General features: G+C 45.3%; 3 protein-coding genes and 1 long non-coding RNA gene across 7 annotated transcripts; 2 read left to right on the forward strand and 2 right to left on the reverse strand.

Moving 5' to 3' along the window:
* The first annotated feature begins 4,705 nt into the window (after positions 1-4,705).
* Positions 4,706-24,608, forward strand: arid2 (AT rich interactive domain 2 (ARID, RFX-like)). 2 transcript variants are annotated; one of them, XM_049009552.1, is made up of 21 exons: positions 4,706-5,226; positions 5,372-5,465; positions 6,424-6,521; positions 13,125-13,258; positions 13,464-13,682; positions 13,995-14,062; positions 14,479-14,548; positions 14,634-14,884; positions 14,978-15,074; positions 15,159-15,368; positions 15,663-15,830; positions 16,142-16,223; positions 16,405-16,539; positions 17,318-17,511; positions 17,689-20,141; positions 21,117-21,286; positions 21,384-21,522; positions 21,633-21,715; positions 22,958-23,075; positions 23,281-23,372; positions 24,395-24,608. In XM_049009552.1, the coding sequence occupies exons 1-21, from the start codon at positions 5,135-5,137 to the stop codon at positions 24,504-24,506; spliced, it is 5,079 nt and encodes a 1,692-aa protein (XP_048865509.1). In that variant the 5' UTR covers positions 4,706-5,134; the 3' UTR covers positions 24,507-24,608. The 2 variants fall into 2 exon arrangements, with proteins under 2 accessions (XP_048865509.1, XP_048865510.1); XM_049009553.1 differs by having other exon boundaries at positions 16,145-16,223.
* Positions 24,609-26,505: 1,897 nt separating this feature from the next.
* scaf11 (SR-related CTD-associated factor 11) lies at positions 26,506-39,094 on the reverse strand. 2 transcript variants are annotated; one of them, XM_049009555.1, is made up of 15 exons: positions 38,939-39,094; positions 36,783-36,846; positions 33,655-33,815; positions 33,356-33,430; positions 33,133-33,221; positions 32,872-32,939; positions 32,511-32,563; positions 32,268-32,362; positions 32,023-32,145; positions 31,476-31,576; positions 28,900-31,233; positions 28,051-28,364; positions 27,461-27,616; positions 27,247-27,366; positions 26,506-27,109 (listed from the first exon to the last, which is right to left on the reverse strand). In XM_049009555.1, the coding sequence occupies exons 2-15, from the start codon at positions 36,814-36,816 to the stop codon at positions 26,996-26,998; spliced, it is 3,837 nt and encodes a 1,278-aa protein (XP_048865512.1). In that variant the 5' UTR covers positions 36,817-36,846; positions 38,939-39,094; the 3' UTR covers positions 26,506-26,995. The 2 variants fall into 2 exon arrangements, with proteins under 2 accessions (XP_048865512.1, XP_048865511.1); XM_049009554.1 differs by having other exon boundaries at positions 32,872-32,942.
* Positions 39,095-47,075: 7,981 nt separating this feature from the next.
* On the forward strand, positions 47,076-55,004 carry LOC125739438 (uncharacterized). Of its 2 annotated transcripts, XR_007397158.1 has the most exons (5): positions 47,076-47,968; positions 49,090-49,180; positions 49,332-49,441; positions 50,050-53,928; positions 54,652-55,004. It is a non-coding gene; the product is annotated as an uncharacterized LOC125739438 (long non-coding RNA). The 2 variants fall into 2 exon arrangements; XR_007397159.1 differs by lacking the exon at positions 54,652-55,004 and having other exon boundaries at positions 47,212-47,968; positions 49,329-49,441; positions 50,050-50,672.
* On the reverse strand, positions 49,182-56,795 carry LOC125739437 (sodium-coupled neutral amino acid transporter 2-like). Its single transcript, XM_049009558.1, has 16 exons — positions 56,485-56,795; positions 55,220-55,342; positions 55,006-55,099; positions 54,799-54,914; positions 53,766-53,839; positions 53,586-53,678; positions 53,303-53,384; positions 53,110-53,192; positions 52,864-52,922; positions 52,566-52,718; positions 52,373-52,452; positions 52,034-52,134; positions 51,591-51,715; positions 51,329-51,473; positions 51,138-51,235; positions 49,182-51,019 (listed from the first exon to the last, which is right to left on the reverse strand). Exons 2-16 carry the CDS (start codon positions 55,339-55,341, stop codon positions 50,918-50,920), a joined length of 1,527 nt encoding a protein of 508 aa, XP_048865515.1. The 5' UTR covers position 55,342; positions 56,485-56,795; the 3' UTR covers positions 49,182-50,917.
* Between the last annotated feature and the right edge of the window lie 10,007 nt (positions 56,796-66,802).

A 66,802-nucleotide genomic window follows, 5' to 3' on the forward strand; every position in this document is an offset into this window, starting at 1 on the left:
TTGCCCTAACCTTGTTTAGCAGACTTCACCTTCGGGGCCATCATGAACCTTAACTGACGCCGGCGCGTTTGAGCTGGCGCGTACCGAGCAGGCGCTGTCCAGCAGCTGAATTGGCGGCTCGTGAACGCTCGCGTTTCGCTCCCACGAGCCGTCGTTTGCACTACTGACAACGGCTTTACATAACATTTATCTCATAATACACTACACTGAAAAATCTACGATTGCTTTGCTGGTGTTGCGGGTTTAGTGCCATAATGCTTCAGACTATCATGACACAAAAAGTATTCCCCACCAATGAAGTCAACTTACACAAATGATTCTCCAAGTACGAAATACGACAGAAATGCCCAGAAAATCGGGCGCCCTAAAAAATTAGCCAAACTGGTATTGTGCATGAGCGACAAACTTGACTATAGAAGTAATTATTAACCAGAAATTGTAGTTGATCCCTGGCAAACGTCAAAAGGGGAAGTGCATCATTAATCTGAATTTCATGGTTGAGATTAAATTCTATATATATGATAACCAAGGATAGACAAACTGGCTGGGTATACCAGATGGCCTGTCCAGGTCTGACGATAGCAAATCATACATAGATTCTACTTGCATCCATCTATCTATCCAGAAAGCACCGTCTCTAAGACATCCAGAGCTTGGACACCTAACCTGTCCAAGGGTTCTATAACCAAGCATGGTTGTTAAAACACCTGAAACATACAAATCATTTGGGGCTCATTTGGAATCATTTGGAGCTTCAGCCCCAAAAGCCGCAAGCTTGTGCACCTCTATCCAAATCCATTTTCAACTTATCCTCAGCCCATGAAGAACCAGGAGCTAATCCGGGGAAGCTTAGACCATATGCCAGCGGTGTATTCTCCACAAATAATTTTATTTCTTGAAATTTGTTTCATTAGGTTACTAGACAGTAGTAAAAGATTTGTCACAAACCTTAGAAGGAAGCCCTTGAGAGAAATGCTTAACCGAATTACTTAAGCAGATCCTTAATTTTGAGAATAATATTTTTACTGGCAACCTTAACTAGAAGGACAAGTTTTATCCCACTCTTAACATCACCACTGAGTGGCGCCATACTCATAATTCATTGAACTAGCCCATAACTATTACCATTTTTGCAATTGCAGAGGCCAAGAAAGAGGGATATTAAATCAGTTATAATAATGGTGAAAGGTTAGCGAACAGTGTTTCAGTTTGTCATTTATAATTCATAAAAATGATGAAGAGGCATTTTCTACACAGATACATACATTCAGTAACTACTTTATTATACGTCTAGATAGTACCAGGTAGAAAGCACTCAGAGAACTGTTTCCAGAATAGGCGAGTCGTGCATTCACAGAAGCCTTTCTGCACACCAGTGGTGTACTGAGCTATTACTTGTCAAATTGCGGCATTCCTGTCAGCTTTTAAAGGTCTGGCCAGTCTCCCCTGTCCGGTCTCATTAACAAGGTGTTTTTGGCCACAGAAATTCCATTGACCGGGTGTTTTATTCATCACACCATTCTCTGTAAATTCTAGACACTGCAGTGTGTGAAAATCCCTGTTTCTGAGATGCTGAAATCACCGCATGTGGCACCAACAATCACAACACGTTCAAAATTACTTAGAATAGAAGTCTCAGTCGTTCATCTGCTTAGTTAAACAGCAACTGAACCTTTCGCCCTAGCCTGTGTGCTGCATTCAGCTGTTTACATGAACAAGCAGGTATATCTAACAAACTACACACATACATAATGAAAGACATGGAGAAAAAGAAAGTGGAGAATTAGACCAGACTTTTTTTGTACTGATCATAAAACTGAACGCAAGCATTGTGTAATAAAAACATTGCTTTGGAAATCAAATGGAAGAAGCCAAACCTAACTGCGCTGTAACCCATTGCTTCATAGTCTGTCATTTCATGGCTCATTAAACAAGATACCATCCCATTTGACAAATCAGTTTTATGTTCTATTTCTTACCTTTAAATTGATTTCAGGATAGCATGGTGGCTCAGTGGATAGCACTGCTGCCTCACACCTCCTGGGTTTAGCCTGTTGGTTTCTTTGTACAACACATGGATTTAGGCTAACTGGCATCTGGTAATTGGCCATAATGTTTGAGGATGCATGTATGTTAACTATGATGGACTAGCATCCTGTTCTGGGTGTTTGTTTGCTGTCTGTACTCTGGGACACGTTATTGGAAGCTGGATAGCTGGATGGAAAATGGTTTCACTGCATTTTTTCTGCATTTCTCATCCAACACTTAATTCAGGGACGTTTTACCGTTCATGAAAACCTCTCTGCTGCACTTTGCAGTACATGAATTGGACTTTTTGATAATGTTACAAAAATGACAATGATTGTTTTGCACGTGGTATATGGTGAATGGAGCAATCAATTCAAAATAGGTTCAAAAATCTAAGTTTTATCTGCAGAAAGAAATATTTCTGTTCGTCGTCAGTATATTCCTCTTCAGCTTTCCCCCCCCCCCCCCCAAATGCATCAACAGCCCATTACTCTCGCACTGCAATATTGCGGTCAAGGACCTTCTTTGAATCCAGCATACAATTAGATGAAAACGGAGCTACTGTGTTATATGTGCAGTTCAAAAACATTAATCAAAGTAAAAAAAAGAAAAAAAGAAAAAAGAAAGAACGAAAAAAAAACTAGGTCGGGCTTTCTGGAGTTCACTATCTCCATTTAAATAATAATAAATAATAAAAGGTTCGATTAGTCAGAAGAAAAAGTGGAGGAAATTTTAACGGCTAATTGGAACATTGATAATACACTGTACACATTGCACTTGATCATACAAATGAATGTCCTATTTAACAAGAACCACCTTCATTATGCTCCAATCGTCAATGCTGAGCGAACCTCGGCTTTAGTGCCCGTATGGACCAATTCGCCAGCAGCATGTGTGCGATTTGCGGAAGTAAAATGGGATTATTTATCTAAATGTCTTAGATTTCAAGAATTATGTTTTGGAACGAATTTAATATTTGAGGCGAACTAAAGCTATTCTGCCAACATGCGCTCCGACCGACATACTAATCTGTCCGCGCCGTGTGCTATACCTCCCAGCTGCATGCATTTCGAGAAAATTGAACTTCTTTTAAAACCACGGGCGATTACCATTTTAAATGGCTGTAAACAACTTGATAAATTGATAAATATCAAGTGACGGGCTAGCTCTCCTGGCAAACCATGCGCTCGGGCAGTGAATATTAACGTTTATCTCAGCAGAAGTGAATCCGCCTGCTAACGCCGCGGCGCGCCTAATACAGTGACAGGGGCGCTCCATTGCACGATATTTGCTCTTTCCTGGACGCCGTGCAGAGCGGACAGTCGCCGTGTGGCTCACTTGTTACACGGCTAATTTCAGCATTTGTAACTTCTACAAAATGGGGTCTAGTATATTTGGCTTTCGTGTTCCGCCATTTTGTGTCGGTGCAGCACATCAATGGCGGGGCACGTGTAATGGTTGAATGTGGTGTAAACCCCTTCTAGTACGTAACCGGCCGGTAGCTATGGACAGGGATCATTAACAACTTCTATTTACTACGGCGCGCTTCCGTGTCCCCTGCCGCTGCACAATGCAAGCCGGTGGCGCAGAAGTGCTCGGCTATTTGCGGTGGCTGCTGGCGGCCAGAAAGGCATGCGGCTGTAAATGCATGGTTTAATGACACTATCTCGTTCAAAGCATGGGCAGAAGTTTATGGCGTAAAAAGGCGCATTTCCATTCTTAAAATATCCATTTGCCTGTCAGCCTTACTCACTATCTATGATCGGGTTAAAGTTCAACATGAATAAAAATAAGATGCATTTAAGTAGAGATGTCTGCTATTTTACATTGTGCTTCAACCATCTGAACCAGGCACGAGTCTGTCATACTTACAATTTAGTTATAGGAAGTTAAAACGAAACATTTTTACTCCGCGTGTCAGAACCCTCGCTTTAGACATCATGCCGCTTATTCGCTCCTAGATTCGGTCAGAAGGCGCGTATTATACTAGAGTTTTATTAGACACAAAGTTAAAAATATACGATGAAACTGACGTTATGCATTTCTAAGCAGCATATACACATAGCATAGCATAGTAGTTACAGTGTATAAGTGAACGTATAACCTGCTATGTTGAGTATAGCCGTATGAAGAAGAAACATTTTATCTCAATACGTAATACTATGTAGTAGAGGTTATAGCCAAAATTCAACGTTCACAGGTGCACACACAGTCAAAAGAAGTACAAGCTGATGTAGTTTGTGAGACTTGTGGCTTCATACTTATTTCAGTGGAACTACAATGTAATTTTCACGGAAGAAAAAATAAACTGGTGTGTTGCACATTTCAGCCATACGACACAGGCCATTAAAGCAGTGTATTCTTTTTCCCCCCACAGAATTTTAGATATTTCGTTAACATTCCATAAAAAGCACATCGACCACAGTAACTACAGATCACTTAACCTTAGTTAAATATGAATATATAATACACGTGCAGACAATAAAAATAAATTAATTTTACTTTCAAATCGCGTCTATATTGAAAGTCAGAAATTTCCTCTCTCCCCCATGCTAGGTGTATTGCTGTGTTCTTGTTTTAACGCATTTAGGAAGTTTGAGATGAGCCCTAAAAGAAAACACTGTCTATTGTTCTAATAAACGGCTTTGGATAGTGTAGTACCGTTGTTTCTAATAGAGGGCGCCGCTCGGCAGTGCGAGCCTCCCGGCCTTTGGATCTTTGTCTGAAAACTGGATCCCGCTGCCGCTTCACAGTGTGCGCGATTTGCTTTTGAGCCGCCTCCGTTGCACACTGTGAAACCACTCCAAAACGAACTTCGGCCAAAACAATTCATTTACCGTTTAGTGCAATGGCGATTTCGTTTCGCCGTCGAAACGGATCGTAATTCGGACGGTCGGTTTAGAACTTATAGAGGGCTAAATCGGCTTGTGTTTTCTGTGTTGTAGTCTGTACCAGTCATTAGCGGGCTGTCGCTCCCTTCGCCTTATTTCTTTAACTTTTTAAACACTCGGCTTCGCGAATGACTGGGCGCCGGTGGAGTATGGGAGCCTGGGCGTCTTAGGAAGCGAGCGAGCGGGGTTTTAACAGCTTTTCATACATTGAAAAAATGGCAAACTCGACGGGGAAAAATCAGCCAGATCAGCGAAGGAAAGGACTAGCTTTCCTGGACGAACTGCGGCAGTTTCACCAAAGCAGAGGGTGAGAAAGGGTGGCTTTTTATCTAGCAGAAATATAACTTTAAAACCGCGTTTAACTTCAAATGGGAGCGGTATCGGGGCCTCGGGTACGGCTTCTTGTGTTTATTTTTTTTTTTTTTAATATTGCGGTTTTTTTTCTGCCTCAGCTCGCCGATCAAGAAGATCCCGGTCGTGGGTGGGAGAGAGCTGGATCTCAATGCTCTCTACACCCGAGTCGTTTCTTTAGGCGGATTTGCGAAGGTGAGTGCGGAGCCTCGCATGTGGATCTCCCACCTCTCGACTCACAACATGTTTCCCTGCGTCGGATTCCCCGGGGCACCCAACAAAGAGGCAGCCTTGGCTTTTTCCCTACAACCCCCACGGGCCCCCCCCTCCTCTCCAACGAGCACCACCGCCGCGCTTTCCCGGAGCCCAGGGCTGCGTTAGGGGGTCGAGAAGAGGGGAGAAAAAAAGACTGCTTCGAGGCTGGCCTTACGCTGTTTAGCCTCGCCGGCTAACGGCGTTATGGAGGGTGGCCGGCGTGTGGAGAGTGTGCCGCTCTCCTCCGCGCCGCCGCTCCGCGCCTCCCCGAAGCGGCTCCGCTCGCAGCCCCCGGGAGACTCCGGCATTAACGCCGATAATCGACACGGAGCGGCTGTGTAAGGGGGAGGGGGAGGCTCCCCTTTTTCGGGGCTCCCTTTTTCGTAAATATTAGCGGTAAGAAAAGACTAGGCGGAGCGCTGAGAAGCGCCGTGCCGGGCTCCTCGACTGACGGCAGACTGTAGGCCGCGCACAGGCCCGTGTTTAAAACACAGTTAAATATGAAAGGAGCCGACATTTCTGACAGCTTGTCACCGGCGATATTGATCGCGGGGACTGTTGGTGTTTATTTTAGCCGACGTCTGCTCCCCCTTTCATAACACTTTGTATGCTGGATTAGCCGGAGAAACTTATTTTAGCTCATCAAGTGTTACAGTTTACAAAAAAAAAACATACATGCATACATATCTGCCCAATGTTCATATCATATTAAAGGGGGTATATCTATATGTAATAAAATCAAGATCGCAGTTAGGCTTGGTGCTTGAGAGGGGAACGTTTTGTAAAAAATATTGGTTTGAATTAATCGGAAGTTCGGCTGCCCGCCGTAGCATCACTCCGCTGTGTTGCTCACTAGTATTGGTGATTTACACGTTTTGTTCCCCTCCAAACTTTCTAGGTTTCGGACAAGAATCTGTGGTCCGAGCTCGGTGAAGATTTTAATTTCCCCAGGAGCTGCTCCAACGCCGCTTTCGTCCTGAAGCAGTATTACCTCCGGTGAGTGTCTGGGCCGGACGGCCGGGCTCGCAGGCGGGCGGCGGCGGCGGCGTCCCGGCGAGCTGGGAGCATGTGGCCACTGTTTACATACTCAGCTTATAACGTTAAACCAGCGCCTAAGTCCTCTTGAAGCGAAGTTTCTGTACATTTGGAAAATGCATTTTTACGGCTGGTTGGATTAGGGGGGAAGCTGGGGTTTTGGTGAGAGTGCAGCTTTCGGGACGGGGCTGTTTTTAAGCGCTTTTAATTCGTACGTGCTTGACATCGCCGGTAACTTAGAGTTTTTGCTTCGTGAAGGAGTCCCGCTGGTGAGTTACTGGGCCGGAGGTCGCATGTGGAATACGAGCAGACGGCGTGGCCCTGTTTCTCCCCTCCCAAGAAGGGTTTTTGCTAAAATGAAGTGAAGTCTTTGCATTAAGAGACGAGACATATAAAATGATTTACTTCTTAGGTTATGGCATCCAGCGCGTGTAGCTTCAGGTCGCCCTTATCTTTCCCAGTTCAACACGCCGGGCCCATTGTGCAAAAAGAGAAGGAAGCGAAGGTCTCCATGGCTTAAATGCAGGAGCTGCACGTTTATCGATTTTTGCTTTCCCATCTCGGCTGATTGCCTTTTTCCCTCCAAAAAAAGTTTCTCCAGCTCTTCAACCTGCTGCGTTAAACTGGGGGGGGGGGATTGCTGTGTTGTCATGCAGAACGGCCATATGTTTTTGCTTAGCTCCTCCACTGCAGCCGCCACAGGTCCACGTTTTGCATCCCCTTTCAGTTTGAAGTATTAATTAGCTTTAAAATTAGTACTTGGGACTGATTTACAGGAGCCCAGTGAAGATCACCTGAACCCAAGGCCGATTCGGTGTTATCAGAGGTATCTGAGGATTGTGAATCTGCCGCTTGCCGTTTCTTCAGCTTGATAATAATGGTCATGTAATGAATGACTTTTTTTTTTTTTTTTTGACCCGTCTAGACAAGTCAGATCCACCAGTGATCATGTTACAGGGAAGGTAGTAGTTGGGGTGAGGTGTTAATAATGACCACCCTGACTTGTTATAACTGAGAAGTGCAGAAAATTTTAATGCCTATCAGAGTAATTCTGTAATGATTTGTCTTAAAGACCTTTAAAGCTTTGATGCTAAGTTTGAAACTGCTGCATGCTTAGTATTTCCGTCTGGAGTATTAGGGGAAGATCTGGAGATCCTGCAGTTCAGAATTGCAGGGGCATCAGTTAGAGGGAAGTGAGATTTTTTTTTTGCCACACATGGCAAGGCCTTGTCTGCTGACACATTACTAATACCTTTGGGTGATTTCAGTCATTGCAGAATTGGAGTAAGGAGGCTGTTTCGAATGTTTATTTTATACTGGTGTGTAATTGGCAGTTTGCTGTGTGTCGGTATGGATAATATTATTTGTGGCCTGTGATCAAGCTTAGATTGCTGAAGGTTATCCCGGTTTTCTTCAGCATGAAGCTGTTTGTCAAGCAGTGTGATGTGTTGACAGTACGAGGGGGCAGTACTTGGGCATTAGATTTATCAGGGGAACAGACCCCATCTCCCCTTCTTGCATTTTTTTCCAGATTTTTAGAGACAAATGTGCACACATCTGCTTTTTCAGATCAAGCTGCAGTACCTGTAGCTCTTGCCACAATGCCCTTCTCTGTATTCGGAGCGGGTATTAAGGGGCACGGGGTGAGACCTTTCACTGCTCTGTCACCACTGAAAATGCCCCCATCCTAGATATTAGGATTTTGCCTCCGCATGTTATGGGTATGTCTGAAATTGTATTTAGTATTCAAGCAAGAATGCAGTCTCTTACTTGAAAGTACTGCTTTCTTCAGCAAAGACCTCCTTTTTGTCCTGCAGGTCTCTCAGGGTTGTACGTACTCGATGGTCGTTTAATCTAGTGTGAAGAACTGAGGTGTACGATTATGTAGATTTTTGGGAAGGCTTTGCAGTAAAACTTTAAGCATAATTAATTTTGTAGATCCTTGTCAGTTAACTCTCACCTGGACTGGAGAATGTAAGATGTGTGCAATCTTGTGCCATTCTGTAACAAAACTTGTAATATGACTGAATGTGCATACATTGGTTGGGCACTAATTGAATGCTTTTTGGGTCTGTGTGTGATTTGAAAACCATGCTGTTAATCCTTGCACCGGTGCATGCCAAATCAACAGTTTCGTCATGTGAACGGAGGAGGACGACGTTACTCTAGTTTAACGCTCCTCTCGCAGAGCTTGCTTTTCAGTACTCCAAGAAAGTTCTCTAGTAGTTCTAAATTTAAAACACTTATCCACTGAAATAAAACAAAAAATGATTACCCTTGTTGTAATAGTAAAATGTGAAAATTTCAGTTACAGTGAGACGTGCAGGTATCTAGTCGAAGCAGCTGTGTGTTTGTACTCTTTGGTTTGCCTTGAGACCTCAGTTCCTCTGATTGGTTCTGCACACGTGCATCTTGCCACAAACAATGACACTTGCCTCTGAGCTATTACTACTTCACCTCTTTTCTGTTTTTTTTTTTTTTTTTTTTTTTCTTTCCCCAGGAGATACGTTATCTGTACTGTGCTATATTAGTCATATTGTCATGGATGTGTAGGCAAGGTTTTTAATCTAGTTTTGCTTCGCTGTGTTACAGTCAGATGTTTTTTTTCCCATCTTTGGCTGGCTGGCCATGCTCACCTTATGCCTGCTTATGAAATGTTGCTCTTTAAGAGTGAGAGATGTGTACTGTTCGTGTTATGCCAAATTGATTGGTCACTTGTTCGTTTAGACATGCCTGTGTTTTCCTGTGCTCTGTGGAACATATTTCTTCCAAGTGCTATCAGCCCTTTGGTGGGTGATGTAATCGGTGTCCGCAGAGTATTTTAGCGGTGTTATTTTTCCTCTTCGTGAACGTTGTTTAATAATTTGGGAATTACGATATTCGTTGGCGTCGGGTATCCACTTTGACTTTTGTCGGACTTGCTTTTTTGGAGATGTTGCTGAATCTCTTGTGGGACGCAACTGAAATTGAAGGAAGAGAAGCTTGTGTTATACATGCAGACTTTTAGGCTTTTCACACAGCTTGGAAAAACCTATAAATTAAGGCTTCCTTATCAGTTCCAAAAAATGTCTGGGAGGAAATAACTCGTCCATGCTGGACTCCCCTCCTGCGGGCACTGCTACATGCATGTGCCTTGAGAATTATGGGTAACCCCTGTGTGTTGTGTCCATTTTCCTTGAGGGAAAACGTGTTACTCTAGCCTTCTCTGATCCAGCGCGGAGCGGTGGAAGTTTCACCTAAGTGCTCGCTTGCTTGGGATCGCCTATTTGATCTGCTACTTTTATTGTACTTTAAATAGTAAGGAATTATGTGATGGCAGTATATGTGGGGGATGGGTCTCCATCGAGCCCTTTGAACTGCCCTCATCTCTTGTTGCACATGTTTTGATTGAAACGAGTGTCGGGCTGCAATGCTCAGTTTTGGAGGGAAAAATGCATGGAGGAGCCAGTGGGCCACATACTCTGAATAGATTTTGAGACGCAGTGACGAGCCATAAGCAGTACATGCAGTGTTTGGGGTATGATTCCCCCGAAACACCCATTGGGTTTAGGAGAGTGTCTATCGGCTTGGCTCTCAGTGGTCCATTAAAATGAAACCTGCTTTTAAGAAGTGTGGATCAGTGCTTTGATACCACAGATGTTTGTAGTCTTGGATGTTTAATTTATGTCTAGGGGAAGTTTAGGAGTTATACCATATGGTGAGTTGTGTATTGTGTTCTATTTTGTGATATGTTTCATATGTACTGTATTATGGAAATTAGTTAGTTGGATATGCTGCTCATTTGCACTTGCTAGCTTTGAGCTTGGTGTGGTAGCATTTTCTGAGAAACTGTCCTTTAACTTCTGCTAGAAGGTGTTTCCGAAGCCTTCAATGTTTTCCGAACTTGCTGCAAACAGATATTTATTCCTTTGGTTGGAGTTTTTGCTAACTCAGTATGTTGCATACATCTGTAAAACGGGTCTTAATTGGGCTAGTTGGAGAGATTATATAATTCAAAATTGTGTGTCTTATTCAGTTTCTTGACTCCAGTGTGAATGTATCAGCGTAAGATTTTAGCTTGTGGTGTTCTGTTTGGAAGTTCATGTTCTTTTGAAACTATCAAGCTGTGTTATAGTAAATGTTGTTAATCCTATTATGAACCGATTCAAGTAATGGAAAATAAGACAAATTGGCTTGAAACTACGTAATATAATTAATTCCTTCCGAATTTATTTTGTACCAATGTGAAGTCTGCCCAGTATTCATCTAGATTTATATAAGAGTTAAGGTTTTAACAGTTACCGCTAACACATTTGCCCATGCAACATTCATTCTAAATTTACAGCTGTCTTTGTGAAACACATGCAAGATTTGGCAATACTGTAGCATAGCTGAATCTAATTTATATTTTAGAGAAATGCTGTCCACCTGCATCACATGTCTGTCTTCCTTTTTGATTTTTTTTATTTGATTTTTTTTTTCCCTCTTGATCCCAAGCTTCTCAAAAGGTTTACATTCAGTGTGTCCCTGGTTTGTAGATGTGCTGTTAAACTGTCAGAAAAGACATTCGGCATGATTCCTTAATGTCTGCCCTTATATGAAGTCTAAAAACGTTTTCAGAGACTCTTGGAAATGTCCTGGAAAATCATTTCGCCGAAGGAGCGGGGAAACCTCTCTGTTTCTGGCAGTATCACAGTCTCGGTGCCTGAAGAAAGGCACCTTTGCTGGGATAATGCCGGGTTTACTTCTTGCCTCTCTTAGTCTTGCCTTTGCAACTGCAATTTGGAGAACTAATCATGGAATTTGAGCTCCGGTCTTCATGAGAATTGAACTGTGGAAACCTTAATCTTGTCAGTTTATCCATTGTATGTGGTGTTGGGAAGCCCGGTGTGTGTAAAACATTCCGTGTAATGTTTTGGTCAGCTGCATCACTTTTGCTACTCTTTCTTCTTACACAACCACGTGGATTACTGAACAGCGGACTGGGTGGTGATGTCTGTAGTAAAACAAAGTGCAGATAACCAGCTGGCTCAGTTCTGTTGAAAGACTGGCATCCTACATTGGTTTTGAGTTTCTTAATATTTATTGCAAGTAGAATCTAGTAAGTCTTTCTGAAGAATTGTGTCGTTCTTCCTAGCAAGCAGGTCCTTATGGAGGATGTCTCCGTTTAGAGGTGGAAAGGTCACCGTGGAAGTGAATATGGCGAACGCGAAGCCCGGGTGCTTTTCGGAAAGGGGCTGGTTTGTGGCTGATGCAGCCGAACCTGCCGCTTCACTTTTAGGCTGCGTTCCAAGCTCGCTCTCTGCACCTTGAGGGAGCTTTGATTGTCCTCCACTGACCTGAGAGTGAACTGCATGCAGAGTGCTTGTGATGTTGATAAAACTTTATTTGCTTTAATGGCAAAGCACTGTATTAACTGTTAAATAGAAATATCAGTGATAGCTTCTCCCCCATAATTACAGCTCTCAGCACTGTGCTGAAGTCTTGCCATAGTTTCTATTGCTGGTCATTTAATACATCACTCCCTCTGCACTTGGCCAGCTTCTGTTCCTTTTGTATATTCTAGTAGCAGGCTGTTAAGGGAATATGGATTTTATAAATTCTGTGGTTGTGTGTTTGTCTAGTTTCTCAGGACCTCGGTGGATTATTTGCTGAATTTAGCAGAATTAGCATGGAAATGCTGCTTCATGTGGAAGTCTGTTTCCTTGGAATTGCCGCCGATAGCTTTCACTCAACGTAGATCTCGAATGTAACGTAACTGTTTTTTTTTTTTTTTTATAAGGTACCTCAGAAGAATGACATTTGAAATTTCCTTACAGATGTATATTTCTATTATTACATAGCTAAGTTTTGATTAGTTTATGGAGCTGTTGGTGAGCCGAACTTGTTCATGACAGAATTTCTGATCTTTACCTTTGTGTGCCCCTAGAGAGGAGATGTCAGGATTAAAACCTTCTGGTGTCTTGCGCCTGCCGCCTTTACAAGCTCAGTAAAGACTCTTTTTGTAGCCCTGGATGTGTGCAGGTTTGAATGGCCTTTAATGCATTTTAAATGCATCACTGCCATGTTGACAGTCTCCCATCGCAACTTTATGAACAGAGACTATGAATCCTAACTGAGCCACATAGCTTGCTAGTTTAAATTCTGTGGTTTTGATGTTGCTTATTTGCACGGCTGGCTATTTAATAAAACGGTTCAGATTAGGGAACAAGGTCACAAGCTCCACTCATCTTGTTTATTGGTGTGTAAATGGTGGTGGAGGTATCTGACAGGCAAGTCTGATTGTATGGTCACACTTGTCATTTACTTATCAAGCTAATTATAGATTATTGCACAGTTGTAGGAGATGGATACAAAATGGGCAGTACATTAACTAATACACAATCTCTGGTAATTTTTATAAGATTGAAGGATTCTGCTACATAGAGGACTGAACTGGAAAACAATTAAAATGCATAGACCAAATTGTGTTTTATCTAAGCTGTGACAAGTGTAACATTGGTTAGATGTTTTTGTGTCGGTCAGATAAGAATTGAGGTTCTTTGGTATGTTTTTAGAGCAGCTTGAATGGTTCTCTCTCTATAGCTATTTGGAGAAGTATGAGAAGGTCCATCACTTCGGAGAGGATGAGGAGGAGGCACAACCTGGCAACCCCAAGCTGTCTCTTCCAGTGGGGGCCTTTCCCTGCTCCTACAACTACCAGCAGCACATTGTATCAGGTAACATACTCCCTTCCCCAGGCTGCTTCTGTTGGGGCCCTGGGATGCTGCCAAGCACAGCAACGCCTGTAACCTTGAATCCCCCACTGCCGTGTTGTGTTGTGTGAATGTGGAGCATATTCCTCTAGCTGCTTACTTTTATTAGAGTATTTGCCCTCTGCTTAACCCAGTATTTAACTTCAGCCGGCTTGGTTTCGGTCCGCAGATTACCTTCGTCAAAGTTACGGCTTGTCTATGGAGTTCATGCCGCCGTCTGATTACAACAAGTTGGTGCTCTCGCTCCTCTCCGGCCTCCCCAACGAGGTCGACTTTGCTATCAACGTTTGCACTCTTTTGTCCAACGAAAGCAAGCACGTCATGCAGCTGGAGAAGGACCCCAAACTCATCACGCTGCTGCTGGCTCACGCCGGCGTCTTCGATGACAGTACGTCTGGCCGTCCTACCGCCCACCAGCGAGCCGAGTCTCATCTTTTCCCGCCGTGACATTTACAAATTGGTTGCTTCTCCCGGCGCCAAACCACACAGTGTTTGTAGATATCTGTGTGTTCCATTGTCTGGTGCCTGTCAGTATCAGTCCAGTGCTGGGTTGGCAGTGCCGAGTCATTTGTGATTTTCATTTTAGTGAAATTTGATTAGTGTTACCACTGGCAAAGGCGATCAGATCTACTGACCTCAGATTTCCCTGCCCTGAAAACAACCATGTTTGTGTTCAATCTGCATCTGTCTACCCTTGCAGCCTTAGGAAGTTTTTCAGTTGTATTTGGGATGGATTGGAAGGAGAAGACGTCCCGAGACTTTGTGAAGGTGAGCCGTCTAGATGCATAGCATGAAGACGTATCTGTAATACGTGGATGTTTTGCTTATTTCGCTATACTGATTGAGATTGTGGTTGTGTATCGCCTCCCGCATCCATTTTCTGTTGCCTTTGAAGCTTTCCCTTCATATTTGTAACCTTGTGATATTTCATCACTAGTCACATGGAGAATGTGAACCTCAGCGTACTTTTTCTGGTGTTTACTTTATGGATGAATGCACCCATTATTATCTCTGGTTTTTTTAGACTGTTGTGATTTGACAAATGACATTTCAAGCTGGCATGAATGAAGCGAGCTCGGCACGACGGAATGATATGTTAATAAAGTCGATTAATCCGTACAACAAAAGCAGATGTGGGTCCGAGTTACCGCCTGATTGACTCGGTAACTGTGTTTTTACCGTAGTTTTGGAAGGACATCGTTGATGATGCTGAAGTTCGGGACCTAATTTCTGACAGGAGCACCAAATCGCAAGGTATGACCCTAAAGCTGTTTGTATCCCGACATTGCCTTCGCCGGGCGATATGCAGTCACGCATCGTCTTTTCTGTTATACCGAAGATGGTACAGGAAAGGAAGGGGCGTGGGATGCCCTGTTTCACCCACCGCGGGATGTCGGCATCAGCGACGTCGAGGGCCAGAGGGTGCTCCAGATCGCAGTCATCCTACGCAACCTGTCTTTCGAGGAGGCGAACGTCAGACTTCTGGCAGCTAACCGCACTTGTCTGAGATTCCTCCTCCTGTGTGCCCACTGTCACTTTGTGTCGCTACGGCAACTGGGGTTGGACACGCTGGGCAACGTGGCGGCGGAGGTGAGGTCCCAGCCCTCTCTGGGGGTGCTGTTTCAGGATGGGGGGAGGGCGAGGTGCAGATTTGCCTAATCGTTAGGTCGGCTTCTCTCTTAGCTTCAGCTGGATCCCGTCGATTTCCGAACGACCCATCTCATGTTTCACACCATCACCAAATGCTTAATGTCGAGGGACAGGTTTTTGAAAATGAGAGGTGAGTGTTTCCCCTACCTGGATTTTTTTTTATGCAAAGATCTGAATGTCCAGAACCCATCCCTTATGATATCTTCTCCCCCAGCCATGGAGATTTTGGCTAACCTCAGTAAAGGGGAGGACAACGCCGTCCTCATCTGTGAGTACGTGGACCAGGAGTCCTACCGAGAGGTCATCCTTCACCTCACTCTCCCAGACGTGATGCTGGTCATCTCCTCACTGGAGGTGCTGTACCAGCTGGCGGAGCTGGGTGAGCTCACCTGCACAAAGATCGCCTCGGTGGACCGGAGCATAGGTACGTTTGCACACGGAAGAGGCCTTTAAAACTCCATGTCCCAGAATGCTGTTCCAAAGCTATCAGTTGGTGGACTAGGGCACTAGGAAATGGACCGTGACCTGAATGCTGCTGGCATTAAGGCTCTCGCAGATCTGCCTGAAAAGTAAAATTTGTAGGCCGTGGTAATTGGGCAGTAGCCAGTGGATCCTCATTTTGTTTGAATGTGATGCACTCTCTTCCGTGTTGCTTGCCCAACCTCACTGTGCTGGGATACCTGTGGACCTGAGTGTCTTTCTCTCACCCTCTTGGCAGATCTCCTAGTGCGTCTCGTATCCGTGGATATCCACACCTTTGGGCCAGATGCTGTGACAGCCGTTAAACTCGTGGAGCACCAGAGCTCCAGCGGACAATCAGTGTCCGAGGTGCGACCCCAGCTGCTGGAGCACCTGCCCCCACAAATGCAGAGCACACCCGTGCCAGGTGGGTCCTTCCTCATCCGCTAGCTGCAGGCGCCCAAAAGAGGTGCCTGATTTAAATAATTCCATTTTGTTACCTTAAGAAAAGAGATTATATTTGATATTTCTAAGAAAAATTAAATTGTGAGCGCATCACTAAAATCCGAGAGTATACATTTTCTTAGTGGAGCGCAGTGGTTATTTTAAACCGGTTTCCTGACATCGCATGTAAGGCAGAAAAATAGTCTGAGGCGTGAGGTGCATTTCATCGTCGCAGCAGCAGCTGTGCATGTCAAGCGTGGCTGCGGCTGATCTCCTCGGGTCGCTTTTTGTCAGCAGTGTCGCGGGTCCTGCCGCAGCCGACTCCCGCGGTGCCCGGCATTGTGGAGATCGACGGCGAGAAGTTCGCAACTCAGTGGTAAGAAGTCAACCTCTGTGGGATTAGAGAGAAGCCCTTTTCATTGCTTTTTCTTTTTCAAGCCTGATGGATATTATTAGGTGCATTAAGGTTGGTGTAGCTCTTTCGATGCTGGTTTTGCCAGCGTCTGACTCTAACCTCACGGCTTGCCTGTGTCGCCGTCTCGCCCTGTTCCCTGCAGGTTACACGCACACTTTGAGACGCACGCCGACGGCTCCGTCTCGCGCTCCGAGATGTACTCTGAGTACCTCTCCACGTGCAGCAAGTTGGCACGGGCTGGCATCCTGACTTCCACTGGCTTCTACAAATGCTTGAGGTGGGCCGCTGGGAGCACAGGGCTTTCCGGGTGCCGCGGTCTCTGAAAACGATGGCGTTGTGGGGGGGGGGGACGTCTACTGGAACTTTTAAATTAGGGATCAGCCCATGTCGTATCGGCATCCCCGCCAGCTCTGGATAGGAAGCAGGGGCTACACGTTGGCCAGGTTTGGGAGCCGGAATCCTGGCTCCGCTCTGCGTGTTTGTGTGTGTGCGTGTGTCTTTGTGGGGGGCTGGGGGGGGGTGTTTGCATGTATTTCCAGCGTTATTCATGTTTCCTCTCAGTGTTTGTTTCCTCCCACAGTACAGACATGCTGTTAGGCTAATTGGTGTCTAATCTGCCCATAGTGTATGATTGTGTGTGTGTGTGCGTGTGCGTGTGTGTGTGTGGCGCACTCCCGTGCCCTGTCCAGGTTGTACCCCAGCCTTGTGTCCTGTGTTGCCTGGGACAGGCTCCAGGCCGCCCGCCCCCCCTCCTCCAACCTGGATAAGCGGGTGGAGGATAGATGGATGAATGAATGGATTAGAGCCGCAGTTCTGAATTACTCACTAGATTTCCCACAGTCTGGGGGCCCCTGATGATCCCCCCCCTCCCCTGAGTTAGGGCTGCCAGTGATTTGTTAAGCAGTATAAATGGTTAAAAAATAGTGGTTAAACAGTAAGCTGATCTAGGCGAGTATTTTCTGTGTAACAAAGTGATGGTAACACAGAGAAATGCCCAGTAAGCTCGTCTTACAGCCCGTTGACGTCCTGCGGTTTGTGCTGTCTCCGTGCGGCAGGAACATCTTCCCAAACCACACGGTGAGGAGGGTGGAGGAGCCCAAGGCGGTGGGGCAGGCCCACATCCACGTGGTGGGGGTCCGGCGGAGGGCCATCCCCCTGCCTGTCCAGCTCTACTACCAACAGCAGGCTGCAGCCGGCCCAGTACCCGGCCCCAGCCCAGCGGCAGAGCCCCCGCCCGTGCCCTTGCCAGGTACGCGAGGCCAGCCGGGTGCTTTAATCGGTGTTTATGCACAGCTAATTTTATTTTTAACTTATGAATATGGCCAAGTTAGCAATTAGCTTCCCTTTGCATTCTGGAGAGCTGCTGCATATTATACGTGTGTGACGCGCGTCTCTGAGCATGCCGACTTTCTGTCTTCCTGCTCAGGTGTACTCCCTGGGGCGCAGTTCCATCAGGCGCCCGTCGGTATCGCCGGGAACCCCAGCTTTGCGGTACAGGGGGCAGCGAGCGTGGCTCACATCACCCACAGGCCGCCTCAAAACTCGCCTTCCCAGCCCCTGCTGCACCAGAACCCCACGGTGACCGGTGTGCCTGGCAAACCTGGAGACGCTGTGAAGGCGGGGGCCATTCAGAGTCCGGTTCCCGGTTCCGTCATCCCAGCTGGTGTGCCTGTTGTCCCCAACCACAGCTCTGCGGCCCCGCCGCCTGTCCTCCCATCGGGGACGCCCGTCGCTGTGTTCCAGCCAGGCATCTCCCAGGCGCACATCTTGGCGGGCCGGGTACAGGGCGTCTGCCCCCCCGGAGGCTCCACCCAGCCTGGCCCGGCCCAGGAGGCCCTGGTACTGGCCGCCTCTGCGCCCTGCTCCTCCCTCCCGAGCTTCCAGGTGGCTGGTGGCCAGGTCTTCACCATCGCGGGTGTCTCCAACCCTCAGGGGTCACGCGTCACCTTCCAGAACATTGCCCCCAAGCCTGTGCCGCCCCAGACACCGCCCCTACCTGCGGCCCCGCCCCCGCAGCAGCAGGGCGTGGTCATCATGGGAGCGGGGCCCCAGCAGGGCCAAGCTTTCGCGCCGGCCATCCACCAGATAGTGCTGGCCAACCCTTCCTCTGTCCCGGGGACCCAAACTGTACAGATAACCGGGCAACCGGGTGTCCCCCCCACCACCCCTGTGTCCCCTTGCACCTCGGCACCTGGCCAAGTCCCCCAAGGTCCTCCCCAGGGCCCCCTACCCACAGTCAGCCAGATGCTCTCCGTGAAACGGCAGCAGCTCCAGCTCCACCACAACCCCCACCCGCCGCCTCCGCCGCCGCCTCCCCCACAAGCTGCCCCTGCCGAATCCAGCCTGATCAAACAGTTACTCCTCCCAAAGCGTGGCCCCTCTACCCCGGGAGGCAAACTCATCCTCCCCGCACCCCAGATTCCCCCTCCCAACAACACGAGGGCGTCCAGTCCGCAGGTGGTGTACCAGGTCACGAACAGCCAAAACCCCAGTTTCGGCGTACAGAGCCCGGCGCAGCAACAGCACCTGCTGGTCGGCCAGCAGAACGTGCAGCTGGTTCCAGGCCCCCTGCAGCCCCAGGGCCCTGTGCAGACTGTGCCCATTTCCAACCTGCAACTGCTCCCCGGACAGCTTATTTCCACAAGTAGCTCCGCAACCATAATCCAAGGTACTCCTGGTAACCAGGTGACTTTTACGGTGGTGCCAAACACGGGGTTCTCCACGGGCGCAGTCGGCAGCAGCGGCGGCTCGCAGGTCGTGGCCCCAGCCACCATCTCCCTTGGTGGCTCGCAGCCTGCGCTGGGCCTGCACGTCCAGGCCCTCAACCAGTCACCGGCGGGATCGATGAACGCGGTCCCGGCACCGCCCTTCCGAGGCGACAAGATCATCTGCCAAAAGGAGGAGGAGGCCAAAGACGCCACGGGGCTCCACGTGCATGAGCGGAAGATCGAGGTGATGGAGAACTCCTCGCTCATGGAGGGCTCTCCCAAGGCGAGCAACGGTAATACCGCGGAGGCTGAGGGGCCGGCAGCTAATGACGGCACCGCTGCCGCCAAGCTGGTCAACGGGAGAAGGTGTGTCGACTTGAGTCTACCTCCTTTCAACTCAGGGAAAAGCCCGTCGGAGGCTGGGGAGGGCACGCAGGTGGTCAATGGGCCTCAGGCCGAGGCCGCTGAGGGTCCCGCCAATGGCGTGCAGGCAAAGGGGCCAGCAGACGCCCCGGAGACGAGAGGCCTCGTCAATGGTGTCTGCGACCCCGACCGAGGAGACAGTTCTCACTTCAGCAAAAACATTCCAAATCACAAAGCTTCCAAGCGCTTGGGAAACGGAGAAATCCCCCGACAGAAGCCGCAGAAGAACCCGGACCCCCCCCAGCACGACACTGCCAAAGCGGATCCGTCGGAGCGGACGCCAAACGGCCCTCTGCCGGTCAACAGCTCCCTGCCTGGTGCCAACACGCTGGCGGGGATGGCGCCCCCTGTCTGCTTGGAGGGCACCAGCAATAGCACCGAGCTTGCTAATGGACCTGTAGTACTGAGCCCCAGCTCGGACTCACCCCCAGTAAAGCAGCAGGTTTCTGCCCCGGTGACCACTGTAAACTCCCTAACAGCCCTGGCTCTGCCCGCCAACGGCTCGAGTGACAGCCGGGGCGCCAAACGGCCGGCTGACGACATGGACCGGGGGACCCTTTCGGGCATCCCCAATAAAGTGGGCGTGCGCATAGTGACTATTAGCGACCCCAACAACGCTGGCTGCAGCGCCACCATGGTGGCTGTGCCCGCGGGAGCAGACCCCATTGCGGTGGCAAAAGTAGCAATAGGGAACGCGGCGCAGCAGAAGCAGAGTGTGTCCGCGGCTGTGCAGAGCAGTCTGCCCCAGGTGAGGCTCTCCGGGAGAAACTTCCCCAACCTTTTCTGTTCATGGCGGCAGCAGCAAAACAAAAATAAAAAATTTGAAATGATGATTTATTTAGCTGCCTGCATAAGTACAGGTGCATAGGAATGCTTCTATTCATATATCCCATCATGCTCTCTTTTGAGACGCACATTTTTAACACATTGCGGGGGATGTTTGGTAAAGCTTGGGAGTCTCAGCCATTTATTTCCGTAGAGCATTTTAGGAGGCTAAAGTCTTTATTTAAGGACCCAAAGGATATGTTCCTTTGCTGCCGGGGCTTGAACCAGCAACCTCCTGAAGACTGAAGTCACATAATCCATGAATCTGCCGCTATCTAACAGACCTGTAGCTACTTATTGTTTTATTAACTTTTTTTTGTTTTTGCTCAACAACCTGGTTTTTGTGAAGTACTTTTATCATCAAATGTAATTGGTCGGGGGGAGTCTCGTTGGGGACCCAGGGGGGTCAGGGTTTTCGACCCAGACGGACAGGTGTGCAGGCGGGACGCTCCCTTGCCGGGCTCCGCCTGGTTGGGGGCGATTTGAATACCAAATGAATTCCCAATCCAGACGATTCACACATGTGGCTTGGCTGGTGAATTTGGAGGTGGTTTGTTCGTTCCACGTCCAGCGTATTAAGTCATTGACTTTTCATACATGAGATATATTAAATTACAGAGGTTTGTAAAGGTGATATTTATGACACACCTTTTATAAAGCTCCTCTTTGAATGGGGTCTGTCTGAGTTGGCTGTCCGATGGCTCTTCAGGGGGTTTGTGGTCATAGTTACTTAACACGAATTCCTGGTGAAACCAATAACCTGCATTATCTGTGGCCTTCTGTGATTCTTGCATTTAACCTTCTGGTTATGTGGTCAGTTCCTTAACCACCATAAAATGACAGTGCCCACCCCAATAGTGGTGATGTAATAATGTGTCTGTGTGGTTTCCCCGGGTAGCCGTCACCGATGGCTCCAACGCCCCCGCATCCCCATCCCACCCAGACCAGCACAGGGAACTCCAGTCCACCTCTGGCTGGGCCGCAGGCCCCAGCGGAACGGGCGGAACCAGCTGAACAGGCCCGGAAACCGGGCCAGAACTTCAAGTGCTTGTGGCAGTCCTGTAAACGGTAAGCCTGGGGGTCGCAGCTTCAGACTGCGGCAGGGGTGCTCCCCGTGTGCCACGTACATCTGGGCTTCTTGACTCGGGGTTCCAATCTATTTTAGGTGGTTTGAGACGCCCTCTCAGGTGTTCTACCACGCTGCCACACTGCACGGCGCCAAGGAGGTCTATCCTGGCCAATGTCTCTGGGAAGGCTGTGAACCCTTTCCCCGGCAAAGGCTGTCTTTCATCACCCACCTGCAGGCAAGCGCCTCCTCCGTCCCTCAATGCCTTTCTGCCGGGCTGTAGCCCAGCCCGGTTCGCAGGTGTGACCTCACCTCACCTCTTTCTCTGCCACCTCCCTCATCCACCAGGACAAGCACTGCTCACGGGATGCCCTGCTGGCTGGACTGAAGCTGGAGGAGCAGATGCTCAGCGGCGGTCCGAACGCTTCCAAGTACGTGTGGCCGTCCGGCCCGGCGTCAGAGGTTCACACGCGGTTCACGTGACGTGAGATTTTTTTAGCTCGCCTGCTGCGCCCTCTTGTGCATAGCTTAAGTGTGTGACGGTTCAGAATATGGTTAATATGAAAACATGGTAATGCGTACCTTTCGCGTACAAGAATGGAGCTTGTCACCGCGGTGGCATATTTTCGGGACGTTTGGAGGACAATAAGGGCAGAGAACTGCAGCGACGTTCCTGCTCATCTTAGGTTCACAGCGAGGCTGTTTTAAGGTTCTTATCGTTAAGAAGTTGCCCTTATTACTTGAATTAGCAAAGTTTAGATCAATGTGTCCAAGGTCACGTATACAGTTTACGATTAACTGTTTATTACAGCCTAAGTTGCTGGCATGGCACTTAAAGTCAACATAACTGTTGTTTACTGGAAATGAATATGTATGAGTGTAGATGTAGCCAAAAGAAATATTGCTAAGTGTGACAGTACAGATGAAAAGAAACAATGTGACACTCAGCATTGCAGTCTTGTGAGTCATTTCAATATGAATGACAATGGTTCTGTTTTTTAGAGGCGACTGGGATCCAACTACATATTTTAACATGGCTGAACTTTACCTGTAATGATGGTTATTTAAGGTCATTAAGTGCTGGAAAATTATGTGGGAAGAATTGAAAGATGCTTGGAGTTTGAACAAGGGGGCAGAATCCCGGGGAAGAAGGCTGGAGTGATACAGACAGTGGAGAATGTGTGTGGTTTTTATTGCCTTGAGCCGACTCGCTCAGAATGGAAGTGTCACACAGGCTGTGGGAAGCACAGTGACATCACAGCCTCCCAGGGTTTTACTCGCGTAGCGTAGTCTGTTTACAAACAGCACCGTGGCGACTGGACAGACGTGTCGCCCACTTCCCTTCGCAGAGTGAGAGGTGGGCTGTAGTGAGCCATGTCAGGTGAACAAGAGCTCCCTCTATACACATTGGTGGGCTTTGTCACTCTGCTTGCTTGTTAGTGACCCCTGCTGTCTGTTTGGGTGAATAGCCACGGGATGCTGTCTTTAATCGGTGTAAAGATTTCATGCGACGTAGAACCGCCCCCATAGACTGAGGTTGATCTTTATTATTAAGTTGCCACACTGTCCAGTATTCATGCTGTTTGTAAAGGCGCTCTAATCTAGAAGGAGACCATCTGGTCCCCTGTGTAGCGTGGGGGCATCTAGGTCAGTCTGTCATGTTCCCCCTACAGGCCCCCGGCTGACAATGCCCCCACCCCCCGGTCCCAGAAGCCTGTGTCCAGTCATCCCAGTGCTGCCCTCATGGCCCTGAGGCGTGGCTCCCGCAACCTGGCCTTCAGGGACTTCACTGTAAGTATGGCCTGCAGGAGGCGCTGGTGCTCAGGGCGTGGCCAGGTTGACCAGCTCGGCGCCTTTGCGCGGGATCCCCGTTCTGCTTCTGCTCGCTGCCCTGATTCCCGTCACATGGCTCCGTGTTTTTAATTAACGTCACATATTGATTAATGGTGCTGTCATTTTTAGGCAGCTGCTTAACTACTTGTTTCTGTCCATGTAGGACGAGAAGGAGGGACCAATAACCAAACACATCAGACTGACTGCTGCCTTAATATTAAAGAACATCGCTAAGCATTCAGGCTGTGGCCGGAAGTAAGTCCATTTCCCAGTTTTCATGTGCCGTGTACGTGGGGGGCAATTTACTTGCTCCAGTGTTTAGGGGTGTGTTGCCATTGGTTGATGGTATGACTGGTTAAGCTAACTAGCTGTCTGGGCGATGCTGTGAGCTATGACTACAGATCAGTGAAACTTCTTCAACACATTTATTAAACATAAGGATACTGTACATTTATACTACAAACGCTGGGGCGTGTCAGTACGCCTGTTGTTTATGTTTTAGGCATGCTACTATTCTGCTGCCACATTGTGAGCATTCGTAAATTGTATAGTACTAAAAAGCCAGTACCCGGATGGAGAGCTACGTCAGATTTTACTGGTGCTGATACTTGTAGTGAGCAAGTACTCGAATTTCCACCTGGAGCATATTTAACACTAAGCCTTTGTAACAGACCAAGTGATTTATAGGTTCATTTGTGTTCATTAAACCTTGAATGGTGTTCTTAGCTTAAATTTCTCATTTGTGTATAATTTTAGTAACTTTTGCATATTTATAATGACTACTTCAACAGAACTGCGATTTAAACACTTGTCCCTTTGGTCTTCGTGCGAATACATGTACCGCTCAAAATAAACAAATATTTAATATATACATCAAGAATGTGACATTCTGAATGTTAAATCCTCTACATTTGTGGAGAAATATATTGGTAGCCGGTAATATATTTACAAGAAGAGACTGAAAAATGTGATTACATGTAACTGGATGTTTTGTTTTGGTTAATCTAATTCTCGTGGTTTAAAAATGGATGCAGAAATTCCATAAATTTCGGTGGAGTTTTGTCTTGTGTCTGGGAAGCTAACGGGCTCTTTAATGCTCTGTGAGAATAGGGTTCCGCTGCCACACAGGCAACACGCTTGGCTGATGTGTTGGTTTCTTTATTCACATTAATCTTCACATTAATCTTCTACATGTAGCTGAGCATCGTGGTGTTGTTTGTTTTCGTTTGTTTTTTTTTTTCCGTTGTTTTGTTTAACGGACTCCCGTCTCTTGGCAGGTTGGTGAAGCGGCATGAGAGCCAGCTGTCCGTGCTGGCGCTCAGTAACATGGAGGTGTCCACCACACTTGCCAAATGCCTTTATGAACTTACGCGCTCCCTCCAGGCGTGAGCAGGTGCCAGGACTGGGACTTGTCAAGTGAGTCAGTCCTGCTTCTCTCCCGCTGACCAGGGGAGAGAAGCTGGATCCAAAAAAAAAAAAAATCTAAATAAATATAGATAAATAAAAGGAAAAGGAGGCTCGAGGCCTCGTTACTGAAGACGGCCTTTGAAGGAGGGTGGGGAGAGGATGCCACGGGCCGGGAAAGTCCACAGCTCCTACCGTCTGAGGTCCGATCAGCCAACACAGGCGTCCTCTCCACACACTGCCACAGGATCTTCCACCAGCTGTTCGGGGGGGGTGGGGGGGGGGCGTTCGGACGCAGCCCTGAAGGGAAGAGTTCCTTACCAGCCACATTGCTCCATACTTTACAATCAGACAAGATTTTTATTCCCAGACCAATATGAGCACATTTTTTGTAACCCTGGGACAGTTTGGCTGAACCAGTTTGCATACGAGTTCCTGAGGGGGGCTGGGGGGGGGAGGGGGGGGGAGTTCAGCGAAGTCGGTGCTGCAGCAAACAACTGGACAGATGGCTGTTCTTCACAACTCGGTAGCTTGGTTTTCTTACTTGAGCTGATATATTTTCACTTATTTATTATCAAAATGAATACCAATATGGTTAAATGAAAATCCTGTAAATGTCTGTGAATATTTATATATATAAATATATATAGATATATAAATGAGAAATGAGTTCATTTCCACGCCTCTGCAGCCACAGGCGCGGTGCTCTGTGGTGTCATAAGAAGCATTACTTTGGTAGATTTTATAATGCTCCCTGTCAGTTGTATCAGATGTGATGTACACTCAGCAGTGGATGAATGTTCTTAGAAAAACTGTACATACTTCTGCAAAGGTACTGATGCTGTAAAGTTTTTTTTTTGGGGGGGGGTGAGGGGGGGGATGGTTTTTGTGGAACTTTTTTTTTTGTATAATATACCTTGTAGGACTCATTTTGCTGGCTGAAAGAGTATGGAATAATATATCTTGTCATTTTTGTAGAAGAAAAACTATTCAAGATATTTTTCCCCCCCCTAACATGTATCCATTGTAAAAGTTTGTCATTGTACAAGCTCAATGCTTGAACAAAATTCTTTTTGTATTTGTAAATTGGTTTAAATACATGGAGTTTTATACAGGTTTACTCCTGTGTTATATTTGCTTTTTTGTGCAGGTATGATATTTTCTTCACGACCTTTTCTATCTTAATATAGTGTGGAGTTTTAGTATACTATTTTTTTTTTTGTTTTTTCATTCTTACTACCATGCCACATTCCGGCCTATCCCCAGACTGTCTCCTATACAGTGTGTTGTGTGTGACATAACTGCCTGTTCTATTAGCATATGAATGGGGATCTTTGACCCTCCACCATTTCTGCTGTGTCAGTAGGGTGTGCGATATGAATAGACCTAACAGTCTGTTAGATTGCCTTTATTTACTTTGGTGACTGTTTATAGTTTTTAAATAAAAGACTGAACCTTTTTTTTTGTCCTTTTTTTATGTTGAACTCTTAACAGTTAACTGGCTGTGTGAGATTGAGGTCTTTTCTCTATCAACAGTTGGAAGTGTCTACATTTATTCGCTATAGGTTAGCACAGCAGCCTGGACATGGTCAGGCTGTTGTGAAGATATTTTTTGTATTGAAAATTTTACTTTTTCCACAAAGTTTGTACATTTTGAGTAACACCAATAAAGCCCATCTTTAAAAGAGAGGTTCTTAAAATCTTTGTAAACGCAGGAACCGGTCCCCATGTCTGACAATCTCATGAGGCTTGAGTGACCCAGTTCATCACGTAAGGGGTTTTCTCCACCAGCAAGCTGCCCGGGTAAATAGATAATGTATCCATAAGGACATGGGCTTGCAACCTGAAATTCCCTGGAAATAGTAGTAAAACTATCCAGCTGTGTAGACATGATGCTTTAATTACAACCATCAGCTAAGCAACGTGAAGGTGAGTTGGTTCCAAATGTAACTGTCGAACACCATCGGTCAGTGACAAATGTACATAAGACAGCAGATGAATTATTTAATTGCTCTATGGATCACATAAGCATTCACACAGCACATCTGGGAGACATTGTAAGGGAATAACATTCTGAGTGAGGATTACAGTTCATAAAAAAGCCAGTAACTTAAGTCTAAAGTTAATGGAGGATTAAACGGCTCCTGTATGAATCAGCTACCAGCGCAATCATTGCTATTTTGTACAAATCCTAATAAACCAAGACACACAGGCATGACTCGCTAATCAATAATCAAGCTACTATGGGGGGGGGGGGGGGTGAGGGGGCAGAGAAATACAGCAGTTCCCAATTCACCATATCTATTTAAAATAAAGTGTTTTAATACTATAATTTACAATTTGATAATTTTTAAACAAAATATGAACTCTATAGAAAATCTTTATTCATTAAGGTAGGAGATATCAAAAGACATGGATATCAACATACAGCTGGTGGAAATTGCACTTCTCAGAATGGTCGGAGGGAAACTCGTTCAGAACTTAAGTTCGTCAGACTTCTTGCGTCCATGCTTGTATTTGTCGACGTAGGCCTTGACCAGGTTTGCCACCTTAGCGGAATTCACCTCTCCACTTTTGCTATGGCAAACCTGAGATGAAAGCAAAATATGGCCATTCATTTTTAACATCAGTTTGCTGCCAGTCTTACTGAAAAATTCTGGAATGTTCTGCAAGAACACAAAAGCAATATTTCACCTATCACCACAATAGGCCCTTCTGCACTCACCTTCTCCACTGCTTTTCGCACTATTTCCTTATACTCCTCCTTGGTAATATCCTTGTTTTGGTAGTAGGGTTTGATGGCCATTTTCACTTCATGGATGGCCTTTTCCTGAATCTGCAGCTTCTACAGAGGGGGGGGGACCCAAGACACGACATTCATACCAGGTGTGCAATACGGCAGATCACACGTGCGTGCAAATCACGGGCGTTAGCCCTGCCTTTTCCTTCTTAGAGCTGTCTGCATGCATCTCAGCACGATGCCTGTCACCAGAGCGCGGCTGAGTGGTGGAGGAAGGCAGGGCGGCGCCCGGTGCCCCCTGGGCCGTGCTGTGGGGGGGGAGAGAAGCCCCAGACCTGCTGCTGCCTGCCGCTTTCTGGGAGAGTAAAGACATAGGAAGTCAGTAAGCTGATCGGCAGCTGGTTTCAGTACTGGGGGGGGGGGGGGTTGCTCTGATATCCCCCTCCTAGACTGAGCTTGAAATGGGAGGCTAATTTACAACATCACACTGCTTTACAAATAACTCTGATTCAGAACATCTTTGACAATGTGTAATAAGTTCATTAAAAAAGTAAATAAATAAATAACCCCCCCCATTCGCTCCCCATGACAGATGGGGTTGAATCTTCTCAGATTTTTTTTCCCTTTTGAAACTCTGATTTCTGCAAATTTCAACCACGCCAATCTCACCATAAATAATAATCTCACCACAGCTAAACACAGATACTAGTGTTTTCTGTCCAGTCATATGAAATGAAGACCAAACTGACACAAATGAGACCTCGTACATCCCATTTGCAAGTCTCATACCTGTACTGTCTGGCTGTCTGCTTGCTGTATGGGAGGGGGTGGTGGCGGGGGTGGGGGGACGCCCTGTGAGACCCCCACCGGCACCTGCAGCAGAGGGACGCTAGGGTGGAGGAACATGGGGACCTGGTGGGGCACAGTAAATGGGGCTGGGGGGAGCTTGAGGGGCTGGGGGTGCGTGCCCACAGGAAAGGGCAGCAGGGGAGCCGCGGTCGGGGGGGGGGCTGGGGCCTGGGGCATCGGGAGGTGGTGCGCCACACTCAGGGGCACCTGGGGACCTCCACCTCCCTGAGCGTTCAGGTCGCCCTGAGTGGGTTCTGGGCACAAGAATGAAACGGAGCAAAATCTAAGAGGCACAGGCAACTTGACATTTACATTTTAGAGCAACCTTAAGGCCAGTCCTTCCCAACCCAGTCCTCAGGGACACCGACAGTCCACATTTTTACTCTCTCCCAGCTCCCAGCACACATGCACTGGGTATCTGCTGATTTTGGCTCCGAGTTGGGATGGTCCCTGAGCACTGGGCTGAAGAATACTGGTTAAGACAAATCAAATTTAAGAAAATAATACATAAATAAATATCACTTGATTTTAAAATGGAAGAGTATGCACAGTCTTATGTCAATCAATGCAGTAAAAAAAAAAAAAAAGCAATCTATTGTATTATTAATGAAACAGATTAGTGAATTAAAAACCTTTATGCAAGCTTCCCGATCTTAACCACTTCACTTAGAAATACTCAGCTGAGTATTTCTAAGTGCCAAACTGAAAGCCACTTCAGGAAATTCAGTTGTACGCAACTGCTGAGCCTGTCAGATAAGACACACACAGGAAAAGAGCGTATGGGTTTACCTTGCGCTGGCTTCTCTTCATCCTGTCTGCTCCAGCCACTCGAGCCCCGCCCCCGCCTGGAGTAATAATTCTGCACGTCTGCAGGCAGAGTCCGGCACACGGCCCAGTTTGAGGCAGAGGACCAGCCAGAACGGTCAATAGGGGGCTCTGGATGCTCCTGTTCCACAGTCCTCCTGTTAAGGCGATTCTCGTTGAATCGCGAGTACGAGTCATTCCCTGAATTGTTTGAAGTTCCTGAGAAAGAAGAGTTTCTTGGCTGCCACCGGTTCTGTGCTACGTCGCCTTTTTGCAGAGAGCCTCTTTGGCTCCATCCGGCACCGCGTCTCCACTCCGGAGCAGTACCTCCTTGATGAGCGTTGCGAGACCAATTGTCTCCCGCACCATTACTGCAACTGTCCTCCCACTGAGAAGAGTTCAAGCCTCTGCTTCTACTGCAATCCTCTGAGCTGTTTGCCATTTTTTCTTTCACCCATTCTGGGTTTTCCCCTCTGGCCTGGTCAAATGATGCTTCCGCAAGGGCTCCATTATCATGAGGTTCAGTGCCTGTACCTGAGGAGTTGCCTGGCCTCTCCTGGTCATGTCTCCTTGAGTTGTAGCTCTCCCGAGCATTCCTCCTGTCATCACCAGCCCACCGGTCCCTCCTCCTCGGGGAACGGCCGCCTGGCTCCGCACGTTCTGACGACGAACCTCGGCCATACCCCCTGTTCCTGGACCTAGATCTGGAACGAGACCTGGATCGAGATCTAGAACGGGATCGTGTTCTTGAACGCCTTCTACTCGTCCTCTCTCGATTACGGTTTCTTCTGTATTCGTCACTTTTCTGGCTCTCTCTGCCATTCTCTCGCTCTCTGCCACAATCCCCGGACCTGTACCTGGAGGACCAGCTGCCATTGCGATCCCAGTCACGATCGCGATCCCTGGATCTCGATCTTCTCTGCTCCGCTTTGGAATCCCTAAGACTGCTACCACTGTCCTTTGACTTTGCCTCTGACTGCTCGGGCTCCCTTTTTGACTCCTTCTTTGGTGACCAAGTAGTAGATGGGGAATGGAAACGTGACTTGCGTTGCCGGCTCACAGGCTGCTCATTCTGCTCGGGGTCCCCTTGAACTTGAGGTTTCTTGTCTTCCTCAGAAGTTTGGCTACTGGTCATGGAGTCTGTGTGCATTGGAACACTGTCACTTCTCTGCTCCGATTCAGCTTCTAATTCGCCATGATCATTACTTGGGGAGTCACAATCCATAGGTACCATTTCCATGTTGTCCTCAGATTGCTCATTTTTGCCTTCCTCATCTTCTACTCCATGTGTAAGACTTAAACAATCATCGCTTCCTTTTATAGCTATGCAGTTCTCATCAGCCTTTTCGATAACTGTACATTTGTTAATGTCTTCATTTGGTTGGTCTCTTGAGAGGTCATCCGGCTGTACATCACAGCCAGTTTCTACAGACTCTGGTCTTGAAATATCCTCATTTATATCCTCTGCAATGTGCATCTCAGTATCACCAGCGTGGTCAGCATTTGAGGACATGACGTTTGTAGGGATGCTCTCCAAATTAACCTCATCCTGGTCAGAAGAGGAAGGTGAACTGCTATTTGCCAGATCCTGGTTAGAAAGACACTTGCTATCTTCATCCAAATCAGATATGTCACCCATCCTAAATGGATTGCTCTGTGCCTCATCATCAGACAGATGCTCCAGATCTTCTTCTCCCTGGCTTTCCTGTGTCTGATACTCTGCCGCCCCCCCATCAGGACTGCGGTCTTCCCTGGTGATGTTTTCTACCTCATCTTCATCCTCCGAGCAGTGATACGAGGTTTTGGGGCCATCGTATGTGTTACAGGCCTGTGTAGGCCCACCACTCTCTGCGGTTAAAACCTGCTCACCATCTGAAATCCGCGGACCTAATTCTGCATCATCGCTGTCCTCTTCTCCGCCATCTTCATCCTCCAAGTCTTGCTGCACTTCATCACTGACATCCTCTGGGCTGTTTTGGGACTCCTGTATGTTTTTTCTCCTTGGTCGTGTATTACCCTTGAAACGCTGTTTTTCTTCAGGCCCCTGCTTTGGTTTCCTCTTTCCAGTCTGTTTCCTGTTTGTTCGGGAACCACTGCCAGCCTTGGGAGACGGGTTTGAAAAGGAGGAGTTCGAGTCAGAGCTCCCGGACTGCAAAGAACACGGGTCTTGGGCAGGGGACAGCTCCCGGGTTCTGCTGCTTCGAGTCGTTCGCGTGGGAAGCGCTGCCGGTTTACTCTTCAAGCCTTTGGCTCCAGTGGTCTTTGTTGCTTTCTCCTCCCCTTTTGCACAAGTGACAGCACAGACTTTTCCCTGAAAGGCTAAATAGTACAGAACATATCACACACATACACACACACCCAAAGGATTAAAATGCCCAAACCAGATAGACATATAGAGAAAAGGCTGATATAGATGAATACTGAGTTGCATAACGACACTAATGTTTATGACAACCCAGAGCTTTAAATAAATCCACACGAATGCAGCTCACCACGCCCCACGGTGTCATTACTCCTCAACGTGAGGCTAACAGCGAGTGACTGGATTCCCGGGAACTTACCAAACCATCTGCCTACTTGCTGCGCCTCAGAAGAGGAGTCTGGCAACAGAAATCCCGAAGGAGACACTGCATTACTCATCTCACGCGTACTGGGGGGCCGCCTGTAATACAAGGAAAGAGAATGACTACACACTCTGCCGAGCAAAATCAGAAATATGATACTATGGCATGTGAAAAGCAGAAAGAAACACTGTTACAGCAGTAATGCCAGGAGAAAACACTGCGAGGAACATGCCGACAGAAAACAAAATGCAGTGGCTCACGAATGCAGTGGCTTCAGTGAACAACTGTGAAAATCTACAAAATTTTACTCTTAGGGCTTGGAACACAGTATTACGGGGCTCAGTTTTCCAGAATCCACACAAACCAGGGACGCATACAGCCGGCGGACAAGTTGAAGAAGCAGGCTGTGCAAAAATATAGGGGCCAAACTTCCGAGTCAAAAAACTAAACTGATCTGTAGAATCTATAGCTGTGCGCTTCAACACCATGAATAAGCTCCCATAGCACAAAGCACAGAATCAAAGGAAAAAGGTAGCAAGCCCACCAGGGGAAGCCCTCGGCGGTAATGGAGGCTGTGATGGGCTGCCGAGTGCGATCCCAGACCTCCAGGTGGCAGCGTTTATGGAGAACCATGGACTCCTGCTCGTACGCAGAGATCAACTCTGCACTGCAAAAGACAGACCCCAACACGACGTTCTCATTCCATAGAAGAGTCCTCTTCATACTATACATGACATCTATCATAATTAACTCAAGATCTAAAATAGATCAATATAAATTTACACTCACAGGACTGGCGGCAGGGTCACACGCTTTCCAGTATCCAGGCCCGGAAAGGCAGGACAAGGGTCCAGGGACCAAGGACAGCAGGGCTCTGCCATTAACTGTCAAGGCGCACACATCCCGAATCAGCACCAGCCAACTTCAGGAGGATGACCTCATTCTCTGACCAATCAGACAGCCACCTCCTAGCACCAATCACCACAGTCTATTCTTAATATACTGGCAAGAAAAAAATAAATAATCACTAACCTTCTTGTTTTTCATAGCAGAAGAGTCTTGCTTGAAGTCGTTTCCAGAAAGGCCTTGAGTACGGCATATGAGATCAGAGTTTAATTCCTTCACTAAGGAGGACCTTATTCTTCTCAATTATGATACCGCATGAAAATTATACATTCACACATAGCTACGCAGATCCATGTTTTCTTAAAGGGAAAGAACACATGGGCAGTGTTGTACTGCCATCTAGTTAATCTTCCTGGAGCTAATGATCATCTCAGAACATCCCTTATCTGTGAAAATAATGTCAGGGCTCTGTTTGTGCTCCTTGCTACTGACCAGCCAGGCAAGCTGTGTGTATCCATGCAAAGTAAATGGGGAAGAGAGATATTACATTTTTTTTCAGTATGTTCAGTCACTTGGCCATGAGACATCCGGTCTGATTTTTTCTCATCTTCCCTCCTGCTGGAAATCAGAAATTTTCATGACTACCTTGGCATAAAAATCACTTCACTCAGGAGACGCCGTAAAAACCAGCACGGAAAACTCAGAAGCAAATTCCCACATTTTTGTTGTTGTTGTCGTGACCTTGGTTATATCCAGTCAAGGTAAAAGCATGTTTTTAGAGACGATGTTTGACGAGTCGCACGCATACCTCAAAACTCTCTCCTTTCCATTCTCGGCTCCCTTGTTGAAGTGACAGGTCTGTATTTCAGTCTGACTGCTTTTCGTTTTTACGGGAATCTGAAGTACAACAGTACAGTTTTGGGAGAATCAACACCATATACGTCACTCATTCAGTGCCGGATTGGAATCAGTAATTATATTTACACAAAAACTCCAACCGAGTTCATGGAACATCGCGCTTCTCCACGTACCATCACGTAACCCAGAGCATCCCATTTGTAGACGGTGTTGAATGGCCTGCGGTCCACAGGACAGGAAGGAACCATCTGCAACACAAAGCCATGATGTGGCAGGACAGCCAATGCTAAGGGGGCTAACGGCTTCGACGACGGTGCAACCAGCTAACTCCAAACCTCCTAAGCAGCACCAACACTTGTGCAACATCACCAGGGCCCTTGTTCTCATCCCCCCTAACACTAGCTAGGGAATGCTTGCATGGGCGTTCGGGGGGGGGGGGGGGGGGGGGGAGGAGGAGAACGACGCAACTTGCCTCTGCCCATTGCAGGATGCAGCGGAGGCAGAAGACGTGACAGCAGGTGGGCAGCACAGCCAGATCGCACGGCGCCAACGGGTTCAGGCAGATGGGGCACCTGTCCACCTCATCGCCCATCAGGTACCCAGCCTCTGGGGTGTCGTCTTGGCCTTTTCCGCCTAGAAAAGGCACCCTGACTTACCATGACGCATTCCGCTGGTACCCACTCCTATATTAAATAGTTTTTCCCCCCCTTCGCTTAATATGTTAGTTTACTAATGATCTTGTAGCAAACAAGCACAGATTACTTAATTATCCCATTTTGCCCCCTTCAACAGCAATACAATACTTCCAACTGCACTCAATTTAGCCGGTCAGCCATTAGATTGATAAGTGCCTGCTGGTGGCACATGCCCACAGCTAACTGCACCGATCGCACCATTAAGCACAGGTGCACGCAACATTAAAAGCCGACTCCATGCCTTGAGCACTACATATGGCAGTTCTCTTTAATGATTTTTTTGAATAAACGCCAGGACTTAATTCTGCTTAATTAAAGCTCCAATCCTGGACCCAACATTAGCTTCAGAGGTCTTCAGTCGGCTACCTCCCAGGACGGCAAGCAAGCCGCACAGTAGCCTGTCGCCAATACCCTGAGTGACAGCGAGGGTTACGTCGCTGGATGGGTGGGTCAGCCTCATCTTAGATGGGAGCGGAGCGCCACGCTTAAACTTGGCCTTTCTGTATAGGAGACAGACCATGAGAGACACTCGCCGGCATTACCGCTGCCAGCAAAACTGTGTGCGGGCCTGTTGGAAGCAATGTGACAATCGCTGAACTCCTTCCCTCTTCATTCGGGATTGAATAAAGCCGATAGTTTTATTATTTCACTGTTTAGAGTTCAGTGACTACAGCCATTAAATCCTCCTCAGCCACTATACTGGTATCGTCTTTAAGCTAAACCCCAAGCTGAGCTGAATTAGACCGACCCACCCACTGACCTCCCGACCGCACGCGCACACACACACACACACACACACACACGTGTGCACACACACATGATTAATAAGTAATGATCACTTTATACAAACAAACCCGGAATTGAGAACCTGTCTGATAAACAAAACAATGACATGTTCATCTGAACGCAAAACCTAATAACTTTCTGCTCCAAACTGCAAAAATATGGTTTTTAATTTCTGTCAAGTATCAATGAAAACTTAAAAAGAAAAACAGCCCAGTGAGTGATGCCAGAGCACAGATTTATCGCTCACATGCTTATGCCTGGATCTGCAAACAAACGAAAACCCTTCCTTCAGTTAATTATGCAGGCAGCAGAGGCCTTTACATGCAGCAAAGTACAATGAGACCCCGGTGGCCTGACAATCCTCAGACACAGCATACCGTGCTGGACGACACAATAACGCAAGGGAAATTTAATACAGGCCATTATCAATTCATCTGTTTTCAATAACCGCTGATGCTTTTGGGTTTGTGGTGGCCTGAAGCACAGGATACATACCACAAAGACTGACAGGCAGGCTGTGGGGTATTATAGAGCAGCGTTTCCTAATCCGGTCCTCGGCGACCCACAGACAGTCCACATTTTTGCTCCCTCCCAGCTCCCAGGAGCAAAACCGTGGACTGACGGTGGACCAGATTGGAAACACTGCTACAGAGCCATGGGACTGCTTTATTTACTCATACAAAAGGCAGTTCCGAGTCAAAATTGACCTGAAATGTATGTATTTGGGGGGCGGCATGGTGGTGCAGTGGTTAGCACTGTTGCCTCACACCTCTGGGACTCGGGTTCCAGTGTCCGCTTGGTTACATGTGTGCGGAGTTTGCATGTTCTCCCCATGTCATCGTGGGGTTTCTTCCGGGTACTCCGGTTCCCCCCCCCCCACAGTCCAAAAACATGCTGAGGCTAATTGGAGTTGCTAAATTGTCCATAGGTCTGCATGTGTGAGTGAATGGTGTGTGAATGTGCCCATGATGGGCTGGCCACCCATCCTGGGTTGTTTCCTGCCTCGTGCCCATTGCTTCCGGGATAGGCTCCGGACCCCCCGTGACCCAGTAGGATAAGCGGTTTGGAAAATGGATGGATGGACGTATTTGGATTAGGAAACCAAAGCGCAAACTCAACACTAAGCAGACGGGTATGGCTAGCAGGCAAAACATAATTAAAGTTTCATTTTGAGTGATAAACTGTCCATCAAACCTACAACGTTCATGAGGCAGGATGATCAACAGTAATTAAAACACAAGTGGCTTTTAAATTTGAAAGTTAAATGCAAGGCTACCAATCTACAATAGGAAACGAAAAAATGCTAAGCCCTTTCGTGTCATTTTAATTATATGAAAAAAAGACAACTGGGTTTTATGTTTTAAGCACATTTTTACAAGTAGCAAGTGTGACGTTATTTAAAAATCAGAAAATATTTTAGGTTCAACAAAAAGGAAAGAAAAATATTGAGTTTCTTTCAACGGGACTCATTTGTACTGGTAAACACTGTTGCTCACTTGTTAAAACAGATGTTTACTGATGCAGCAAGGTGACTTCGTTCCCATGGAAATGGGAGCGTGCTGGTTTACATACATGCTTTCTTTAGGGACGTGGTTATGCAGGAGAGCCTTCATTTCAGCCAACCAAGGACAACAAAACGAAACCGTAAAGCTTCAAGCAAAAAAAAGCATTTCAACGTGGGTGCCAAGACTGCGATGAAGCTCACTGCATGTCTAAAGAGAACATTCAAGATGCTGTACAAAACAAAATCTACACGCGTTATACAATCTCCAAGGATTTCCGACAATAAAGAACACAGAAAATGGGAATTGGAATAGGGTCATTTCAAATGACATTTCAGTAATCGTTTTATAGTTTACAAATGCTTCATTAGAGATCATTTACTAATAAAAAGCCTGAGCTTTGATTTCAGGATGATGACTGATTTGATTGCCAATGAAAAGAAGAACGAAAGCTCTTATTACATAAAACAGAAGCCAGGGGGCATGAACGCAAATCCCAATTTGCAAATCCTGTTCCTGTCAGACTCAACCTGTGCTACCTGTGCAAATAACAGCGATAACGCTCTGTACCTATAACCATCTATGCAGGGAACTGCCTTCACAATGTACATACTCACCATTTCCTGTCTCCTCAGTCATCTTTGGCACCATGATCCCCCCTCCCCTCAAGTGACTAGATACCTGTGAGGGAAGACAAACAGATTATCTTTGTAAATTCTGCCCCCTCGGCTGCCCCAACACAGCCAAAAACTGCATCAACGCATAAACGAAAAGCAACAGGTTAAGCACGCAGTACGTGATTGTCGCATACACACACGATAGCATGACATTACCACAGCATTTAACGGTCAGTTCTCAGGACTTCAGAAAACACCACTAAAGGACCAAGACATTGCAGCACAGCACCCATGCCTGCACACTAATAGACATTAAAACTGCAGCTAACCACTCTGATGTCAATGTAATTAACCATTACCAGGGGTGGTTATGGGGCACTGCTTTGAAAGGGATGCTTTGCAACATGGGAAACACCCCTAATAAAACTGAAACATTCAAAAGGTCAGTCAAGATTAATGTTAAAATCCAAAACTTACGATTTAGCCACATACATAAAAAAAGGACAGGCAGACCTAATCATCTTCTTGATTTCTCATCTACAATAACTCACAACCTATCCCAACTGCAAAATACAAATGGTCTCTAATGGTAGGAGGTGGTTTGAAGAGTCAATTCTCCTGTCAAATGAAACTGAAGACTAATTAGATTAACTTTTGGGACAAAAATTTGATTCATATCAAGGTTTAAAACACTGCAGCCGTCACATTCACCGAAGCCCGTCTTCAGTTCACAGCACCCTGCCACCTTCCCCAGAGCGTCCCATAAGAAAAATCCCACACACTGACACTCAGGGCCGGTCAATGCTCCCGGTCCAATAGGCCGCCACCTTGCCAACCAATTTCACTTTGCCTCGAACGAGGGGGGCGCCGGTGGTGATGCCCACCTAGGGCGCCACATCAGCTTAGACTGGTACTGCTGACCCTGGCCTACTCACCAGTCCACACTTAGCGCTTAGTTCCCGTATGACGTCATGCTACCAGGGTAAGGCTAATTAAAAGCAAAATCGTTAATTTCCGCTCCCCTCAGTGAAACCCACCGAAGATCTTCCCGCAATGAGAGACAGCCACAGAAACACTGGTCCAAAATTATATCACATGCTTTTTTAGGTTATTGTTTTTCTATTATTTGAATTCCATGTTTCTTGGCGCTTATAGCTACTTTTTGAACTTTAATAAGCCGGATGTTGATAAATATTCTGCTCCAGCGTGAAGGGGCCCGAGCCGGAGTAACAGCGTTCATACAGCCGCGGACACAGGAGCGCAAATTCGGCTCTAACTAGCGAGTTACCGAGTTAACATCGACCGGTCATCCTTTTATTTTAATCGTAGGAGTGGTTAACTAGCTCCAGAACCTGAGGCTCGGGTCCTACCTGCCGCCTATGGGCCCCGGGGACGCCCGGCCCTCTGAGCGCCGCCAAAACAGCGACTCGTAACTTTCAAAGAGCAAAAGGCCGGACAAAGTAGGGTAAACAAAAGGCGGCGAGGCGCCTGGCTCCAGCCCCCAGTCCGCCTCGCCGAGTCGCGGGCAGGGTGAGCTTCGGGCGGCGAGGGGCGCCAGCGGAGCCCCCTGGGCACACGGATCCTTTGGGGGCAGCGCAGGAGCACCGAACCGGGCAGGCCCCGGGAAAGCTACGGAGCAGCCGGCCGCGCCGTGTGCCCGAGCGGCAGCGCGTCCGTCCGATCAACTTTCAGTCTTATTCCTTAACACCCAAGATGAAGCAAAACACCCAAATAACTCACTTTTGCATGGAAAATTATTTAACAAAAAAGTAATGGGAGTAGCGGGGGAGCCGAAGCGGCGAGAAGGCTGTAGTTATATAGCTCGCCATGTGCCACATGTAAACTACCGTGACCTTTCAACTCAGAAGGCCCAACTCGCCCGTAACACTCGGGGGGAAAAGTGCATGGCGTAGTTGAAATAAAGCACAAGTGCGATTATTTCGCCGACAAAGTGCGCGGAAGCGATCGTCGGCAGGTGAGTAATAACAAAGATTCGGCAGCAATGTGTAAATGTCAACATCCCGGATCGCTCGCCGCCTTCGCCTGTTAAATACTCCGCAGAAGCCGACGGCTTTTTACCCGCTTAGGCGGCCGCCGACGCCGCGTGTCCAACAGCTTTAAAAGTGCGAACAAAATAAACACAATTTACAACTTACCTTGTTGAGAAGCTAAGCTGCTACTAAGACAACATTAAAAAGTCCCGGTTCTGTCTAGGAACTAACATGGAGTCTCTTTAATCCGCGCCGTCGGTGTATTTCCGGGAGCCGGTGTTGTGCCCTAAACTGCCCCCCTGCCACGGATTGCCTCTCCTGACGTCATCGCTCCATTTAAAGGCAAAGTCGCTTCTCCAGCGCAGCAGAAGCGAACGCTCGCTTGTACTTTCTTGCCCTAAATCGACTGAAAAAACTCAAAGTAGTTGTTTATTATGCCTTTTTTACATTCGAACCTTAAGTTGTCATTCACAACCTCCTGTAATTCGTCACAAATGTGACGGTAGCTTTTTCATTAAAACGCTACAGTAACGCTTTTCTTCTCGACAATGCTCGTCTGTGCAAATACAGTCGCTTTCAGTCACAAGAAGGGACTGATTTAGTTGAAATATATTTTTGATACTTTGTTGAATCCATTCTGCTGAAAATTTCTTCTATTCTGTCGTCGTATAATATAATACGGCGTTTAACTTCATACTCAGCACCGTCACGCTTGGAAATGATCTGACATCGATCCACAGTCAGCTAAATTCACCATTCACTCTAAACCCCGTGTGTGCAATACAGCTAACAAGTCGTATTGCAAGTCGTCCAGCAATAAGAAAAAGACTCGGGGGGGGGGGGGGGGGGCATTTTATAGCAGGCCACACTGCCAAAGAATGCTCCCCCATGTCTAACTGGCTGGGGAGATGGTACTTGCACCACATACTCATATTTGTCCCTTATTTATGCTGTATAAATTACTTTGGGCTGGGCCATAAGGAAAAGATTCTAGCTGGGGGGGCCTCTTAGAGCAGGCCTCCTTGCCACAGAATGCCCCCCTGTCTAACTCTAGTTGGGAAAATGCTACATGCACCAAACTTGCACCAGTTACTCATATTTACCCTTTATTTATGCTGTAGAAATTACTTTGGGCTGGGCCATAAGGAGAAGATTTTAGCTGGGGGGGGGGGGTTGTATTTTATAGCTGGCCACCCTGCCACATAAGAACATAAGAACTATACAAACGAGAGGAGGCCATTTGGCCCATCAAGCTCGCTTGGGGAGAACTAAACTAATAGCTCAGAGTCGTTAAAATCTTATCTAGCTCTGATTTAAAGGAACCCAAGGATTCAGCTTGCACTACATTATCAGGAAGGCTATTCCATACTCTGACTACACGCTGTGTAAAGAAGTGATTCCTTAAATCCAGCTTGAAATGTTCTCCCGCTAATTTCCACCTATGGCCACAAGTTCGTGTATTTAAACTAATGCTGAAGTAACTATTTGGTTGAACAGCATCCAAACCTGTTAGAATCTTATATACCTGGATCATGTCCCCCCTCAGTCTCCTTTGCTTGAGACTGAACAGATTTAGCTCAAGTAACCGTTCCTCGTATGACATTCCTCTAAGACCAGGAATCATTTTTGTGGCCCTACGCTGCACCTTTTCTAAGGCCACAATGTCCTTTTTAAGATATGGTGACCAAACCTGCACACAATATTCTAGGTGAGGTCTCACCAAGGAATTGTATAATCTTGGCATTACCTCCCTTGACTTAAACTCCACACACCTGGAGATATACCCTAACATCCTATTGGCCTTTTTTATTGCTTCCCCACACTGGCGAGAATGGGACATGGAAGCATCAACATACACACCAAGGTCTTTCTCATGATCAGCTACCTTTATTTCAGTGGCACCCATGAAATACCTGTACTTTATATTTCTGCTCCCTAGATGGAGTACCTTACATTTATCGACATTAAATTTCATCTGCCAGGTATCGGCCCAGTCACTAATTAAATCAAGATCCCGCTGTAGCTGCTGAGCCGCTAATTCAGTATCTGCTACACCAACCACCTTGGTGTCATCTGCAAATTTCACCAGTTTACTGTATATATTGGTATCCATATCATTTATGTAAATCAGAATGCCCCCCTGTCTAACTCTGGCTGGGAAAATCCTACATGCACCAAACTTGCACCAGATACTCATATTTACCCCTTATTTATGCTGTATAAAGTACTTTGGGTTGGGCCATAAGGAGAAGATTTTAGCTGGGGGGGGGGGGTGTATTTTATAGCTGGCCACCCTGCCACAGAATGCCCCCCCTGTCTAACTCTGGCTAAGAAAATGCTACATGCACCAAACTTGCACCAGTTACTACTAGAGTTAGACAGGGGGGGGAGCATTCTGTGGCAGGGTGGCCTGCTCTAAGACGCCCCCCTAGCTAGAATCATATTTCAGTCGGTTTAGAGCAAGAAAGTGAATTTACAGTGAGCTTTTGCTGCGCTGGAGAAGCGACTTTGCCTTTAAATGGAGCGATGACGTCAAGAGAGGAAATCCGTGGTAGGAGGCAGTTCAGGGCTGAACACTGGATTCGGGGATCCTGAGCCGAACCGAGCCGGCGCAGGAGCGCAAGCCCAAAACGGCGTCGATGTGGATGTGTGCGAGCCCGGGGGAACGCGGAGCAGGAGAATATACGGCTTCCTAAACATGTTCCTAAATTTAATCCTGGAGTTGCGTCACGTGTGATGAAGAAGAGCCACACAGGCTCACCCCGCCAGCAAAATAAGTTTTAAACACGACTGTTGACGAGCTACAGACAAACCCGGGTCAAAGCAAAATAAAGTGTAAGATGCAAGTTGACTGCTACTCAGTCTCGGTTAATCCTCAGTTTTCATGCATGTATAATAAGCTTTCGCGTGCATGGGGAAAAAAATAAAATCATCAAAATATGTATATGTCACACGGTGATCTATGCCTTAACAGTAAAACTAACCAATCGGATCGGAAAAGCCAAATCGGGCTATTAGCTTCTACCGCCCGCCAGAGACCAGAGTCTGAGAGCTACTTCAATGAGTCTCCTCTAGATGTCGCGCTTATCTCCTTTTGTTTTTGAATTACATACGGACGCTCAGAAAAGTCCCGTGCTGCCATCTACAGCACTGGGGTGAGAACACAGCAATTTCGGCTGTAAATTCACTTCCTAATAAAAAAAAGACTATATATTTTTTTTAAACCATGAAATTTATCGTAAACTAAGGCAGCCATTTTGCAAAAGAAAATCATGTCGTGATAGAATCACGTCGGCCTTCATTTTGCCGAAATATAAACATTTGACTTGTTCTTAGAAAACATGTAATTCACAACTACGTAAGTCTCAAGTACTCTTCATCATTGATATACCAAAAGAAACATATTTGCTGTGTTCTTAAATGTTTAGGTCTTATGCCAATTTGTCAAGTTACAGAACGCGATGATTTTTAATCAGTTCAAATTACTGTTCTGTAAGTATACCAGGGAAAAGACGTTTTTCTGCCCTCTGGTGTTACAAATGCGACAGGTGCCTGTATCACACTAAAGGCTCAATCGCACTTAAAAGTTACAGAATGTAGGAATAGTTTATTAATGACATATTTACTCATCATATCATGATACAAGAACTATTATTGAAAATAAATTAATATGATTATTATTGTTAGGTGTCATGACTGATGACAATGCAGAGAGCGCTTCTCTTGAAACTCCTGTCTTCTGTCTTGTTCTTTAGTCTTCCCAGTTGCAAGTTCATCATTTTGATGAGACCTATCGCACTGTATAATCAAAGCACTGATTCCTGGTCTTTGTTACCTATTTAATACCATGCCTGCCACCCATCCATCCATCCATCCATCCATCTATTTTCCGTAACTGCTTATCCTGTTCGGAGTTGCAGAGGACCCAGAGCCTATCCCAGAGGTTACGGGTGCAAGTCAAGGAAGAACTGAGGATGGAGCACCAACGGGTCGCATATCAGTGCCTACCGATCTCCCAAAGCCATTGCTTTTCTCTCAGCCCAGGGTGGCCCACTGAAACGAATCCTGCAGTTAGTCACACTGATCAAAAAATTGTTATGTATTGTGCCTGTTGTTGAACTTTAACAAACAATGTTTTGAGAGGCAGTAAATCAGTGTTCCTAATAATCTATAACAACAATGATATGTGATCTGTTTTACAGTGTATAGTGCACATAGAAATATCGTTATAGAAACATCCTGCTGAATCCCTGTCGTTAAATATAACATGACTTAAAATACAATAACTGCTGAATAAAGACTGGATCTAGGATTGTAGGTTCATTTGACACAGAACAGTATCTGAAGCCAACAGTATCTTGTGATCAGTGATCCTGAAGCAGACAGTGGTGTAATTTGGGACTACAAGAATGGCCGTTTGTGAATCTCCTGCCTGCAATTCCATTGCAAGTAAAAACTTGTGAGATACTTGTCCAGGAGGAAGTAAGCAAGTAAGAAGCTAAAGGTATTAACAGGAAGTGAGTTGCACTAACTAGTTTTTACCAGCAGGGGACGCCAACGCGTTGATTATTCAAGATTTGTGCCTGTGAGCCTATACATTTCAGTACATATATCTTTTACATATTAAGTTAATTGTTTTTAATTTAAGGCAGTTCATTCACATCGTGGATCCTTAGTATTGTTTTTATAATACAGAATTAACAGCAAGCATAATAAACACTGTATAAATAAGTCAAAGTATCTTCATCTTCAGCTAAATGATCCTTAGTGCAAGAAGACAGTGTTAAGCAGAAAATAAATGTGAATATTGAAACATTGACAATCTGACAATTTACACACTACATGCTGAGGCAGAGACTTAATGCATAGACAGAGAAATACGATCAAAAACATAATTTAAAAACATTAATATATGTGCAGTTGTATAAATGGGTATGATTTGCATGAGTTGTAAGCACAACACTGAAAAAAGAAATAAAAAAAAACTTAAATGCATATGTTACTAGTAAGATAATAGCTTAGTATCAGGAGAATAGCTTATTATCGGCAATGGCAATAAAACTGAACAAAGCCGAAATTACTCTAGTTAACGGTCCTCTGGGGTTTTCGGAATAAAATCACGTCAGATCGATTTTCCAGAGGGAGCAGATTTGTTTATGGATGATGCCCAAGATCATTCGGATTGTCCTTTATCGACACATCCGCCTTTCCCTGTGGCTTCAATAACATGCTGCGCTGGCTTGTATACAAATTATTTGTGGGATTGATATAGAAGGTCACAGACTGACTCTTTACCATCAGTGGAGGCAGGGGGTGACTGGTTTGACCTTACACCCAGTTCCCCGTCAAAAATGCCATTCGATTGTTGAAATAATGCAATGTGTTTACCGTGAGAAAATCAAATCCAGCTTCACATGCTGAAGCTGGTAGTATGACTGAATCGTTAATGTTTCTGATACACAAACACATCAACAGATTAATTTACTTTTATCAAACATTTTCATCCCAAAAGACTTACGGAAAAAAACAGTTATCCAGTTGGGAAATAAACAAAGCAGAGAATTACTGGCACATAAATTTAACATCTGGTTACTTTTCAACTGTCTTGCACAAGCAGTCCAATATTTGTTTCTGGTAAAGAGCACTGAAATCACCCTTTCAGACTACATTCACCGTTACCTACCTGAATTTTGTCCACTCATTATGGTGAAGTAATAAGAAATTTTATCATTTGGAAATGCAGCTATTGTAAATAATAAGAATATTTCATTTTGACTATTTCTCATTTGGAAACACACTTTCCGGCAGGGGGCTTTAGGGTCCGTGTCTGGGGTTACACATAGCCAGAACATCCGTTTACATATCACTTCTGTAAATCCATCAGCTTATCTCTGCCAGATGTGTTTCTTCCTGCAGATGTCATGTCAGCCAAGACAAAGCCCAGTTTGGAAAGAAATATGGCAGGGTTGTCAGAACATGTAAATTAAAGACTGGCAGTTTATCAGCAAATGTGCTCCTGTTACAGCCCCCCCCCCCCCCACCCACCAAAACACACCCCATTATTATGACCCAGAGATGGTTTTCATATGATTACAGGCTTTGAGCCATTGAAATGCAGTTTGATGGTGACTGTGTTAATTGTAATGCTGTTCCAGGGCACCAGTGCTGATGTGCTTTATTGTTAATGCTTAACCAACATGGCAGGATGCTCTTTTTTCAGCTGGTCACAGATGTCAGTCTGACCTTTGCTTGGATTCTCGGTCAGTAATTCCAAAGTCATTTATGCCTTGTGTTTGTTAGGTAATTGGGCAAAAATGAAATAATTTTAGCCATAGTTATGGTATATCCTAAGGAAACATATATTAGAACAATTATTGCATTCGTTATACAGTACAACTTTGGAACTGGAACATCTCTTAACTCGGATGTCAAACAGTTCTGTCATATTATACTTCGAGTTGTACCTTAACTGAAATCTTCCATTCCTGCTAAAATTTGTATAGGTTGAGGCAATTTGTACCTCGAACAGAATGGTCATGAAAAATCGAGCTGCAACTCAACCAGAAACGCATCTCCTCTCCACCCGCCACTTCCAGTACGCCATCAGCTCACCTCTGTACAGGTAACGTGCTCATAAATTGTCACTTATTCGTGTGCATTAGTTTTATAATGATTTCATGTCTTTTATCATTAGTTAGGTAGGTAAATTGGCAGTTATTTGGGGGTCTGGCACAAATTAAATTCATTTACATTATTTCTTCTGGGGAAAAATCGCCAGCCTTGTGAAATGAAGTAAGTTCATGTTCTGAGGTATCACTGTCCTAGATGAAGATATCCATGGCACTAACGGTGTCACGTCCTGCCTGCTATGTCCACATGACCCTCCTGTCTCCTCCCTGGCGTGACCCTAATGAGACACGCCCATTAATTGTTTGTCCTACCTCTCATTTCCGCCCTCGTGTTACTCACTGCAACTTGTCTCTCATTTGCTCCCTAGTCAGCCTTGTATAAACGTGCCGTTCAGTCCTGTGTTCCCCAGTTCAGTCATTCATGTCGACCCATTCTGTTCCTTGTGCCCTTCTTTAGTTTCAGTCCATCCCTGTTTTGACCGCTCAGAGTCTAGTTTGTCTCCTTATTCCTTTTTTACCCAATAAAACCTTTTTTGATTTCCAGAAGCAGTCAGTTTTCCTCAACAGTATCATAGCTTTCACCAATTTTTTTGCCACACACTCAATGTGCGATGTAACCATCTCATTTTACCAGTGGAAAATGTGTGAGAGTTTAGCAGTATGAGTTACGGTGGTGAAATGTTTACTTTACATAGCCTATCACAGGGACACTCTGTACAGTTAGTGTAGGGTTTGTTTTTATATGTTTGAGTATGATACCTAAGTACTTTAATATATATGAGTCAGGCGTTCATGCGTGGTTTTAAAGGGGTGGCCGGGGTAAACAATGGGTGTTTCTCAATACCAAGAACGTAAAGATCATACTTGTGGCTTTTGCAAAATCGGTCTTGTTTACCGGCCTTCCAAGAACGAATTTAGGGCACAATGAATCATGGGATTGGTCTTATTTGGGAGGATGCAACCGATGTACCCTTGATATTTGGGGCAAGGCAAGAATGACATCAGGAGATTTTTACCATACTATGTACTTCTGTTCTAGTGTATTGGAACTGGTTTATGGTAATGGACGATGACATAACATGGGTACAGCGGCGTACCAGGACAGTCAAGTATGCATATTGAGAAACACTCAATGTCACTCCTATAATCTGACTGGCTACCCAAGATGCCACTACAAAATTTCTGTCAGGTCATTGGCTTCCACCTTGCTGCAGCAGGTGTTTGGCCAACATTCCTTGCTTACCCAGATAACTTTGTGCATTAATAGTAGTAACTCTGGCTTTTCAAAATCACAATGCTGGTTCTATCTTAAGCGTGAACATGTCACCTCAGGAACTTGCGTTACAGGGCTGACCAGCTCCAGAGCAGGATTCTGGCTGTAATATCTTCCAACAAGCAAGCCAGGCAATTTTTAATCATGGACTTTTGATGTCAGCAGACAGAGGTGCACACTGACCATTGTGGAGTTTCTAGCTCTTTTGCTGTATGTATTGCATCTTGTTAATATCTAAGAATAGAGGCGATCTCTGCTGTAACAAGATATTGGCAGAGGTGGAGATTTCAGGTCCAGAGAGTATAAATCCAGTCCAGGATTTTGTTTCAACCCACCAGTTAAGTACTCTGTGACTTCTGACTGTTTATGCTCAACTGGTTGGTTGGAACAAAATCCTGGTCTGGATTTGTCCTCTCTGGACCTGAAATCTCCGCCTCTGTATATTCGTTCAGCAAGGTTCAGGTCTTCCAAATTCTTTTACGGCCGAATATCCATGTGCATGTCCAGGGTTTGCACAATCCAGTTTTTCAGTTCAATATATTTTTATATAGCACCTTTATATAGAGTCATCCAAAGAAGCTAGTATATGGCTATGTTGTTATACATTCGTGCATCATTTATGCAGAATTTATACAGAATTAAATTTTGTTTGGTGGTTTGCTTAGAGCATTTGACTACCTAGTCTTATTTTTTTTTTTAATTAACCCAGAGAAAAGGTCCTATTTATCTGTCGATGTTAATGCTAGCCAACTCGACTATTAACTAATTATGATACTGACGATCAAACGTTATGTGTGTGCATTTAGCCTATTAATGTATGTCTTAGCCTGTTATTAGTAGAATATTAATGCATATAAAAAATTATGCATGCTGTCCGCTCACATTATAAAACAATGTGACCATCTCTAGACATACCTCCTCCCTTCTTGGGCCACTCCAGTTAAAATTTCCTAGAACGGCCTCTGGTGACGGTTAAGTACCTTACAGCGTAGGGAAAGGGGGGGTCACACTTTGCTGAAGAGGCACCGCTGATCAAGCAAAAAATCCAGGATAATCTTTGGGTTCACTGCGATCCCTCAGTAGACCTTCCAGAGTGCCGCGCTGTTGTTCCCTTGTGGAGGTGTGCAGGGACTGTGAAGCGCGCGCCACCGGCCGCCCACTTCGTTTCTGCCGCACAGCGATGCTAAGTTCACCGATGAACACAAGGGGGCGCAATTGACCCTGATACACGGCAACATAAGATGTGGCTGTGGAACGATGAGAGAGTGGCGGACTCAGTTCATGGAAGGCAAGGTAGGTTACATTATTTGGATGTCCTCGATTCCGAAAGCTGTCATGACGTAGCAGATCGTTGCAGATGTTTTTAATACCAGACATTCTTTACAATACATCTTAAATACTAAAGTCATGCTGATGTACTCTTGTAAACAAACGAGTAGCGGCGGCACATGGCTGTGTAATGAATAACTTACATCGTTAAGCTATCTTTGCATTTTGCAATAGCCTTCCGGTTTGACATCATGAATTGTTTATGAATCATGCCTTTTCTTAAGTTGGATCCAGCTAATCGCAATGATTAAATAAAGAAACCTAATAAGAAAACAATGGAACTTTTCTTATCTCCGTTACATCTGGACTGCTCGCTAGCACTTCTGTCTGTGTGATTAGATTGAGTATTTTACCTGTATTAGCAGATTATATTTATTTAGCAGTCGCTTTTCTACGGAGGGACAGCAGATGGTATATCACTAGCATACGGCTATGCAGGAGCTAACTAGCGCGGCTAGGCTGAGCTTCTGTGAATGACCAGTAACAATGCAAATTAGCATCAGAGCTATACAGTACATTACAGGAACAGAGGAAGGGCCGGGAAGATGGGCTTTTCAAATCAAAGATACAATGAGTACAAGTCAATGGTTGGAGAATGAAGTTAAAAATGCATTTTGATTATTACGATTTTGGACTGTCAAACTATATGTGGTTTAAACAGGCATAGTCGCTCCAGTTGAGTAACCAGGGATGAGCATGTAGGGTTACGGCTGCTCCAGGAGATGTTGCTAATATTTCATCGATAAATGAAACATCACTCGGAGCCGTAGCTCTGTATTTAAATGCGAGCGCACTTTTTCTGCAGACATATAATCTAGATTACATTTTACATAACTACGTAGGATTCAGTGTTGTAGCGGGTGATTTAAGCATTTATTATCCGAAGGGGACACGAGTGTCGCCAATATAGATGAACATGTAAATAGTTGCTGTGAATTTTCAAAACGAACATATTTTGCATTCGAAATGAATTGAATCTGACAGATAAGTGCTCAAAGATTTCGCTGATGATGGGGTGGGGGGGGGGGGAGGCGCAACACGGCACCCATTATTTACAACAATCTCCCCCGTTTCCACGGAAACAGCGTTTCCATTCTAGGTATTCTGACGAAATGACGAATGTGCTTCATGGCCGCGACAAGTTAAAAAAGACAACAACAACACACGTGACACACGGTAGGGAGAATTCAATTGCTTTATTAATAATTAAACAAGATAGAGTATGTTTCATTGAAACAGGATCAGCAGTTTAGCACTGAGTTTATTTCTCTGTGCCAGGGGAAAGAAACTACATAGCTGACATAGTACACTGTCTAAATCCCAGCAGACATCGCAGGAAGCGCGTCTAAAGTTGAAGACGTATGCAGAGTCAACACACAAACAACTCCTAGGTTTGCAGTGGCGAGGGAGACTTCTTCTCAGCAGCGTTTAACAACGGTAGGCGCTGGTGTGACATCCGCTACTTCTACTACAAAGCCATTATGCTAAGTTGGACTGTGCCACTGTTTGTGCCTACAGGGGGTGGGGAGGGGGGGGCGTAGGAAATTCCAACCGTTTACCTTTAGTAAATTCACATAAGCAAAACAAAATCCAGCATATATACATTTCACTAAGATATATACACATTATATACATACTATATATAGTAAATACATTAAATTACATAGCCTGTATGGTGTTGCTAAAATAGGCGGTGACACTAAGTTTGATGACGGTTGACCGACGTTTTGGAAGCACTGATGTATGCTGTGCGTATACAAAACAAAAAAATAATAATAATAACATTCAAAAACACAGTACTATGAGGCAGGGCTGCCTTTTAAGACACACGCTCCAGGATTTCAACCTAGGATATAAGCTTCCCAAGTAAAGCTGCTAACTGGGTAAAAACTCACACCTTACTGTTTATAGAGCAAGGTAACCCAGTTATAACGGACTCCCAGAGTGCAGTCTTTAAGTACAGTACTGGTTCAGTACACAGCTAGTTTCAAGTAATACAAGTCACAGGTCAGTATGGACCCCGTCCCTCTCACTCCCCCATGCAGTGTTTCCTACGAGACCGTACCCTACACCTGCAGATGCACTGCATCTACAGGAGGCGACGTGACGCCTTTCACGCTAAGCCATCAGCGTGCTGACATCTCCACCGTGAGTATAATGGTGTGTGTCTCGGGCACAGGGTAACAATACTATATAATGTGGTAATAATACACTAAATATCACTTCATGTAACGTTGACCCGATGGCTAGATGGTCTTGCAGCACGTATGGGGAAAAACACTGGCATTTACATCTACCCATGAACAAAAGAAATCGGAATTTGGAGCGGTCTGAACATTAAGTGCTTTAAATCCAAACGAGTTCTACAGTATTTTTTGGCAAACGTTTACAGTTTCAACTTAGTGTCTATACAGAAACAGCATCCCCAGCAGTTTAGAAGCCCAGTTAAATATACGCTATGTGCAGGTCCCTCGCCATGACTTCTGGATACTTCCAGTTTCGGGAGGGCGGTGGGGGGATTTTTCTGCTGAAATACAACTGACCTTCTGTTTTGTTTTGTTTTTTAAAGAGCAACTTCCATATTCAGTCAAGAGGCACAATAAAAAAAGCTTGCACTGTACCACAACAACAACAATGAAATAAAGGAACAAAAGTTACCAGAATACCATCCATGTGGTCTAAGTGATTACTGTACATTGTCGAACACATTCTTTCAGAATGGTACAGGACGCTGCCCAGGTTTGTGCTTCAGTACGTTTCCTACTGCAATCCTTCCAGTCCCACCTGTGGTGTCCAGGATGTGGCCGCCAGCCCGGCGGTTTTGGAGACTGCGGGGGGCAGCTGTGGGGTAGCTGCTGGCACCCCACCCCCTATCTGAGGCTGCTAAGGGCGGGGGAGGGGAGATGTGGCCACTTAGTGACCGACTTCTTTGTTGGTGGCGCGAACCCAGTCCAGGATAATCAGGGACATGCAGCTGATCATGACAACAAACCCCAGGATCAAGAAGAGGACAGCCTGGCAGTAGAGGGAGGGGAGAAAGACGATTCAGTCCGGCTGCGTCCAGTCCTTGCCATCAGAACACTGCCACTAAGCATAGAAACGCCCCAATTTGCCCCAACACATGATCGCTTACCCCAATCTTCTGGATAGAGTTCATTGGCTCCTTCCTCACCAGCTTGATGTAGAACGCAGATGGAAGGATGAAGATCAACATGCCAGCGGCAGAGGCTCCTAAGAGATGAGGGAAGACATGGGGAGAGTCAGAGACAAGAAGGGCGGCCCTGTCAGGCAGCACCACGGGGGGAGCAGCAGAAGGTTGCTCACCAATGACGCCGAAGATGTCCCGGATGCTGGGCACGAAGATGACGAGAACATTGGTGCTGCCCAGGAGGGTGATGGTGATGATGAAATGCCGGATCCAGCTGAAATCTTTGGAGGCGCAGAGCAGTTGGTTGACAGAGGTGCGGATCTGTTGGGTGGGACAGGAAAACTGGTAAGGATAGCAGCTTCAACGGCTACGGACCACTTTTCCAGCCCGAGAATGGTAACCGCTAACTAGGCCAATGGAGGCAGCAGAGGTACGCACTGGGAAAAGCACAACAGGAACGGTCAAGGTGACTGCGGTCAGGACGGCCAGGCGCACGATGAGGAGGACCACGTCAAATTTGAAGATTCTGCGGTAGGTGTGAAGCAGCTCTGGTTCTACATTGCCTGTAGAAAGAAACCAGAAGTCCAGCCTTCAGAACATCCATCCATCCTTCCACCAATCATTTATCCAACACAAGCCCATGTGGGCCCTCCACAGTAAACCCAACATCAACCCAACTCCACCTACTGGCTACTATCTGCGTAGCTGTCATATCAAAACAAACAACAAATAACAAAAAAATCAATATGGAATCTTCTGCCCAATGGTAAACATGCATCCAATTGACTTACGGAAGATATACTGGTTACTGTCCTGTTTAGCTGCTTACATTAAATTGCCCAGATACTGCAGATATTCAATGGTAGGAGTAACTGACTCACCGTAGAAGGAGAGATAGCCAAACAGGGCAGCCAGCAGGTACATGACGAACATGGACAAGAAGGAGACGTTGGCCACGTTCTGCATCTTCTTACGGGAGCGACTAGGAAGAGGAGTAACGTACATAAAGACGCTGCAATTGTCCACCGATCAACATTCTTTTAAACCCTAAAGCAGAATTTCTGCTGAGGCAGTTCAGCTGAGGTACGTGGCTGATCCAGTAACTACGAGTTACAAAACCTGCACTTCCTGGGCAAAACCCTAAAACCCTTTACCGCTATCGCATAGCCTAGCAGTTTCCGATGACTCTTCTTGAGCATCGCGCTATGAAGAGGACTTACTCTTTCAATTCCTCGTACATAGGCAGCACCGCAGGGTGGCAGACGAAGGCAAAGGTCAGGATAGGAATAGCATATGCCGTCTAAAGATAAAAACACAGACAATCCATAAGACTTTTAGATAGCTCCGACAGCAACGGTGACCTGGCATTGTCCATTCCCCGGGCACATGACTGAAGACTTCTCCGTAACGCACCTGAGAGTTATGGACAAAGTATTTTGGCGTGCAAGCATTATCTTCATAGGCTGTGAGGTTGTGCTCCGAATGAGAAACGCCGGTGTCCAGGGTAATGTTCTCTGAGTCCTCGTTCAGCATGCCGCAAGTGATCTGGAACTTCTTGTAGATAACCTGTGAAAGAATGCGCCGTTGGAAACGAGCCTAGTTATGTATCACTGTAAGGTGCTTTTCTTTAAAGCTACACCCTTTTATTGTTGTCAACTGTGATAAAAGCCTCGACAGTGAAAGCAGATGGGTCATTAACAACCAAACTCACCACAATCAGGAAGAAGACCATGCAGAGTAAGGAGAGACCACTGGTATATCCAAGGTAACCTGGAATTCCAATGGTAAATATCATATTAAGTACACAGATGGAAATGTCATCATACATCCTGTTTTTTTTTCCCCAAACACACCCTGTAATTACTCACTCATTGTACATTCAGAACAGAGTGACGCGCTACTTCCTCAGCCAAGTACGCACTTCGCAAACTTTTTAGCTGCCTCTGTTTTTGCTTACCGAGATTTTTTAGCAGTGACAGGGGCAAGATGAGCACTAAGGAGACGAGTACCACCAGGTAGTCACCGTTCAGGTACCATTCTCTGCAAAACAGATGCAGACACACTTAGCCTCAAACCGCAAGTGACTCACAGCCCTCCAAGGTTTCTGACAGTCACAAAACAATAAACAAATTAAATAATCTGGAACATACCCCAAGTTTTTTTCCACCCCCAAGAAAGCCCGGATGACTTCTGGCAGTTCATACTTCACGATGTAGAGGTAGCTGGACATGGCTGTGGAGTGTCACACAAACTTTACTCTCGTTCAGCGATTACATAATTAGCCTCGATTTTCGCGGAAAAAAACGGCAAAGCGTGTATCCGCGCGGTTCTCAGAAGTATAGCATGTGCAACTTCCTTTTTAACGACTACATTTTTGTTTAAAAAGAGGACTTCCTGCCTCTTGTTTCTGGGCAGTGGCTACGGGCTCCTTACCTCCAATGTTTTGCACGGTGATAGATATCGAAGCAGCAAGTTTTCCAGGCAAGCCGAAAGCTTTGTAGCCCAACTGTTCGTATACTAAGGCACCTGGAGAGGCCACAGCAAGTTTACACTTAGTGACAACGGGCGAAGGCAATAATTAAACACGTCTTTAATTAACCAAACGAGCCTCACCTCCTTCATTGGCTGTTTTCAGCAGCAGGTGCACAGAGTAAAGGGAGAATATTAATACTGAGACGAGGAGGATCCTGCAAGATGAAAGCAAAAGAGGAGCCGGGTTATTCCCTGGAATGATGCCCCCCAAGCACCGGGCCCCGCAGCTGCTGTTCAGGGGAAAGTAAGAACAGGCACCAGAGCGTGACCCCCGTCAAGGTCACGCATCGGCACTTTAACACATGCACGCGAATAACACCCGACATTAATAATGCAGGTTATTTCACATTATGGGTGCACAGCTGCAGGGAATGTTCATCGCAACCTTCCCAGCAATTCACAGCCTGGCTGTAAGTTATTCAAGTATTAACTAAATACCATTAGCAATAATCAATATCATAAATATTATAATAACACTATATATACTATTATGTGTGTATATATATATATATATATATATATATATATATATATATATATATATACATATACATACACTATAATATACATATACACACAGTAGATGGACACACACTTTAGTATATCAATATATACCTACACACATATATATATACACCATGCACAAACATACATATATATGTATGCTGCATATGCACATTTAACACATAAGTTTATGAGAAATAATGCAATAATTACTGCAAAAGAATCTAATATCTAACGATATCTAATGTAAATACGTACTGTGAAGTTGTTTTTTTGCAATTATCCACTAAAGTTCCCCGGAGCAGAACCATCACAGTAGTGAGAGGGTGTAAACACCGTCATGCGGAGAGAGTACTGGTACTAGCTGGGGCTTGGAAGACCAGAGCTCCGGGTCGGGGCCGATATGAGGCCGAGCGCGCCACTGATTACGTTTTTCTGTTTCTAAACATCGCCGATTGGGTAGGACAGTCCCGCGAATTCACCTAAGCGTGCTGAAAGTCAGAGGTCAGAATACAGGCACGCGGCTCCCGCTGGTGATCTCCAGCGTGCCTTTTCCTGTGCTGACCGCTAAAAGTCCGAGGTGAGACAGCGGACAGCTAAGGACACTCACACGAAGAGGGCGATGCCCGTGTTGGCCATGGCGTAGGACAGGGCCAGGATACCACTGCCCATGATGGCGTTGCCCAAGTTGAAGACGGACATCCCGAAGGAGGTCGTACCAGGATGCTGAAAAAAAGCACAATTTATAAATAATGATAATAACAATAATAATGATTAGTCACATTTGGATAGTAAATAAATGATGAGTGAAACCTACATATTCCGTTTCATATTTCTTTTTCCCCAGCTGATGATCATGGAGGAAGTTCTGATTCTCTGCATCACCTTCACCCTCAGGACTAAAGGCAGAACTGAAATCAGATATGCTCTGTAAACGAAGCCCTCATGTAGGAGGACATGCTTTATGATCGTAAAGCAACAGAATCCTGGTCGACTTTGAGGAAATAAAACTCAGCCGTATCCGGCCTCACCTGCGCATTATGGGTTTTTCCTGGTGAAATTGGTGCCCAGGGCTGCCGGACGTGTCGGGGTTAATGCGCACTGCCGCTGGGTTCAGATGGGTCGTTTCCGTCTTAGGTGCCGTTTGGTTCATTCTGCGGGAGAAGCGCAAGGGTTTAGGTTCACATTTCGCGGATCCACCTCCGCCTCTCACATGCATGCACTCTCAGTACATCAAACCCCCGGGGTACTCCAACAGGCAAGCGGTGTGCCCGGAGACCACGTGACCCGCGCTCAGACTATGAAAAGGAGGGGGCTGACTCATCCAAGGAATGGAAAAATACCAGCCGGAGTTAGGCTCCTGACACAATCCATGTTTAGCCGGATCCCTGTACGTTGCCCATTTCAAAGCAGTCACGCGTGTTGATATTATAAATAAAAGGCAAGTTGCGTCAGTCCGTAGTGTAAGGGGAAAATATAAACACGATTCCTAAAACGTTTCCACTGGTAACCTCAATAAATCTGGCATCATAAAACGTACACTATATGGTGATGTTAAGAAGAGATCGAGGGCATATTGAGCGCTTGTTTTTATTCATGGCAAGCAAAGCTTAGCGGGATGGACGCGCGGACACGTGCTTTGCCATTAATGCGCAGCATCCCTCGGCGAAGCGCTTCAAGTATAGAGCAGCACACCCCTTCCTTTAAAAAGATAGATAGATAGATAGATAGATAGATAGATAGATAGATAGATAGATAGATAGATAGATAGATATAGATAGATAGATAGATAGATAGATAGATAGATAGATAGATAGATAGATAGATACTGTGTTTACAAGAAAAAGCACAAAGGCCGGTCTCCATTGAAAAGGAGGCATCCCGCCCTCCTCCGTCAGAATGTAAATCATTCAGCTGGACAGTCACAAGACTGCAGCATCGCAGACCTTATTTATTTATTTCAGTTCCTGTATGACCTACAATTCTGCTCATACCTACTCTGAAGGGCACCAGATGATGCAGAAGATGGTTTGAGAAAACCAAGAAATGATGTGATTTTCAGCCGTATCCAAAGATAATTAGAGAATCTGGACCATTTAGGAATTAAATTATGTATGGCAACATGAAATTTTTCAAGACTAGTTTCTAAACTCCAGTGTTAAACTCCAAATAAGTAATTTTTAAGCGCGATACATAAAGGCGATAAACAGCGGAAATAATGCCCTTAATAGGCGTCATGGAGAGGAACCGGCAGAAGCCATGTCTCTGTCAAAGTGCCAAAAACCAGCTATCTTACCTTACTGACGATAGTAGACAGATTTAAAAATCCTCCGAATGAAAAAAGGCCTTTAAAAATCCCTTTTTCGTGAACCAAAAAAATTTTATGAAATTCACGAAATATTATCGGGTAGTATTAACGATTAAAACGGGGTATTTAAACAGTTTAAATACAATCACTTAAGTTATTCTATACAATTTAATACAAAAATACCTATTTAACTAGAGATATAGGTTTAAGTTATAATATAAATATTAGAGGGAGACGGTGTTCCTTCGGATGAATGGACCACCAGACCGCTCGCAGACTGCACTCCTGAGTCGATGAGTATCCGGTCGAAATATAAATGCCTGTGTTGCATCAGCTTCTCAAACCCAGTAAGGCGGGGCCAAGGCACAGGCGATGTCTGTGTACAAATACAGAACAATGGACGCCCCTTCCTTCCCTGTCTGCAGCGGTCAGCAATCAAACGGACCTCAGAGACATTTATTTATTTTGTCACTGGACGGTGCATTTAGAAGTGAGCTCTGAAGAAAGCACTCGTTATACGATGCTTGCGGGAGACGTGTCGCAAAAGGCATCAAGCGTTTAGAAAAAAGGCAACTGGTGTGGGAGAATAGACATGTGCGTGGCCACGCTATCATAAGCATGTAATGGTCACTGTCGCTGCGATGCCGCATGGTCACGGATTCGTTTCTAAGTGTTTTTATATTCCCTATTCCCACCATCCTGCCCTCAAGGAGATCGGACGCAGGGGGGGGGGGGGAATCATCCATGCGCCGTATCCACATACCTGGTTAATGTATCACTACGGCTTCCTGGTGACCGGGAAGGGACAGTTTTAAATCAGGACACCTACTGGCTAGTTTATTATGGTACAGAACCTTTCACCAACATTGGACAAGAAGTCTGTATCATCTATATTTTCTGTTGATTAAGCCGAATGCCACTCTGCACAAGTTTAACATCACCGCATAAATGATTTCTAGGTAATCTTTTAAAATTAAATGTTCTCTAGGCTTGGTTTATGAAGTAAAACGTGAACTTGTATATTTCAACGTCATTAAAATTTCGTCAGTTTCAGACAACCTTAATGAACACTGTAAGTGGAGTACTTGATTACTTTAAGCAAATTAAACAATATTTGGAATGACTCTCTCCGAAGTTTTTTGATCTATATAAGTGGTTGATCAATATCCGTGATCACTATAAATGGTTTCCACTGTATTACATTACCAAAAAGACCCCACAACGTGATTAAAACAAACCCTATTATTTTGACGTGGGGACCATTTTCTTGGTCCCCCAAGGGAAAAACTCAATTTTATATAAATCTGTGACTGCAATCAAAAAACTAAAAATGCCAAAAGTCTTGTATTTTGTTTGGCTACGTATGATTAAGGTTAGGGTTGGGTTGGGGTTAAACACTGTAACTTTCAGTGTTCATTAAAAAAATATATAAAAATGCGGTAATTCTGTGTTTTGAACTTCACTTTGGTTGCCCTGCTTTGCCTTCTGGTAACCCGTCCGCTTCTCTCTAGTTTGCTAAGGCCAATGTGGTGCGCAAAGAGAACATGACAGGAAAATGAAAGTAATTTTCTCTCAATGAAAAAAATAGACTCGTCAAAGCTTATGATAAGCTGGATCAATTTCACCCAGACAGATGCGATCACTATAAGCGGTTTCCACTGTATTAAAATAACCCACACAGACTCACAAACACACATTAAGGACAATTCCAGAAACACTTGCAAACACCAAAAGGCAAATCAGTACTGATTTGAATAATTCCCAACAGCAGATATCTGGCAGTGATGGACCATCTGAACATTGCTGAAGGTCTATGTGGATTTGGATTTGTATGAGACAAGATGCTGTTTCCTGCTGCCTGTTCCATGAGGTGTGGTATCCTCACTCCTTGAGTATGGTACATTCCAAAATCCAATGTATCCCACGATGCACCATTCCCCTTACAACTACAACTGGAGGCGGTAGGTATTCTTTGCCCACCAAGCAGGTGCACAAATTGTTATCTTGTTTACTGCATCTGAATGCATCAGAAATATCATCAGCGGAAACCTGAGAAGTAATCGCAGGCTTCTGTCAACATCTTTGTTCATTCTGCCCTCAAACACAGAAATCAAGCGGGAAACAATCGACTGATCATGCCACAGACAGGTCAAAATTTGCTGAATAAGTCTACGTAAGGGGGGCGGCATGGTGGTGCAGTGGTTAGCACTGCTGCCTCACACCTCTGGGACCCGGGTTCGAGTCTCCGCCTGGGTCACATGTGTGTGGAGTTTGCATGTTCTCCCCATGTTGTCGTGGGGTTTCCTCCGGGTACTCCGGTTTCCCCCCACAGTCCAAAAACATGCTGAGGCTGATTGGCGTCACTGAATTGCCCATAGGTGTGCATGTGAGAGTGACTGGTGTGTGAGTGTGCCCTGCGATGGGCTGGCCCCCCATCCTGGGTTGTTCCCTGCCTCGTGCCCATTGCTTCCGGGATAGGCTCCGGACCCCCCGCGACCCAATAGGATAAGCGGTTTGGAAAATGGATGGATGGAAGTCTACGTAAGACAAATGGATGGCTGGTTGGCTTGGTAACATGAGAGGTAAGTAGCTGTAGCATAATCAAATGTGCTTATATGGCATGACTCATGCATTTGTTATCGATGTATAAACAAGTGAAACAGGAAAACTTCCATCTGTAAAAAATGGAGCTGCTGAATGGCTTTCAGTTTAGTTTGACTGTTGAGTTCAAACAGAAATGTGTGTGGGATTCTTGTAACAACGCTATATCAAGTGTACTAATAATCTCCTGAGGCTCATATAACAGTATCGTTATATGTTTTGTACACTTTTGTCAGAAGTAGATTTGCGTTTGGATTTTTCAATACATTGATCACACTTCTCTACTAATTTCAGTTATGATGTGTGGTTGTGTGTGAATTTATGTGTCCCATGATGTAATGGCATCCTGTGCAAAGTGTATCTTGCTGTGGGGGCTTCTCTCCAAGCCCCCTCATGCCTGCCCTGGACCAGTGACCGTGGAAAATGTTGGAGACGCTGTGTGGTCTAGCTGAAAGAGTTAAGATGAATGTATGAAATGCTTTCAGGTATTAATTTTGCTGCAGGCCCTCGCGAACGTTTTGCCCAGGGGCCCATACAACCCATAATCCGTCCCTGCATAGACGCATAAAATATATGTAAGGTGCTGGTCTGGAGGACGGCGAGCGTGATTATGGCAGCCTCTTACGTGATATCTCAATCTTATCTTTGTATCTCGCATTTTTCTTGCTTTGTTTTGCTTTGCTTGCATGCTGCCGAAACAAGAGGACCAATAAAATTTACGTGGTTTTTCCAGATCTCAGGGGACGTGCATCCCTATCTCCTGCGATGTGGACGGGTCAGTTGCGTAGTGTGATCACGTCTTTATTGCGATATTTCTTCAAATACATTTCTTGCTTGGGGTGTCTTTCAATATCAATATTCATCAATGAGTATCTGTGAGATCTGAATAATAATCTACACAATATGTTATTAACAGCATAACAATAATAAATGAATGACAGTTATTCAATGTACCAGATACCTGTCATTCATCCATTAATGTACCAGGTGAAAGGGGGTGAAAGTCTCCAAGGTAAAAAGGTGCAAATCAACAATAAATTTCATGCAACCAAGCTTGCTGGTCTAAGCGTAATTGAACTACCATCACGGCTGAGGTCTACCCTCAGAAATAACTGGGGACACATTGTTCGAAATGCAAAAAATGCATGATAAAAGAGATTCAGTGTGAATATGACACCAGAACGTCGTCTTTGTGCTGGCCGTCCTGAGCTGTGGCTGTCAGCTACAGCTGCGCATTGTCCTCCGCAGCTGAAGCTCCTATATCATGGACCGTGCCGCGTCCCTCGTAACCAGGAAATTCTTGAGAAATAATGGCGCCATTGTCATTTCCTGTGTGCGATTGGCGCGCGGGACAGAGAGGAAAGCACTCATCATGCAAACGATGTGTCCTGCATAGCGAGAGTGCAACATCATTTCCCTGCTGACCCCGGAGGGCCACCGCAAACAAGCCATTCGAAGTATTTCCTAAAAAAAAAAAGAAATGTCGCTTTTTTTGTTTGATTTCTTTACACCACAAACCTCCGTGTGTCGATAAACCCCTGAGCACATGCAGGAAGTCAGAGGAACTGTCCTGACTGGATAATGTGCCGCTTTTCCTATCAGAATGACTTAATGTGCCAAGCGGAGAATTCTCTGGAGCTGACCGGTTGCTGAGCTCTCATACATACTGAATAGAAAGCATTATTCCCCCCAACAACCAAACACGCCCAAAGTTAATTGTACTCTGCAGACCATTAATAGAAAATTGCCACATTTTCTCTCCATTGTTTTCCAAAAAAAAAACCTACCTGACCAGACAGAAGGCCAATCCCAGGCATGTGAAAACCTGTTTAATAGAAAACCAAAAAATCTTGTTCAGTATTTTAAAACAACATTCCTATGCTGTAATCAGATCCCCATATCATATCTTCTTTTTAATCCCACATTTCCCATAAATCTTAAATGGCAAAATAATTCAATTTATAAGAAGAAAGACATTCTATTCTATTCTATCCTATTCTATTCTATTCTATTCCAAACTGCCAACCCAGAAAACGTGAAATTCTCAGATGTTTGTTTTATTAAATATAAAAGTGAATTAGTTACCAGTTCCAAAAGCAACATATGGAGGGTGTATATTACTATTATGATAGATTACTTTATGGCAAACATATAAAATAGCACAGAAAACAATGAAATGTTAGTGGAATTCCAATCTAAGGTGTGGGCAGAGGTGCACACCCATAACCCCTGTGCTTACGGCATCACAGGGCTCTGCTTGCTGTTGGAGGGGAAACAGTTGAGCCTCTATGCTCAGCTGACTCATTTTGGAGTCTCATCAAAGGGGTGTTTCTTCACTTATTATTGACGTTCATTATAAGAACCTAAAAAGTTGTTCTATATTCAAATGACTAGAGTACCTGTGATTATTTGAGAGGCATGCATCCTGGGTTTTGGGTACGTCAAAGTTGTTTAAAACACAAGAATCGCTCTTAATAAAATGCTCTTTTCTTTGTAGGTTCTTATCCGCATGAATATGAACTTATATCCATCCATCCATTTTCCAAACCGCTTATCCTACTGGGTCGCAGATCAACTTATATATATAATGAAAATATAATGAAAACCCCAAATTTATTGCTAGCTCCATTGTTATTTTTTATTTTCTCTGTGAAATTTTTAAGAAAATATTTCATTTAAATATTTATTGCTAGATGACAAAGACCAGTTAAAGACCTTTAGGGAGACTGCCAGAACTTCAAGAAGTTCATGTAGTTCTTATGAGTGTCATTAGCGTGTAGGTGTGTGTAGATGGCGTGGTGATACATCGCAACGTGCATCAGCCTTGAGAGACAGACGGCTGGCTGCCGCTTATGTTAGTCTTTTAGACCATTTGAGGGCAGGAGCAGCTAAAGGTTTCAAACATTCTTCTGCTCAGAGGTTACATTCAATCGATACTTCTTGCACAACAGGAGATGTTTATTTCCTATAGGAAATATGAAGCAACTTTCTGGTTCAGGGTTAGGAGCTACTTTAGTCCACCAGCGTCAATGTCACTCTATTTCACCTGTGCTGAGGATGTGCCGTGATGTACATCTTTGGCGATTGTAGACAAACCCTCATTCCATGCTTGTTTCATTTGAGGTCCACCATCAAGTAAACGGGTTCAGGGTCAGGGTCAACAAGTACGGCCGACATCGCACAACCGTGGGATATCGAAGCGTTGAGATCTATGACCAGCTCAGTCCTTTAGGAAAGCAAAGGTCATTATTTATAAGAATTGCAGATATTGTCTTTAGCATGCATTGTCATCTTACCATGGGAAAACTCTTCCCTATGATCTCACCCCGCAGGTTCACCGTGCCCCTCACAGCCAGAGGAGGGCACCGTCTAGCTGTGCCAGATTTATCTGCTTGTTTTCTTCGGAATTCCTGCTCACAGCAGAACTTATATGATCGGGAATCTTAAAGGTCTGATGGGCGTGGCCTTTTCCCATGCACCCAGGAGAGAACTGAAACTCACGCTAGTGTAAATTTTCTTTTGTGACGATGATGTTACCAAAAGTGCTCATGTTCTTTGCCGTTCCCTTCTTCTTTCCCATATTCCCAGCTGACACGTACGTGCTGATTTAACACTGTCCTGGTATGAACCATTGCTTCGTCATCCGTTTTTTTTTTTTATTCTCAGTCATTTCTGCTGAATCCTTTGTGCCAGAGGTAGTTATCCAGATAAATACATCAATTTTCTGTACTTACTCGTTATATTCAGGGCCATGGTGTAAACCCCAAAAGTTATGGTTGCAAAGCAGGAAATAACTCAGGATGGGGCGCCAACCCATCATAAGGCACACTCACACACCATTCACTCACACACCATTCACTCACACACCATTCACTCACACACGCACTCATCTATTGGCAATTTGGTAACTCCAGTTAACCTCAGCATGCTTTTGGACTGTGGGGGGTAACCGGAGGAAACCCCACAATGACCCAGAGAGAACATGCAAACTCCACACACATGGAGCCAGGGCAGAGACTCGAACCCAGGTCCTAGAGGTGTAAGGCAGCAGTGCTTGAATATAGACACAAGCTGGTCAAAATAAACTTGAATGTTAATCTACAGCTATTTTGCATGAAATGGCGCAAAAATAGCTGCAATCCTGCATCCTCCAAAGGGATATTTGACAATTATTCTCCATTTTTTTCGCCCACCAGATAAAGTCAGTGAGAAAGAACGCAGTGATACTCGGCATGAAATGATGTCTGTGAAGAAACCTAATAAAAGATTTCAAAATACGTATCTGTCGACCTCCAGAGGGGTGTGAAAGTGGAACACACTCCACAGGTGAGGAGGGCATTATATAACACACAGAAGCAGCCTTAGTGTAGGGCTGTAGAATTTAGCACAGGCTTGGTATGTGCTGGGACAGAGTCTACGTACCCTAACTTCCACATCGCAGTGTGGAAAAGCATCTAAAACTCTAGCAACAATTCATTCTTAGAAACTGGTTCAGTTAGGTGTGCCATTTTGTGAGCAATCAACCTGTTATTTTTGGGGTAGGTGAGGTTCTGGGATTTACAATTATTTAAAGTTACGAAACCCGCTCATCCCGAGGGGTTACGGCCTGGAAGACTGTAGGCGTATTATCATAATGAAGAGTTTCGGGCCCATCTTGCGGGGATGAGAGCCTTTAGAAAAGACTTACGTCATCAGACCTTACAGTTGCTGTACAATGCATCATTTTGACAATCATTTAATATTCAATGTACTGAAAGGCTCATATGTAAAAGGCTTTTTTAAAATGACTTTTTCCATTATTGTTAAAACAATTGAGAATTTAGGAGATTACAGACACTCCTCTACTTACGAACGAGTTAAGTTCCCAAACGGCGGTTAGTAATTTGAAATGTTCATAAGTCGTTATTCAGCATCGTTTTAAAGGTATGCTCAAGTACAAAGAACTAGGATGCTGGGAGTACGTACGCACGCTACGCTGCGCGGAATTGCTGCGCAGGAAAAATATTCGATGTTGCGGACGGACAGGAAAAGGGAGCCCAACGAACACAATTTGGATTTACAGTCCTCTTCGTTCGTATGTCTGAAAGTTCGTAAGTTGAAAGTTCATCAGTAGAGGAGCGTCTGTACTCTTTCCAGTTAAATGTCCAATGTATTTACGATGTAGGGCTTCTGGCTGGATCTTGGCCTGTCTATGGTCTCACTAGTGACACTTCCTAGTTAGAACATTTCTCATTGGACCATAGCTCTCGCACCTGAGCCCTCAAGCAAGGCCGTGTGGATGCCTTGTGAATGTCTGATCAGTGGGGCTGACATGTGGGCAGGTTGCTGGGTCAAATCCCAGGGTTGGCAGTGTGATTGTGGCCTTGAGCTACGCTCTTTATCCCCAGGTGCTGCAGGTATTGTCTAACCCTGCTCTCTCAGAATAATGTTGCTTTGGATTAAAAAAAAAAAAAAACGTTAGCCAGATAAACCACGAATGAGTGCGATTGTTTCATTTGGTTTAATAACATCTGCCATGGCTGAATCTCACTACATCAGGGTCAATTACAGCTTCACCTCATTTTAATCCACAACGGCTGTAGAGGTAGTCAGACACAGACAAACTTCAGCCTGGAATCGGAGGCCTCCTGCAATTATTATAAATAATAAATAAATGAACAATGAAAATCTCACAGACCTATGTATATTAATAAAATAAGGGACTGGCTTTCAGGAAGAATGTCAATCAATGCTTTCCGTTTATCTATGAAATGCGATATCAAGTCATAACACAGCGAGAGCACTTCTGATTGACATATATACAGTATATATATATATCTGGGAGACCTTCCAGTAACATATATGAAATTATTACAACAAATATAGTGTAACATATATAGTGTATGCAGCAGACATATAAAATAACCTGGTTCACTGATATTTATTAGTTAATCATTGGGGGAAAGTGGTTTCACATGATTATTGTTTGTAGCCACCCCCTCTGAATCTATGGGAATGGATATTTATTAAACCAATAATTCTTTGCTTTTATTAACATTCTTTGAACCTCTGACCTCCGTTCTGGCTGTATCATCCTCGACTTTTCTTACAAAATCCGTTGTGCTCATCAGGAAATACGGGTAATGGGTACAAAGGGGATTAAACGGGATAGTGTGGGCTCGTGCAACTTAATGTATAACAAACTCTTGGCTCTTTAGTGAATAGACAGGTGGAGGTTGACTTACGGCCCACTCCAGATTATCTTACCAAATTTCTCTTAATATATTGACAGCGTTAAATATGAAACAATTCAATGTGTATGTTTGCTACTGCAGGAAACCTACAGTATAATTAAGCGCACAGTCACGCGATCTGCTGCAGCACATATTAGCTGCAGAATGGGTGTTGTATTAAACAGGTCAGTGACACTTGACACCGTCATAGGATGCCATCTTTCCATCTTTTTGTCCTGCTAGAGCTGCCCTGGTGAAACCCTGGTGACCCCTGGTGACCCCTGGTGATGCGATTGTGAAGGTCAGAACGTCTGGGAGTTGAGCTGCAAAGTGGTAGGCTGCACAAGCTCACTGAAAGGGACCCGAATGGCTGTAACTTCCACCGGAAATGATCTGACATCTAATGAAAAGCTTTTCCAGAAGAGGAAAAGTTACTCTAGCAACAATGTTGCTGCCGACTAACTTTATATTAATGCCCTTGTTCTTAGATGTTTGATAAGCTGGTCTCCACATACCTTGGGCCATGTATGTATCTCCCCTTCATAAAACAGAGAATCATTTGTAGAAGAGATGGCAAAAGCCTCAAGCACTGTAAGTAAAATATACCTATCAGGCCAACGGCACAGTAACTTCTCTGGGAGGGCCCTAAGTGAGCCATCTGAGCTATTTTTTGAAGTCAAAAGAGAAAGGAGAGAGGATTAAAAACGATGGAGCATCAATAGTATGCAGAGGTGGAGATTTCATGTCCAGAAAGTACAAATCCACACCAAAATTTTGTTTCAACCAACCAGTTGAGTACTCTGTGACTGTGACTCTGTACTCAACTGCTTGGTTGAAACAAAATCGTGGTCTGGATTTGTACTCTCTGGACCTGAAATGCCCACCTCTGATAATATGCTAACTAAAGCGCCGGCTGCTAGCTTACTGATCAAGGTGGGGGGACAGGGACTGCTGTTAGTAAAATTCACCAATCGGGGGGAGAGGGGCATTGTGCTGGCAGATTGATTGGCCAAATTTGAGATATATTATTACTCATTCCAATATTTTAACCAAAATTGTTATATAAATGGTTTGAAGTGGACATTTGAACTACAAAGAAAATTCTATATCAGCAGAGGGCCCCCTAAAGTGTGGGGGTTGGGGTTGTTTGCCCCCCAAAGTGTGGGGGTTCGGGTTGTTTGCCCCCTAAATTCCTCTGTTTCAGGCAATAAGACCCAGACTGACCGATACACAATTTGTGGGACCGTGACCACAGGGATAGCCTACAGCTGATGGGTAACTTCTAAAATCTGCTATGTCTTTACATGCAGGGGGGTCGGAAGGGTATGGATACCCTGGCAGGGGCCCTTGAATACAGAAATATTGTGTATAAAATTGGACAGGGGTCTGAGGTGACATTATGTTAAGGGACCCAGAATTTATAGTTTATATGTGAGCCCCAAACAAACCTTATCTTTCCTTAAAGTCGCACAATTATTTTTTTCTGTCACTAA

The sequence above is a fragment of the Brienomyrus brachyistius genome, chromosome 3 (genome assembly GCF_023856365.1).
Source record: "Brienomyrus brachyistius isolate T26 chromosome 3, BBRACH_0.4, whole genome shotgun sequence".
Classification (NCBI taxonomy): domain Eukaryota; kingdom Metazoa; phylum Chordata; class Actinopteri; order Osteoglossiformes; family Mormyridae; genus Brienomyrus; species Brienomyrus brachyistius.

Coding starts and splice junctions, on each gene's coding strand:
- arid2 (XM_049009552.1), top strand. CDS start 5,135: ATGGCAAACTCGACGGGGAAAAATCAGCCAGATCAGCGAAGGAAAGGA. Junction 14,549..14,633: donor CAGGAGCACCAAATCGCAAG/GTATGACCCTAA, acceptor GTTATACCGAAG/ATGGTACAGGAAAGGAAGGG. Junction 15,369..15,662: donor CTCGGTGGACCGGAGCATAG/GTACGTTTGCAC, acceptor CCCTCTTGGCAG/ATCTCCTAGTGCGTCTCGTA.
- scaf11 (XM_049009554.1), bottom strand. CDS start 36,816: ATGGTGCCAAAGATGACTGAGGAGACAGGAAATG. Junction 32,564..32,871: donor TGAACATACTGAAAAAAAAT/GTAATATCTCTC, acceptor GCCGTACTCAAG/GCCTTTCTGGAAACGACTTC. Junction 27,367..27,460: donor ACAGCTCTAAGAAGGAAAAG/GCAGGGCTAACG, acceptor CCCCCTCTGTAG/AAGCTGCAGATTCAGGAAAA.
- LOC125739437 (XM_049009558.1), bottom strand. CDS start 55,341: ATGAACCAAACGGCACCTAAGACGGAAACGACCCATCTGAACCCAGCG. Junction 53,193..53,302: donor GGGGTGGAAAAAAACTTGGG/GTATGTTCCAGA, acceptor TCTGTTTTGCAG/AGAATGGTACCTGAACGGTG. Junction 51,020..51,137: donor ACTCTATCCAGAAGATTGGG/GTAAGCGATCAT, acceptor CTCTACTGCCAG/GCTGTCCTCTTCTTGATCCT.